Source organism: Arachis stenosperma, chromosome 5 (assembly GCF_014773155.1).
Source record: "Arachis stenosperma cultivar V10309 chromosome 5, arast.V10309.gnm1.PFL2, whole genome shotgun sequence".
In the NCBI taxonomy this organism is placed as follows: domain Eukaryota; kingdom Viridiplantae; phylum Streptophyta; class Magnoliopsida; order Fabales; family Fabaceae; genus Arachis; species Arachis stenosperma.
In genome coordinates, this window is record NC_080381.1 from 112,448,955 (window position 1) to 112,510,978 (window position 62,024).

Here is a 62,024-nt window from a genome sequence, read left to right on the forward strand (position 1 = left end):
TGCCATAATAATAATTCCATACAAAGACAAACAACTTGAACAGAATAGTGATCACAATTTCGTCCACCAAGTTTTTGGCGCCGTTGCCGGGGATTGTTCGAGTATGGACAACTGACGGTTCATCTTGTTGCTCAGATTAGGTAATTTTCTTTTCAAAAATCTTTTTTTAAAAATTTTTCTTTTTATTTTTCGTTTTTCAAAACATTATTTTCGAAAAAATTAATAAAAATCCAAAAAAAATTAGAAAATCATAAAAATCAAAAATATTTTGTGTTTCTTGTTTGAGTTTTGTGTTAATTTTTAAGTTTGGTGTCTTTTGCATGCTTTTAAAAATTTTTCTTGCATTTTTCGAAAATCCCATGCATTCATAGTGTTCTTCATGATCTTCAAGTTGTTCTTGATAAGTCCTCTTGTTTGATCTTGATGATTTCTTGTTTTGTGTTGTTTGTTGTTTTTCATGTGCATTTTTGCATTCATATTTTCCATGCATTAAAGATTTCTAAGTTTGGTGTCTTGCATGTTTTCTTTGCATCAAAAATTTTTCAAAATTATGTTCTTGATGTTCATCATGATCTTCAAAGTGTTCTTGGTGTTCATCTTGACATTCATAGCATTCTTGCATGCATTCATGGTTTTGATCTAAAAATTTCATGCATTGAGCATTTTTGTTGTTTTTCTCTCTCATAATTAAAAATTTCAAAAATCAAAAAAATATCTTTTCCTTATTTCCCTCCAAATTTTCGAAATTTTGGGTTGACTTGGTCAAAAATTTTCAAAATTAGTTGTTTCTTACAAGTCAAGTCAAAATCTCAATTTTAAAAATCTTATCTTTTCAAAATCTTTTTCAAAAATCATATCTTTTTCATTTTTTTTATTTTTCAAAAATTGCAAAATTATTTTTCAAAATATTTTCAAAATCTTTCTCTTATTTTTACATCTAATTTTCGAAAATTAGCTAACAATTAAAGTGATTGGTTCAAAAATTTGAAGTTTGTTACTTTCTTGTTAAGAAAGGTTCAATCTTTAAGTTCTAGAATCTTATCTTGTAGTTTCTTGTTAGTCAAGTCATCTAAAATTAAATCTTTTCAAAATATCTTTTTCAAATATATCTTTTTATCTTTTATCTTATCTTTTTCAAAAATTTTATCTTTTTCAAATTTGATTTCAAAATATCTTATCTAACTTCTTATCTTCTTATCTTTTTAAATTTTGATTTCAAATCTTTTCAATCAACTAATAACTTTTGTTTGTTTCTTATCTTTTCAAAACCACCTAACTACTTTTCCCTCTCTAATTTTCGAAAATATCTCTCTCTTTTTCAAAAATTCTTTTTAATTAATTAATTGTTTCATGTTTAATTTTAATTACATTTTATCTCTAATTTCGAAAATCAACTTTTTCAAAAATTATTTTCGAAACCTCCCTCCTCTTTCTTCTTCTATTTTAATTATTTAATTACTAACACTTCTCTTCACCTCTCTTCCCATAAATCCGAAACCTTCCATCCCTCTTCTTCTACCCCTTTCTTCTTCTACATAAAGGAATCTCTATACTGTGACATAGAGGATTCCTCTTCTTTTCTTGTTTCTTCTCTTCATATGAGCAGGAACAAGGATAAAGGCACTCTTGTTGAAGTTGATCCAGAACCTGAAAGGACTCTGAAGAAAAGATTAAGAGAAGCTAAATTACAACAATCCAAAAACATCTTAAGAGAAACAACCTTTCAGAAATTTTCGAACAAGAGAAAGAGATGGCAGAAGAAAATAATAATAATAATGCAAGGAGAATGCTTGGAGACTTCACAAAGCCAACGTCTAAATTTGATGGAAGAAGCATCTCCATTCCTGCCATTGGAGCCAATAACTTTGAGCTTAAGCCTCAACTAGTTGCTTTAATGCAACAAAACTGCAAGTTTTATGGACTTCCATCTGAAGATCCTTACCAGTTTTAACTGAGTTCTTGCAGATCTGTGACACTGTAAAGACAAATGGAGTTAATCCTGAAGTCTACAGACTCTTGCTTTTCCCTTTTGCTGTAAGAGACAGAGCTAGAGTATGGTTGGATTCACAACCCAAGGATAGCCTGGACTCATGGGATAAGCTGGTCACTGCCTTCTTGGATAAGTTCTTTCCTCCTCAAAAGCTGAGCAAGCTGAGAGTGGATGTTCAAACCTTCAAACAAAAAGATGGTGAATCCCTCTATGAAGCTTGGGAAAGATACAAGCAGCTGACCAAGAGATGTCCATCTGACATGTTTTCAGAATGGACCATATTAGATATATTCTATTATGGTCTCTCTGAATTTTCGAAAATGTCACTGGACCATTCTGCAGGTGGATCTATTCACCTGAAGAAAATGCCTGAAGAGGCTCAAGAACTCATTGACATGGTTGCAAATAACCAGTTCATGTACACTTCTGAGAGGAATTCGGTCAACAATGGCATACCTCAGAAGAAAGGAGTTCTTGAAATTGATGCTCTGAATGCCATATTGGCTCAGAACAAAGTGTTGACTCAACAGGTCAACATGATCTCTCAAAATCTGAATGGATTGCAACATGCATCCAACAATACTAGAGAGGCAGCTTCTGAAGAAGCTTATGATCCTGAAAACCCTGCCATGGCAGAGGTTAATTACTTAGGTGAACCTTATGGAAACACCTATAACTCATCATGGAGAAATCATCCAAATTTCTCCTGGAAGGATCAACAAAAACCTCAACAAGGTTTCAACAATGGTGGACGCAACAGGCTGAATAATAGTAAGCCATATCCATCATTCTCAGCAACAGACAGAGAACTCTGAACAAATAATTCTAATTTAGCCAATATAGTCCCTGATCTGTCAAAAGCCACTTTCAGTTTCATGAATGAAACAAGATCCTCCATTAGAAATTTGGAGGCACAAGTGGGCCAGCTGAGTAAGAAAGTCATTGACACTCCTCCCAGTACTCTCCCAAGCAATACAGAAGAGAATCCAAAAGGAGAGTGCAAGGCCATTGATTTAATCAAAGTGGCCGAATGCACCAAGGAGGAGGAGGACGAAAATCCCAGTGAGGAAGACCTCCTGGGACGTTCCTCAATCAAGAAGGAGTTTCCTATTAAGGATCCTGAGGAATATGAGGCTCATCTAGAGACCATAGAGATTCCTTTGAACCTCCTTCTGCCATTCATGAGCTCTGAAGAATATTCATCCTCTGAAGAGAATGAAGATGTGACTGGAGAGCAAGTTGCTCAATACTTAGGAGCTATCATGAAGCTGAATGCCAAGCTGTTTGGTAATGAGACTTGGGAAAGTGAACCTCCCTTGCTCATTAGTGAACTAGATACTTGGATTCAGAGAACTCTACCTCAAAAGAAACAAGATCTTGGCAAATTCCTAATACCTTGTACCATTGGCACCATGAGCTTTGAAAAAGCTCTATGTGATCTTGGGTCAGGGATAAATCTTATGCCACTCTCTGTAATGGAGAAGCTAGGAATCATTGAGGTACAACCTGCCTTGTTCTCATTACAATTGGCAGACAAGTCCATAAGACAAGCTTATGGAGTAGTGGAGGACGTGCTAGTAAGGGTTGAAGGCCTTTACGTCCCTACTGATTTCATAATCCTAGACACTAGGAAGAAAGATGATGAATGCATCATCCTAGGAAGACCTTTCCTAGCCACAGCAGGAGCTGTGATAGATGTCAACAGAGGTGAGTTAGTCCTTCAATTGAATGGGGACTACCTTGTGTTTCAGGCACATGGCCATCCCTCTGTGACAAAAGAGAGTAAGCATGAAGAACTTCTCTCAGTTCAGAGTCAAGAAGAGCCCACACAGTCAAACTCTAAGTTTGGTGTTGTGAGGCCACAACCAAACTCTAAGTTTGGTGTTGGGAATACCACACTTAAGTTGACCTGATCACCTTGTGGCTCCATGAGAGCCATTGTCAAGCTATTGACATTAAAGAAGCGCTTGTTGGGAGGTAACCCAATTTTATTTATCTAATTTTATTTTATTTTGTTTCTTTGTTATTTTTGTGTTTAATTAGGTACATGATCATGAAGAGTCACGAAAAAAATCAAAGAAATTAAAAACAGAGTCAAAAACAGAAGAAAAAAATTTTTCACCCTGGAGGACGCACGGGCCGGCGTTCAACGCCCAGAAGATGCATCTGGCTGGCGTTCAACGCCAGAACAGAGCATCTTTCTGGCGCTGAACGCCCAGAACAAGCTACATTCTGGCGTTTAACGCCAGAATGCGCACACAGAGGACAATCTGGCGCTGAACGCCAGAAACAAGCTTGAAACTGGCGTTCAACGCCAGAAACAAGCATCACATGGGCGTTTAACGCCCAGAACATGCACAAATGGGCGTTTGAACGCCAGAATGATGCATGAAGGCATGTTACATGCCTATAGGGTGAAGGAATGGTATTTCTTTTCACCTCAGGATCTGTGGACCCCACAGGATCCCCACCTACCATATTCCCACCTTCCCTTTTAATCCTAATCACACTCTCTTAATCCAAATCTCATTCTCAATATCACACTTCCCAAAAACCTTCACCAATCACCTCAATTCCTCTTCCCAATTACTCCATTCACCATTCAAATCAACCTCCTCTTCCCCATACACCCCACCTACCTCCATCAAAATTCAAATTCAATTCCCCACCCATTCCCACCCAATTTGGCCGAACCTATACCCTCCCCTCTCCCTATAAATACCCTTCTTTTCTTTTACATTTTCACACAACACAAACCCTCTCTTCTCCCTCTCTACCATATTTTCTTCTTCTTCTTCTACTCTTCTTTTCTTTTTGCTTGGGGACAAGCAAATTTTAAGTTTGGTGTGGTAAAAAGCCTAAGCTTTTTGATTTTCATTCACCATCAATGGCACCTAAGACCGGAATTTCCTCAAGAAAAGGAAAAGGGAAGGCAAAAGCTTCCACATCCGAGTCATGGGAGAAGGAGAGATTTATCTCCAAGAGCCATCAAGACCACTTCTATGATGTTGTGGCAAAGAAGAAAGTGATCCCTGAAGTCCCTTTCAAGCTCAAAAAGAATGAGTATCCGGAGATCCGACATGAAATTCAAAGAAGAGGTTGGGAAGTCTTAGCCAACCCCATGCAACAAGTCGGAATTCTAATGGTTCAAGAGTTCTATGCTAATGTATGGATCACTAGGAACCATGACCAAAGTATGAACCCAAGCCCAAAGAATTATCTCACAATGGTTAGGGGGAAATACTTGGATTTCAGTCCAGAAAATGTGAGGTTGGCGTTTCACTTACCCATGATGCAAGGTGATGAACGCCCCTACACAAGAAGGGTCAACTTTAACCAAAGGTTGGACCAAGTCCTTATGGACATATGTGTGGAAGGCGCCCAATGGAGAGTAGACTCCAAAGGCAAGCCAGTCCAACTAAGAAGACTGGACCTCAAGCCTGTAGCTAGAGGATGGTTGGAGTTCATTCAAAGATCCATCATCCCTACAAGCAACCGATCTGAAGTTACTGTGGATCGGGCCATCATGGTTCATAGTATCATGATTGGAGAGGAGGTGGAAGTTCATGAAGTCATTTCCAATGAACTCTACAAAATAGCTGATAAGCCTTCATACATGGCACGGCTAGCCTTCCCCCACCTTATATGCCATTTATGTTACTCAGCTGGAGTTATCATAGATGGAGATGTCTCCATTGAAGAAGACAAGCCCATCACAAAGAAAAAGATGGAGCAAACAAGGGAAGCTCCTCACGGCCTCCAAGAAGAACATGAGGAAGTGCATCATCAACAAATGCCTCAAGGAATGCACTTTCCTCCTAACAACTATTGGGAGCAACTCAACCTCCTTAGAGGATTTGAGCCATAATGTTGAACAACTAAGGGTGGAACATCATGAACACGCCCTCACTCTCCAAGAAATAAGAGAAGATCAAAGAGCAATGAGGGAGGAGCAACAAAGGCAAGGAAGGGACATAGAAGAGTTGAAGAACATCATTGGTCCTTCAAGAAGAAGACGCCACTAAGGTGGATTCATTCCTTGTTCTTTATTTCTTTCTGTCTTCGATTTTTAATACTATGTTTATCTATGTTTTTGTGTCTCTATTTCATGATCATTAGTGTGTAACCATGCCTTAAAGCTATGAATAAAATCCATTAATCCTTCACCTCTCTTAAAAGAAAAATGTTTTAATTCAAAAGAACAAGAAGTACATAATTTTCGAAATTATTAGTGAATTTAGTTTAATTATATTGATGTGGTGGCAATAATTTTTGTTTTCTGAATGAATGATTGAACAGTGCATGTCTTTTGATCTTGTTGTTTATGAGTTTTAAAATTGTTGGCTCTTGAAAGAATGAGGAACAAAGAAAAATGTTATTGATGATCTGAAAAACATCATGAAATTGATTCTTGAAGCAAGAAAAAGCAGTGAAAAAAAAAAAAAGAGGCGAAAATTCTAAAGCAAGGATCCAAGGCTTTGAGCATCAATGGATAGGAGGGCCCAAGGAAATTAAATCCGGGCCTAAGCGGCTAAATCAAGCTGTCCCTAACCATGTGCTTGTGTCATGAAGGTCCAAGTGAAAAGCTTGAGACTGAGTGGTTAAAGTCGTGATCCAAAGCAAAGAGTGTGCTTAAGAGCTCTGGACACCACTAATTGGGGACTTTAGCAAAGCTAAGTCACAATCTGAAAAGGTTCACCCAGTTATGTGTCTGTGGCATTTGTGTATCCGGTGGTAATACTGGAAGACAAAATGCTTAGGGCCACAGCCAAGACTCATGAGTAGCTGTGTTTAAGAATCAACATGCTTAACTAAGAAAGTCAATAACACTATCCCAAATTCTAAATTCCCCCAGAGACGCCAATACCTCTAAACTACAAAGGAAAAAGTGAGATGCCAAAGCTGTTCAGAAGCAAAAAGCTACAAGTCCCGCTCATGTAATTAAATTAATATTCATTGATATTTTAGACTTTATAGTATATTCTCTTCTTTTTATCCTATTTGATTTTCAGTTGCTTGGGGACAAGCAATAATTTAAGTTTGGTGTTGTGATGAAACTTGGTGGACGAAATTGTGATCACTATTCTGTTCAAGTTGTTTGTCTTTGTATGGAATTATTATTATGGCACTGCCATGTTCTAATTATTTTGAGATGAAGGCTTCTAAGGGGCAGCACCTGAGGTCACAACTCCGTTCAACTAACCAGCAAGTGTACTGGGTCGTCCAAGTAATAACCTTACGTGAGTAAGGGTCGAATCCACAGAGATTGTTGGTATGAAGCAAGCTATGGTCACCTTGCAAATCTCAGTTAGGCAGATCAAAGGGTAATTGTGATTATTGGATTGTAAATAAAAAGGAATAAATAAAAAGGATAGAATTACTTATGCAGATTCATTGGTAGGAATTTCAGATAAGCGGAATGGAGATGCTGTAGAGCTCTCGGACGCCTGCTTTCCCACTGCTTCTACTCAATCCTTCTTACTCCTTTCCATGGCAAGCTTTGTATAGGGGTTCACCATCAACTGTGGCTACTTTCATCCTCACGGGGAAATATCCTATGCGGCTGTCACTCGCACAGCTAACCAGTCTGGAGGCATCACCCATGGTTGATAGCTACATCCCATCCTCGCAGTGAAAGCTAATGCTCACGCACTCTGTCACAGTACGGCCAATCACCGGTTGGTTCCCTCCCCTACTGGAATAGAATCCCTCTTTTGCGTTTGTCACTAACGCCCAGCAGGTTACAGGTTTGAAGCACGTCACAGTCATTCATTACCGGAATCCTACTCGGAATACCACAGACAAGGTTAGACTTTCCGGATTCCCAGGATCCTACTCGGAACACCACAGACAAGGTTGGACTTTCCGGATCCTCATAAATGCCGCCATCCATCTAGCTTATACCACGAAGATTCTGTTGGGGAATCTAAGAGATACACATTCAAGCTTGTGTTGCATGTAGAACGTAAGTGGTTGTCAATCACGCGCGTTCATGAGTGAGAATGTTAATGAGGGTTATTAACTCATCACATTCATCATGTTCTTGGGTACGAATGAATATCTTGGAATAAGAATAAAAGAGGAATTGAATAAAAAAAAATAGAACTTCATTAATCTTTGAGGTACAGCAGAGCTCCACACCCTTAATCTATGGTGTGCAGAAACTCCACCGTTGAAAATACATAAGCAAAAGGTTCAGGCATGGCCGAATGGCCAGCCCTCTCCATGATCAAGTGACCGAATGAATAAAGAGTTTAAAGTGGTCAAAAGATGTCTAATACAATAGATAAGTGTCCTATATATACTAGACTAGCTACTAGGGTTTACATGAGTAAGTAATTGATGCATAAATCCACTTCCGGGGCCCACTTGGTGTGTGCTTGGGCTGAGCTTGATCAATCCACGTGTAGAGGCATTTCTTGGCGTCAAACTTCAGGTTATGACGTGTTTTGGGCGTTTAACTCCGAATCATGACGTTTTTCTGGCGTTTTACTCCAGACAGCAGCATGAACTTGGCGTTTAACGCCAAGTTACGTCGTCATTCTTCGAACAAAGTATGGACTATTATATATTGCTGGAAAGCCCTGGATGTCTACTTTCCAACGCCGTTGAGAGCGCGCCATTTAGAGTTCTGTAGCTCCAGAAAATCCATTTCGAGTGCAGGGAGGTCAGAATCCAACAGCATCAGCAGTCCTTTTGTCAGCCTTTTTCAGAGTTTTGCTCAAATCCCTCAATTTCAGTCAGAATTTCCCTGAAATCACAGAAAAACACACAAACTCATAGTAAAGTCCAGAAATGTGAATTTAACATAAAAACTAATGAAAACATCCCTAAAAGTAGCTTAAACTTATTAAAAACTATGTAAAAACTATGCCAAAAAGCGTATAAATTATCCGCTCATCAATGTGCATCAAGGATGGAATAATCAAAGATGGGAGGAGTCTCAAGGGATTGATCAACCTTATTGGCAACAACCCCCTCCGATTTCTTATGGGTATAATTCTAATCCTAATGCATATCAATCTAATGGATGTGGTGACCCTTATTGTGATTGTCAACAACCACCACCACATGCCTATGAACCACCCCTCAACATGGTTTTGAACCACCTTACTCACAACCCCATACTACCAAACACCTCATTATGACCCTAATCCATATCCACCATACCAACCACCTTGTGAACCATATGAACCATATGAATAACCACCCCAATTTCACCACCAATACCCTCAAGAACCACCACCTCCATACTATTACCAAGATGAACCACCTCCAATATATGAGAACTATCAACCACAAGATGAATCACCTCCTATATTTGAAAAAATCATGGCTTAGTTTGCTAACATTACCGCTACCTTGGACTCATGAGACTCATGCAACAAGCAAAGCATCTCCACAGATGAATGTGAGAAATCAACCGAAGAGAGGAGTATGAAGGAGATTTTAGAATCTCAACATGAGGACAAGGAAATGGGGTATGTCTTGCAACAAGTGGAGGAGGAAGAGATTGTTGAAGAAGAAGAAGTGGTTGAAGAGTTAGGCGAAGTTGAACAAGAGGTGGATTTCAAGCTTGAGACCACTTCCACACCAAGTGATGTTATCGAAGATTTTATGGAAGTTGTTGAGCCTTCTTCCAATGGGCTTGAATTTGATGTTGAGGAGGATAATGCGCAACCTCCAAGGCATAGTACGAATGATGAAAGATTTGAAGAGGTTGATCAAGAGATGGATTCAATTATTGAGGAGTTCCTATCTACAATTGAATCCTCTTCTCTTGAGCTTGAAATTAAGATCAAAGAAGAAGATACCTCACCTCCCATGCCCTTGGCGAGCAATGAAGAAGAGATTGAATTGGAAGAGAGCCACCAAGAGAAAGAGCTTGAAGTTGAGGAAAGTTGTAAAGAGGTGGAGGTAATCAAGGAAGAGCACAAGGGAATGGATGTCACATTGGCTAAGTGTGGGGAGGTCCCCATTCCTAAGTCACCATCCTACACAACATTCAAGTGGGTAAAATTCTTGTCTCTAATCTTTACTTTCTCACTTGAATATGGTTTGATTGAAAATGATGGTCAACTTAGAGCTCTTTGTGGAATTAAGAGTAGGAGAGAGTTGTGTAGTGGTTGGAAACATCACTCTAAGTTCATGATGGTTGCATGCTCAAAGTTGAATGGCAATGGGTGGTGTAGAACCAAATTGCATGGGTCTAGGGGAATGTTTAGAGGCTTAATTGAGAATTCACAAGCCTTGCCACCCAATTGGAATCATGATGATCAATTTGAAGATGGGTGTCAAAACAAAGTGTGGGATCTTGGATCGCACAAGGAGAATCAAATTTGGGAGCCCATGGATTGTATGGAACTCCATCAAGGCTTGGAGTTATCATCTTTGAAGACTAAAGCTCATTGGAGATTCAAGCATTGGTGGATGCTCAAGGATAGCTTCAAGCATAAGCCACCTTGAGAGGAGCTCCCCATAAGTCCAACTTAAGGACAATAAACAAAAGTGCTAGGTGGGAGACACCCCACCATGGTAAATTTTTTTCATTTTTTCCTTTTGTACATATTGGTAATTAGTTTAATTTCATGTTTTGTTGAGTTTGTTGAGTATAATTAGTAGTTTAGTAGGTTAAATAAGGTTTATGGTGTTTGGGTAGCTATTTGGAGGTTTGGAATGCTTGGTTTGGTGCAAGAACTTGGAAAAATTTGAAAAAAAAAAAACAGAGCATCAACCCGTGTGTTCGCGCACCTGGTGCGTACGCGTGCCTCAAGCATTTTCAACCATCCACGCAGACGCGCCATGTACGCGTACGCGTGGATTGAAAGTTTCATCCTTCCATACATTTTCTCGAGAGTTGTGCCAACCTCATGCCAACCTTGTGCCAGGACCCACGCGTAAGCGTCAAGCACGCGCACGCATCGTTGTCCAAATAACCCACCCACGCGCAAGCGTACCGCACGCGTACGCGTCGATGCCATTTGATGAGCGGATAATTTGTACGCTTTTTGGCATTGTTTTTAGTATGTTTTTGGTAGTTTTAGTTGAGTTTTTATTATATTTTTATTAGTTTTTAGTTAAAATTCACTTTTCTGGACTTTACTATGAGTTTGTGTGTTTTTCTGTGATTTCAGGTATTTTCTGGCTGAAATTGAGGAATCTGAGCAAAAATCTGATCCAGAGACTCAAAAGGACTGCAGATGCTGTTGGATTCTGACCTCCCTGCACTCGAAGTGGATTTTCTGGAGCTACAGAAGCCCAATTTGCGCGCTCTCAACGGCGTTGGAAAGTAGACATCCTGGGCTTTCCAGCAATATATGATAGTCCATACTTTGCCCAAGATTTGATGGCCCAAACCGGCGTTCAAAGTCACCTCAAGAAATTCCAGCGTTAAACGCCGGAACTGGCACCTAATTGGGAGTTAAACGCCCAAACTGGCATAAAAGCTGGCGTTTAACTCCAAGGAGAGTCTCTACACGAAAATGCTTCATTGCTCAGCCTAAGCACACACCAAGTGGGCCCGGAAGTGGATTTTTATGTCATTTACTCATCTCTGTACACCCTAGGCTACTAGTTTCCTATAAATAGGACCTTTTACTATTGTATTTTTAGCTATCTTTGATCATGTTTTGATGATTGAACCCTCTTTGGGAGGCTGGCCATTCGGCCATGCCTAGACTTTGTTCTTATGTATTTTCAACGGTGGAGTTTCTACACACCATAGATTAAGGTGTGGAGCTCTGCTGTACCTCGAGTATTAATGCAATTACTATTGTTCTTCTATTCAATTCCGCTTGTTCTTTGTCCAAGATATCACTTGTTCTTCAACTTGATGAATGTGATGATCCGTGACACTCATCATCATTCTCACTCATGAACAAAGTGACTGACAACCACTCTTGTTCTACAAGCATACGAGGCTCTAGTGAATATCTCTTGGATTCTTTAACCGGAATCTTCGTGGTATAGGCGAGAACTGATGGCAGCATTCAAGAGAATCCGGAAGGTCTAACCTTGTCTGTGGTATTCTGAGTAGGATTCAATGATTGAATGACTGTGACGTGCTTCAAACTCCTGAAGGCGGGGCGTTAGTGACAGACGCAAAAGAATCACTGGATTCTATTCCGGCCTGATTGAGAACCGACAGATGGATAGCCGTGCCGTGACAGGGTGCATTGAACATTTCCAATGAGAGGATGGGAGGTAGCCACTGACAACGGTGAAACCCTTGCATAAGCTTGCCATGGAAAGGAGTAAGAAGGATTGGATGAAGACAGTAGGAAAGCAGAGAGACGGAAGGGAAGGCATCTTCATGCGCTTATCTGAAGTTCCTACCAATGAATTACATAAGTATCTCTATCTTTATCTTTATGTTATTTTCGTTCATCACCATATACATTTGAGTCTGCCTGACTAAGATTTACAAGATGACCATAGCTTGCTTCATAGCAACAATCTCCGTGGGATCGACCCTTACTCACGTAAGGTATTACTTGGACGACCCAGTGCACTTGCTGGTTAGTTGTGTGAAGTTGTAGTGATCACAATTTCGCGCACCAAGTTTTTGGCGCCGTTGCCGGGGATTGTTTGTGTATGGACAACTGACGGTTCATCTTGTTGCTTAGATTAGGTATTTTTCTTCAGAATTCTTAAGAATGAATTCTAGTGTTTCAAGGTGATGTTCTTATCATCACCAAAGCTGATTGATTCTCATCAATTTAGCTCTTGAATGCAATGTCCTGCTGAAGCTTGGCCGGCCATGTCTAATTCCTTTAGACTAAAGCTTTAGACTAACATTGCATGATTCCTGGAATTCTCATTAAGAATTTTGATACCTTTATTTTCCTTTTCACTTAATTTTCGAAAAAGCACAAAAAAATTTATAAAATCATAAAATCCAAAAATATTTCTTGTTTAAGTCTAGTGTCTCATTTTAAGTTTGGTGTCAATTGCATGTTTCTGTTCTTCTTGCATTTTTCGAATTTATGCATGTGTCTTAATTAATCTTCAAGTTGTTCTTGATGATTTCTTGTTTGATCTTTGAATTCTATTGACTTGAGTGTTTTGTTGTTTCTCATATGCATTCTCATTTTGTTAGTGTCAGTAGTATACAAACTGCTAAGTTTGGTGTCTTGCATGCATTGTTATTTGATTTTATTTGCATTTTGATTATTCCTCATTATTAAAAATCCAAAAATATTTTTAATTTGTGTCTTTTCAAGTCAATAACACAGAGAATTGAAGATTTAGAACATACTGCAGAGGAATCACACAGAAAAAGCTGGGCATTCAAAAATGCCCAGTGAAGAAGACAGACTGGCGTTTAAACGCCAGCCAGGGCACCTGGTTGGGCGTTTAATGCCCAAAAGGGTAGAGTTTTGGGCGTTAAACGCCAGAATGTGCACCATTCTGGGCGTTTAACGCCAGGATGGCACAAGGGGGAAGATTTTGTTTTTCAAATCAGTTTTTTTTTCAAGTTTTCAAAGTTTTTCAAAATCAAATCTTTTTCAAATCAAATCTTTTCAATCAAATGTTTTCAAAATCAATTTCTTTCCTTTTTCAAAGATACTTACTAACAATTAATGATTTGATTGAACATTTCAAGTATGTTGCCTTTTCTGTTGAGGAAGGTTTAATGTTTGAATCATATCTTTTCTTGTTAGGCAAGTCATTAATTTTTAAAAATCAAATCTTTTTAAAATTGTTTTCAAATCATATCTTTTCAATCATATCTTTTTAAAACCATAACTTTTCAATCAAATCTTTTTAATCACATCTTTTTCAAAATAATTTTCAATCAAATCTTTTTAATTTCTAATTTCAAAATCTTTTTCAAAAATCATTTGATTTCTTTCCCACTTTTATTTTCGAAAATCAATTAGTGTTTTTCAAAAATATTTTCAAAATCTTTTACTTAATTTTCGAAAATTACTTCCCTTCTTCTTACATCCTTCCATTTATGGACTAACACTATCCCTTAATGCAAAATTCAAACTCCATCTTCTTTGATAAGTTCGAATTTTCTACTTCTGCCTTCTAAATTTCTTTTCCTCTGACACCTCAAGGAATCTCTATACTGTGACATAGAGGATTCCATATTTTCTTGTTCTCTTCTCTTTCATATGAGCAGGAGCAGAGACAAAGGCATTCCTGTTGAAGCTGACCCTGAACCTGAAAGAACCTTGAAGCTAAGGCACAAATCTCTATGAACGGAGGTGGTTGTCAGGCACACGTTCATAGTTGAGGACCTAACAGAAATCTTCAAGGAAGAAGAAGCCATGGCAGCCGAAAACAACAACAATGCCAACAATGCAAGGAAGGTGCTGGGTGACTTTACTGCACCTACTCCCGATTTCTATGGGAGAAGCATCTCTATCCCTACCATTGGAGCAAACAACTTTGAGCTTAAGCCTCAATTAGTTTCTCTAATGCAACAGAATTGCAAGTTCCATGGACTTCCATTGGAAGATCCTCATCAGTTTCTAGCTGAATTCTTGCAAATCTGTGACACTGTCAAGACTAATGGGGTAGACCCTGAAGTCTATAGACTTATACTATTCCCTTTTGCTGTAAGAGACAGAGCTAGGATATGGTTGGACTCACAACCTAAAGAAAGCCTGGACTCTTGGGAAAAGCTAGTCAATGCCTTCTTGGCAAAGTTCTTTCCACCTCAAAAATTGAGTAAGCTTAGAGTGGAAGTCCAAACCTTCAGACAGAAGGATGGAGAATCCCTCTATGAAGCTTGGGAAAGATACAAACAATTAATCAGAAAATGTCCCTCAGACATGCTTTCTAAATGGAGCATCATAGGTATTTTCTATGATGGTCTCTTTGAACTATCCAAGATGTCTTTGGATAGCTCTGCTGGAGGATCTCTTCATCTGAAGAAGACGCCTACAGAGGCTCAAGAGCTAATTGAAATGGTTGCAAATAACCAATTCATGTACACTCCTGAAAGGAATCCTGTGAACAATGGGACTAGTCAGAAGAAAGGAGTTCTTGAGATTGATACTCTGAATGCCATATTGGCTCAGAATAAAATATTGACTCAACAAGTAAATTTGATTTCTCAAAGTCTGTCTGGAATGCAAAATGCACCAAGCAGTACTAAGGATGCTTCATCTGAAGAAGAAGCTTATGATCCTGAGAACCCTTCAATGGAAGAGGTGAATTACCTAGGAGAACCCTATGGAAACACCTATAATTCTTCATGGAGAAATCACCCAAATTTCTCATGGAAGGATCAACAGAGACCTCAACAAGGCTTCAACAACAACAATGGTGGAAGAAACAGGTTTAGCAATGGCAAGCCTTTTCCATCATCTTCTCAGCAACAGACAGAGAATTCTAAGCAGAACCCCTCTGACTTAGCAACCATGGTCTCTAATCTAATCAAAACCACTCAAAGTTTCATGACTGAAACAAGGACCTCCATTCGGAATTTGGAGGCACAAGTGGGACAGCTGAGTAAGAAAATTACTGAACTCCCTCCAAGTACTCTTCCAAGCAATACAAAAGAAAATCCAAAAGGAGAGTGCAAGGTCATCAACATGGCCGAATTTGGAGAGGAAGAAGAGGAAGTGAACGCCACTGAGGAAGACCTCAATGGGCGTGCACTGACCTCCAATGAGTTCCCTAATGAGGAACCATGGGAATCTGAGGCTCAAAATGAGACCATAGAGATTCTATTGGATTTACTTCTGCCATTCATGAGCTCTGATGAGTATTCTTCCTCTGAAGAGGATGAGTATGTCACTGAAGAGCAAGTTGCTAAATACCTTGGAGCAATCATGAAGCTAAATGACAAGTTATTTGGAAATGAGACTTGGGAAGATGAACCTCCTTTGCTCACCAAAGAACTGGATGACTTGTCTAGGCAGAAATTACCTCAAAAGAAACAAGATCCTGGGAAGTTTTCAATACCTTGTACCATAGGCACTATGACCTTCAAGAAGGCTCTGTGTGACTTAGGGTCAAGTGTAAACCTCATGCCTCTCTCTGTAATGGAGAAGCTAGGGATCTTTGAGGTATAAGCTGCAAGAATCTCACTAGAGATGGCAGACTATTCAAAGAAACAAGCTCATGGACTTGTAGAGAATGTTTTGGTAAAAGTTGAAGACCATTACATCCCTACTGATTTCATAGTCCTAGAGACTGGGAAGTGCATGGATGAAACCATCATCCTTGGCAGACCCTTCCTAGCCACAGCAAAGGCTGTAATTGATGTTGATGGAGGTGAACTGATCATTCAAGTGAATGAAGAATCCTTTGTGTTTAAGGCTCAAGGATATCCCTCTGTCACCATGGAGAAGAAGCATGAAGAGCTTCTCTCAAATCAGAGACAAACAGAGCCCCCACAGTCAAACTTTAAGTTTGGTGTTGGGAGGCCACAACCAAACTCTAAGTTTGGTGTTGAACCCCCACATTCAAACTCTAAGTTTAGTGTTGGGAGGTTCCAACATTGCTCTGAGTATCTGTGAGGCTCCATGAGAGCCCTCTGTCAAGCTACTGACATTAAAGAAGCGCTTGTTGGGAGGCAACCCAATGTTTTATAATTAACTATTTCCTTTTGTTATTTTATCTTTTTTGTAGGTTGATGATCATAAGAAGTCACAAAATCAATGAAAAAAGCAAAAACAGAATGAAAAACAGGAAGAAAAACAGCACACCCTGGAGGAAGAACTCACTGGCGTTTAAACGCCAGTGAGGCTAGCAGTTGGGCGGTTAACGCCCAGTCTGGCACCATTCTGGGCGTTTAACGCCAGAAAGGGGCACCAGACTGGCGTTAAACGCCAGAAAAGGGCAAGAACCTGGCGTTAAACGCCAGGAATGGGCACCAGCCCGGCGTTTAACTCCAGAAATGGCTCAAAACGTGATTTTTGATGCCATTTGGTGCAGGGATGACTTTTCCTTGACACCTAAGGATCTGTGGACCCCACAGGATCCCCACAAACCCCTCACCTATCAAATCCCATCTCTCTCTTCACCACTCACCTCCATAAAACCCCACTTACCTCACCATCCAAATTCAAACCACTACCTCTTCCCCTTTTGGCCTAACCACAAAGCCATCTCCCTCTCCTCCATTTCTTCTTCTTCTACTCTCTTCTTTCTTCTTTTGCTCGAGGACGAGCAAACCTTTTAAGTTTGGTGTGGTAAAAGCATTGCTTTTTGTTTTTCCATAACCATTTATGGCATCCAAAGCCGGTTCAACCGAGAAGGCATGACCTCAAGCCCATCACTAAGAAGAAGATGGAGCAAACAAGAGACCCCTCTCATCAAGAAATCCCTGAGATACCTCAAGGGATGCACTTTCCTCCACAAGACTACTGGGAGCAAATTAACACCTCCCTAGGAAAATTGAGTTCCAACATGGGACAACTAAGGGTGGAGCACCAAGAACACTCCATCCTCCTCCATTAAATTAGAGAAGATCAAAGAATCATGAGAGAGGAGCAACAAAGACAAGGAAGAGACATTGAGGAGCTCAAGCACTCCAGAGGACCTTCAAGAGGAAGAACAAGCCGCCATCACTAAGGTGGACCCGTTCTTTAATCTCCTTGTTCTTTATTTTCTTGTTTTTCGAAATTTTCATGCTTATGTTTATCCATATTTGTGTCTTATGATCATTAGTGTCTTAGTGTCTATGCCTTAAAGCTATGAATATGAATCCATCACCTTTCTTAAATGAAAACTGTTTTTATCACAAAAGAACAAGAAGTACAGGATTTTAAATTCATCTTTAAAACTAGCTTAATTAGTTTGATGTGGTGACAATACTTGTTGTTTTCTGAATGTATGCTTAAACAGTGCATATGTCTTTTGAATTTGTGGTTCATGAATGTTAAAATTGTTGGCTCTTGAAAGAATGATGAAAAAGGAGACATGTTACTGAGGATCTGAAAAATCATAAAAATGATTCTTGAAGCAAGAAAAAGCAGTGAATACAAAAAAAAAAAAAAAAAAAAAAAAAAAAAAAAAGGGAGAAAGAGAAAAAGAAAGAAAAAGAAAGAAATAAAGTTGTGATCCAAGGCAATAAGAGTGTGCTTAAGAACCCTGGACACCTCTAATTGGGGACTTTAGCAAAGCTGAGTCACAATCTGAAAAGGTTCACCCAATTATGTGTCTGTGGCAGGTATGTATCCGGTGGTAATACTGGAAGGCAGAGTGCTTTGGGCCACGGCCAAGACTCAATAAGTAGCTGTGTTCAAGAATCATCATACTTAACTAGGAGAATCAATAACACTATCTGGATTCGGAGTTCCTAAAGAAGCCAATCATTCTGAATTTCAAAGGATAAAGTGAGATGCCAAAACTGTTCGGAGGCAAAAAGCTACTAGTCCCGCTCATCTAATTTGGAGCTTAGTTTCATTGATAATTTGGAGTCTATAGTATATTCTCTTCTTTTTATCTTATTTGATTTTCAGTTGCTTGAGGACAAGCAACAATTTAAGTTTGGTGTTGTGATGAGCGGATAATTTGTACGCTTTTTGGCATTATTTTTAGTGTGTTTTGGTAGTTTTAATTGATTTTTTATTATATTTTTATTAGTTTTTAGTTAAAATTCACTTTTCTGGACTTTACTATGAGTTTGTGTGTTTTTCTGTGATTTCAGGTATTTTCTGGCTGAAATTGAGGGATCTGAGCAAAAATCTGATCCAGAGACTCAAAAGGACTGCAGATGCTGTTGGATTCTGACCTCCCTGCACTCGAAGTGGATTTTCTGGAGCTAAAGAAGCCCAATTGGCACGCTCTCAACGGCGTTGGAAAGTAGACATCCTGGGCTTTCCAGCAATATATGATAGTCCATACTTTGCCCAAGATTTGATGGCCCAAACCGGCGTTCAAAGTCACCTCAAGAAATTCCAGCGTTAAACGCCGGAACTGGCACCTAATTGGGAGTTAAACGCCCAAACTGGCATAAAAGCTGGCGTTTAACTCCAAGGAGAGTCTCTACACGAAAATGCTTCATTGCTCAGCCCAAGCACACACCAAGTGGGCCCGGAAGTAGATTTTTATGTCATTTACTCATCTCTGTACACCCTAGGCTACTAGTTTCCTATAAATAGGACCTTTTACTATTGTATTTTTAGCTATCTTTGATCATGTTTTGATGATTGAACCCTCTTTGGGAGGCTGGCCATTCGGCCATGCCTAGACTTTGTTCTTATGTATTTTCAACGGTGGAGTTTCTACACACCATAGATTAAGGTGTGGAGCTCTGCTGTACCTCGAGTATTAATGCAATTACTATTGTTCTTCTATTCAATTCCGCGCCGCTTGTTCTTTGTCCAAGATATCACTTGTTCTTCAACTTGATGAATGTGATGATCCGTGACACTCATCATCATTCTCACTCATGAACAAAGTGACTGACAACCACTCTTGTTCTACAAGCATACGAGGCTCTAGTGAATATCTCTTGGATTCTTTAACCGGAATCTTCGTGGTATAGGCGAGAACTGATGGCGGCATTCAAGAGAATCCGGAAGGTCTAACCTTGTCTGTGGTATTCTGAGTAGGATTCAATGATTGAATGACTGTGACGTGCTTCAAACTCCTGAAGGCGGGGCGTTAGTGACAGACGCAAAAGAATCACTGGATTCTATTCCGGCCTGATTGAGAACCGACAGATGGATAGCTGTGCCGTGACAGGGTGCGTTGAACATTTCCAATGAGAGGATGGGAGGTAGCCACTGACAACGGTGAAACCCTTGCATAAGCTTGCCATGGAAAGGAGTAAGAAGGATTGGATGAAGACAGTAGGAAAGCAGAGAGACGGAAGGGAAGGCATCTTCATGCGCTTATCTGAAGTTCCTACCAATGAATTACATAAGTATCTCTATCTTTATCTTTATGTTATTTTCGTTCATCACCATATACATTTGAGTCTGCCTGACTAAGATTTACAAGATGACCATAGCTTGCTTCATAGCAACAATCTCCGTGGGATCGACCCTTACTCACGTAAGGTATTACTTGGACGACCCAGTGCACTTGCTGGTTAGTTGTGTGAAGTTGTAGTGATCACAATTTCGCGCACCACCATTCCACCAATCCACGCGCACGCACCACTTGCGCGCACGCGTGGATTGCCCTATTTCTTTCCTTCTTCTTTCTTCTCCCCTCTTCTTCCCTTCAACCGTCATCCAACACTACCAAACACCATCCATAACCATTTCTTTTAGTTAGTTAGTTAATTGTTTAATTAGTACATTTTCATTTTGTTTTCTATTTTTCTTTATAAGTGTTGGATTATTAATCTTGTCTACTGTTTCTGCTACTGATTATTGATGAGATATTATTTTAACATCATTGTTTTTAATTTCATTGTTGGATTTCTTTGTTGAGGTTATATTTTGTCACTTGGTTTTGAGTTTTCATGTTTAACATTTGTGAACACCAAGTGGATGTTACATTTCCTTTAAGCTTCTTAACTTCTTTTTTTTTTTGAATTGCATGTTTTGGCCACCATGCATTCATCATCTATTGTTAGGCAATTGTATATTATCATTGCCTTTTTTAGGTGATGCTTGTTTATGGTTTACCCTTATTCACATCACTTATTTCATGCATTAAGATTTTAGACTTGTGAAATTGAACCGAAAGCTTACCTAGTGACATATTTTTGAGCATTTTAGGCTTTGTGGACCATGCTTGCTATGTGATTGATTTTCACTTCTATCTTCTTTTTTCTAAGTTCCATAGCATCCATGTGTTTCACCTCTATATCACTTAGGTGTTGCAACAACTTCAATATGTGTCATTAATTGTTGTGTAAGTTTCATATACCATTATGTTCATTAAGTTCACTTACACATCAATCAATGTCCATGCACTATCCGATTTCACAATCGCTTATATTTTTGCTTGAATGCTTTTATGCTTCTTCACTACTTGTTTGGTTAACTCACCCTACAAGTCTTTTGAAGTACTTCAAGCACACTAGAATGAGTGAAGTGCATACCTCTTTTGTATAATTGTGACATGGTTTTTAATTACTAGGTTGTGAGTTCTAAAACCGCATGCAAGTTAGGACCCACACACCTATTTTTCATTAATGTCACACTAATTCATTCACTCAATTCTAGTGATTTACCTCATCCCAACAATTTACGCTTTCTTGCTTACACATTCACTTTTCTTACTATTCTGTTTTCTATTGTTCAGGATGAATCATCACAAGCAAAAATGGAAGCGGGAGAAGAACACGCAGCAACCGGTTGATCTACCAGCTGAAGGTAGCAACTCAAAAGGTTGCCATACCCCTTGCTCATCTTTTAGTGTACCGAGGACGGTGCAAACTTTTAAGTGTGGGGAGGTCACACGACCACTCGGCGTTTTTGGGTAACAAGTTTCTAATCCCAACACTTTTGCATTTCATTTTAGGATTTTTAGTTGCATTTTCTTGTTTTGCATATGTATATATTAAGCTTAGTCAAAATCATGATATTTTCCAAGAATTTTATCTATAGGGCACCCCAATTGAAAAAAAAAAATTTAGAACTTGCTTGAATTATACAATTGTGGATCATGTTTTTGAGCTAAGAACACAAGCATGTGAGATTTCAGCTTAACTGTGTAGTTACATCATACATAACCACTTATTTTCATTCTTGTGTGCATTATTCTCTTTCTATGATTGTAATCTTTTATTTGTTTGATTCTATATGTCCATTATTTGGTGTATACATGCACTTATATGATTGAGGCCGTTGTTTCAATTAGCTCACTTACCCAAATAGCCTACCTTTTATCTTCCATTGTTAACCAATCTTGAGCCTATGCTTAACCCATTTGTTCTTAATTTTAGCACATTACAAGCCTTAAGTGAAAAACAATAAATGTCCCTTATTTAGATCTCTGGTTAGCTTAGGCTAGTGAGAGTGCTTATCATTCAAGTTTGGGAGAGTTGGGAACATTGGTTGGGATGAAAGTATATTTTGTATTTTTGTCAATATTTTGGGAAATTGGGTACATACTCATGCATTGAATGTAAAACCATGTGCATTGATACTTTTGTATACACTTTATTGCAAAAAGAAAAAATAAATAATATAAAATAAAAAAAATGTATATATATATATATATATATATACATATATCAAAAGAAAAAAATATAGAAAAGAAAGAAAAAGAAAAGCAATAAGAATGGGACAAAATGCCCCCAAGTAAAGCTCAATAAGAATCAATGCATATGTGTGGTGATCAAAAAGAGAATGCATGAGTGTGTGTAAAAAGTGAAGAATGGGTAGTTAGGTTAGCTTTGAATTGTATAGGTTGTCATAGGTTAGGTGGGAAGTTTAGGTTAATCAAAGATTCAAATTCTAGTCCACTTGACCATATGCATCCTTACCTTGACCTTAGCCCCATTACAACCTATGGGAAAGACCTCATGATATTTGTATGCATGCATGAAATAATTGTTGATTGTTAGATGAAAAATAAATCTTGGAAAGCATGATTAGGGGAGAATTGAGTGAATCAACCCTATACACTTGAGTGCCTAGAGCGGAAACACATCCGGTGAGGGTTTGATCGCTCAATTACATGCATCCACCCATGATCATCTTTTCTTGCAAGTTTGTAAAATCTTTCAATGATTCAATTCAATTGTGGGCTGATTTGATTGTTATTGCCTTAGCCCTTGTGCTTGCATATGTATTCTTGGAAGTTGACTTATTTTGACCAAGTAGTTGCATTCATGTAGATAGATTGCATATAGATAGGTTGTATTGAATAAATGTGATACCCGTTGCTTCTTTCTTGATTTTAGCATGAGGACATGCTTAGTTTAAGTGTGGGGAGATTTGATAAACCCCAATTTTATGGTTTATCTTGTGCTTATTTTAGGGAATTTTATCACCCTTTTCCACATTTATTCAATGAAATAGAATGATTTTATAATTATCCCTTGATTTGTGCCTAAATGTGAAAACATACTTTTTAGGCCCTAAAATTGGTAATTTTAATTCACTTTAATTCCATTCGATGCCTTGATGTTTTTGTTGAGTGATTTCAGGTTCATAAGGCAAGAATTGGATGGAAGAAATGAGGAGAAAAGCATGCAAGTGGGAGAACTCATGAAGAAATGAAGGAACCGTAAAGCTGTCAAGCCTGACCTCTTCACACTCAAACGACCATAACTTGAGCTATAGAAATCCAAATGAGGCGGTTCTAGTTGCGTTGGAAAGCTAACATCTGGAGCTTCGAAATGATATAAAATTTGTCAGAGTTGCCTGATTTATAAGAGCGCACACACGCCATGTACGTGGACGCACCGATTGGTGCACGTGATTTACTAAAAGCAACTTGTGGCCAGTGATTTGTAGAGCATTTTGGACCCAATTCAACTCATTTCTGATGCTATTTCATGCAGAATTCAAGTTTGGATAAGGGGGGGCAATTGTTTTGTAGCATTAGCATCATGTAGGTTAGTTTCTAGAGAGAGAAGCTCCCTCTTCTCTCTAGAATTAGGTTAGGTTAATTTCCATCTTAGATCTAGGTTCAATTACATGTTTTCATCTTGTTTCGTTTATGATTTCTTACTTCTACTCTTTCATTCTCATGATTTATAATGTTAATTTCTCCTTTATGTTTATGAATGCTCATGTTGGATTTTGTTTACTTTTAATGAAACTTATGTTTGATGTTCTTTTAATTGTTGATTTGAGTTTTGAATTTACTTTTCTTGCAATTTGTAGTTGGTAGATTTTATCATTTCTTGTCATTTACTATGCTTTCCTTTTATTCCCACCAAATGTTTGACAAAATGCTTGGTTGGACTTTAGAGTAGGTTTTGAGCATTCTTGGCTTGGAAAGAGTAATTAGGCAATCTTGAGTCATAAAAACCCAACTCATGTTGGTGATCTAGAGTTGTTAGCTAATATTGTTTCCATTGACACTAATCTTTTGCTAATTTAATTAGTAAGTTGATTAGGACTTTTGGATTGAGATTAGCTAGTCTTATTAGGCTTTCTCTCATGGAAGATAACCTATATCTTCTTCCAATATTGGAGATGACGTAATAAGATAAATTCTTATTTATTATTGTGATATGATTGATTAATCTTGTTTGACTTTCTCTCTATGTGTTGGAGTTGACTAAATAAGATGAATTAATCATTGTATGAATAGGATAGAAAGCCTATGATCTCAATTCGTGCCACGAATGTCTCTCTTTATTACTTGCTTTCTTTAGCTACTTGTTTGATTTACTTTTCTTGTCATTTAAATTCTTGCCTCTTTATTTTATTGCCCTCTCATCAATCAAAACCCCCTTTACCCCTTCATAGCCAATAAGCATACACTTCATTGCAATTCCTTGTGAGACAACCTGGAGTCTAAATACTCCGGTTAATTCTTATTTGGGGTTTGTTAATTGTGACACAACCAAAATTTAATTTGATTTGAGGATTGACTATTGGTTTGGACTATACTAACAACGGAAACATTTTGTGGAATTTCGAACCGGTATAAATCTCTTCTATCAAATTAATGGCGCCGTTGCCGGGAGTTGAAATGGTGTTATTTTATTGGCTATTTTGAATATGTGAATATGTTTGTCTTTTGCTTGTTTGTTGGTTTTTATTAGGTTTAGGACTTTGTTGCTTATTTTTGTTAGTTCTTGTTTCTCTTTGCTTCTATGAATTCTCATCACTTTGGCTATGAGTTTGGTTCAAATTATGTTGTAGGAAATGGGAGCTACAATGAGGATGTGCATCAAGGATGGAATAATCAAAGATGGGAGGAGTCTTAAGGGATTGATCAACCTTATTGGCAACAACCCCCTCTGGTTTTTTATGGGTATAATTCTAATCCTAATGCATATCAATCTAATGGATGTGGTGACCCTTATTGTGATTGTCAACAACCACCACCACATGCCTATGAACCACCCCCTCAACATGGTTTTGAACCACCTTACTCACAAGCCACATACTACCAAGCACCTCATTATGACCCTAATCCATATCCACCATACCAACCACCTTGTGAACCATATGAACCATATGAAGAACCACCCCAATTCCACCACCAATACCCTCAAGAACCACCACCTCCATACTATTACCAAGATGAATCACTTCCAATGTATGAGAATTCTCAACCACAAGATGAATTACCTCTTATAATTGAAAAAATCATGGCTCAGTTTGCTAACATTACCGCTACCTTGGACTCAAGGGACTCATGCAACAAGCAAAGCATCTCCACGGATGAATGTGAGAAATCAACCGAAGAGAGGAGTATGAAAGAGATTTTGGAATCTCAACATGAGGACAAGGAGATGGGGTATGTCTTGCAACAGTGGAGGATGAAGAGATTGTTGAAGAAGAAGAAGTGGTTGAAGTGTTCGGCGAAGTTGAACAAGAGGTGGATTTCAAGCTTGAGACCACTTCTACACCAAGTGATGTTATCAAAGATTTTATGGAAGTTGTTGAGCCTTCTTCCAATGGGCTTGAATTTGATGTTGAGGAGGATAATGCGCAACCTCCAAGGCATAGTACAAATGATGAAAGATTTGAAGAAGTTGATCAAGAGATGGATTCAATCATTGAGGAGTTCCTATCTACAATTGAATCCTCTTCTATTGAGCTTGAAATTAAGATCAAAGAAGAAGATACCTCACCTCCCATGTCCTTGGTGAGCAATGAAGAAGAGATTGAATTAGAAGAGAGTCACCAAGAGGAAGATGTTGAAGTTGAGAAAAGTTGTAAAGAGGTAGAGGTAATCAAGGAAGAGCACAAGGGAATGGATCTCGCATTGGCTAAGTGTGGGGAGGTCCCCCTTCCTAAGTCACCATCCTACACAACATTCAAGTGGGTAAAATTCTTGTCTCTAATCTTTAATTTTCTACTTGAATATAGTTTGATTGAAAATGATGGTCAAATTAGAGCTCTTTGTAAAATTAAGAGTAGGAGAGAGTTGTGTAGTGGTTGGAAACATCACTCTAAGTTCATGATGGTTGCATGCTCAAAGTTGAATGGCAATGGGTGGTGTAGAACCAAATTGCATGGGTCTAGGGGAATGTTTGCCACCCAATTGGAATCATGATGATCAATTTGAAGATGGGTATCAAAACAAAGCGTGGGATCCCGGATCGCACAAGGATAATCAAATTTGGGAGCCCATGGCTTGTGTAGAACTCCATCAAGGCTTGGAGTTATCATCTTTGAAGACTAAAGCTCATTGGAGATTCAAGCATTGGTGGATGTTCAAGGATAGCTTCAAGCATAAGCCACCTTGAGAGGAGCTCCCCATAAGTCCAACTTAAGGACAATAAACAAAAGTGCTAGGTGGGAGACACCCCACCATGGTAAATTCTTTTCATTCTTCCCTTTTGTACATATTAGTAATTAGTTTAATTTCATGTTTTGTTGAGTTTGTTGAGTATAATTGGTAGTTTAGTAGGTTAAATAAGGTTTTATGGTGTTTGGGTAGTTGTTTGGAGGTTTGGAATGCTTGGTTTGGTGCGAGAACTTGGAAAAATTTTGAAAAACAGAGCATCAACCTGCGCGTTCGCGCTCCTGGTGCCTACGCGTGCCTCAAGCATTTTCAACCATCTACACGGACGTGCCATGTACGCATACGCGTAGATTGAAAGTTTCACCCTTCCATACATTTTCCCGAGAGTTGTGCCCACCTTGTGCCAACCTTGTGCCAGGACCCACGCATACGCGTCAAGCACGCGCACACGTCGTTGTCCAAATAACCCACCCACGCACACACACATTGCACGCGTACACGTCGATGCCATTCCACCAATCCACGCGCACGCACCACTTGCGCGCACGCGTGGATTGCCCTGTTTCTTTCCTCCTTCTTTCTTCTCCTCTCTTCTTCCCTTCAATCATCATCTAACACTACCAAACACTATTTATAACCACTTCTTTTAGTTAGTTAGTTAATTGTTTAATTAGTACATTTTCATTTTGTTTTCTATTTTTTTCTCTATAAGTGTTGGATTATTAATACTGTTTACTGTTTCTTGCTGCTGATTATTAATGAGATGTTATTTTAACATCATTATTTTTAATTTTTATTGTTGGATTTAATTGTTGAGGTTATATTTTGTCACTTGGTTTTGAGTTTTCATGTTTGAGTTTTCATGTTTGTTACATTGCCTGCTTCTAAACTCTTTTGAATTGCATGTTTTGGCCACCATGCATTCATCATCCATTGCTAGGCAATTGTATATTATCATATCATTTTTTTAGGTGATGCTTGTTTATGATTTACCTTATTCACATCACCTATTTCATGCATTGAGATTTTGGAATTGTGAAATTGGATCGAAAGCTTATCTAGTGACATATTTTTGAGCTTTGTAAAGCTTTGCGGACCATGCTTGCTATGTGATTGATTTCCACTTCCATATTCATTTTTCCTAAGTTCCATAGCATCCATGTGTTTCACCTCTATGTCACTAAGGTGTTGCAACAACTTCAATATGTGTCATTGTTTGTTATGTAAGTTTCATATACCATTTTGTTCACTAAGTCTACTTACACGTCTATCAATGTCCATGCATTATCTAATTTCACAATTACTTGATTGTTTGCTTGAATGCTTTTATGCTTCTTTACTACTTGTTTAGTTGATTTAACCTACAAGTCTTTTGAAGTACTTCAAGCATACTCGAATGGGTGAAGTGCATACTTTTTTTGTGTAATCGTGACATGGCTTTTAAATACTAGGGTGTGAGTTCTAAATCGCATGCTAGTTAGGACTCACACGCCTATTTTCCATTAATGTCACATCAACTCACTCACTCAATTCTAGTGATTTACCTCATTCCAACAATTTACGCTTTCTTGCTTTCACATTCACTTTTCTTACTATCCAATTTTCTATTGTTCAGGATGAATCATCACAAGCAAAAATGGAAGCGGGAGTAGAACACGCAGCAATCAGTTGATCTACCAACTGAAGGTAGCAACTCGAAAAGTCGTCGTACCCCCTTGCTCATCTTTGAGTGCACCGAGGACGGTGCAAACTTTTAAGTGTGGGGAGGTCATCCGACCACTCAACGTTTTTTGGGTAACAAGTTTCTAATCCCAACACTTTTGCATTTCATTTTAAGATTTTTAGTTACATTTTCTTGTTTTGCATATGTATATATTAAGCTTAGTCAAAATCATGATTTTTTGCAAGAATTTTATCTATAGGGCACCCCAATTGATTGAAAAAAAAAATTTTTTTTTAGAACATGCTTGAATTATACAATTGTGGATCATGTTTTTGAGCTAAGAACACAAGCATGTGAGATTTGAGCCTAATTGTGTAGTTACATCATACATAACCACTTATTTTCATTCTTGTGTGCATTATTCTCTTTCTATGATTGTAATCTTTGATTTGTTTGATTATATATGTCCATTATTTTGTGTATACATGCACTTATATGATTGAGGCCATCGTTTCAATTAGCTCACTTACCCAAATAGCCTACCTTTTATCTTCCATTGTTAACCAATCTAGAGCCTATACTTAACCCATTTGTTCTTAATTTTAGCACATTACAAGCCTTAAGTGAAAAACAATAAATCTCTCTTATTTGGATCTCTGATTAGCTTAGGCTAGTGAGAGTGCTTGATGAGCGGATAATTTATACGCTTTTTGGCATTGTTTTTAGGTAGTTTTTAGTAAGTTCAAGCTACTTTTAGGGATGTTTTCATTAGTTTTTATGTTAAATTCACATTTCTGGACTTTACTATGAGTTTGTGTGTTTTTCTGTGATTTCAGGTAATTTCTGGCTGAAATTGAGGGACTTGAGCAAAATTCTGAAAAAGGCTGACAAAGGACTGCTGATGCTGTTGGAATCTGACCTCCCTGCACTCAAAATGGATTTTCTTGAGCTACAGAACTCCAAATGGCACGCTCTCAACGGCGTTAAAAATTAGACATCCAGAGCTTTCCAGCAATATATAATAGTTTATACTTTATTCGGAAATTGACGACGTAAAGTGGCGCTCAATGCCAAGTACATGCTGCTGTCTAGAGTCAAACGCCAGAAACACGTCACAACCCGGAGTTGAACGCCAGAAACACGCTATAACTCGGCGTTCAACTCCAAGAAAAGCCTCAGCTCGTGGATAGATCAAGCTCAGCCCAAGCATACACCAAGTGGGCCCCGGAAGTGGATTTATGCATCAATTACTTACTCATGTAAACCCTAGTAGCTAGTCTAGTATATATAGGACATTTAACTATTGCATTAGACGTCTTTTGACCACGTTTCATCTTTGGTCTCAGCTTTGTTTTATTCTTCATCTTAAGAGGCTATTGATCACGTTTTAGGGGGCTAGCCATTCGGCCATGCCTGAACCTTTCACTTATGTATTTTCAACGGTGGAGTTTCTGCACACCATAGATTAAGGGTGTGGAGCTCTGCTGTACCTCAAGTTTCAATACAATTACCATTACTTTCTATTAAATTCTCTTTTATTCTTATTCCAAGATATACGTTGCACTTCAACTTGATGAATGTGATGATCCGTGACACTCATCATCATTCTCACCTATGAACGCGCGTGACTGACAACCACTTCCGTTCTACTTTAGGCCGGGCGCATATCTCTTAGATTCCCCAACAGAATCTTCGTGGTATAAGCTAGATAGATGGCGGCATTCATGGGGATCCGGAAAGTCAAACCTTGTCTGTGGTATTCCGAGTAGGATCCCGGGAATCCAGAAAGTCTAACCTTGTCTGTGGTATTCCGAGTAGGATTCCGGTATTGAATGACTGTGATGAGCTTCAAACTCCTGAAGGCTGGGCGTTAGTGACAGACGCAAAAGAATCAAGGGATTCTATTCCAACCTGATTGAGAACCGACAGATGATTAGCCGTGCTGTGACAGAGCATTTGGACCATTTTCACTGAGAGGATGGGATGTAGCCATCGGCAAGGGTGATGCCTCCAGACGATTAGCCATGCAGTGACAGCGCATAGGACCATTTTTCCGAGAGGATGAAAAGTAGCCATTGACGACGGTGATGCCCTACATACAGCTTGCCATGGAAAGGAGTAAGAAGAATTGGATGAATGTAATAAGAAAGTAGAGATTCAAGAGGAGCACAGCATCCCCATACGCCTATCTGAAATTCCCACTATTGATTTACATAAGTATTTCTATCCTATTTTATTTTCTGTTTATTATTAATTTTCGAACCTATCATGAATCAATTTAATCTGCCTAACTGAGATTTACAAGGTGACCATAGCTTGCTTCATACCAACAATCTCTGTGGGATCGACCCTTACTCACGTAAGGTTTATTACTTGGACGACCCAGTACACTTGCTGGTTAGTTGAACGGAGTTGTGGAAAGAAAGTGCTAAGTTAATAAATGCACATACCAAAGAGCCAATATTGTTGATCACAATTTCGTCCACCAAGTTTTTGGCGCCGTTGCCGGGGATTGTTCGAGTATGGACAACTGACGGTTCATCTTGTTGCTCAGATTAGGTAATTTTCTTTTCAAAAATCTTTTTCAAAATTTTTCTTTTCTTTTTCGTTTTTTTTTTCCAAAAATATTTTCAAAAATAATAATAAAAATACAAAAAAATTTAGAAAATCATAAAAACCAAAAATATTTTGTGTTTCTTGTTTGAGTCTTGAGTCAATTTTTAAGTTTGGTGTCAATTGCATGCTTTAAAAATTTTCTTGCATTTTTCGAAAATTTCATGCATTCATAATATTCTTCATGATCTTCAAGATGTTCTTGACAAGTCTTCTTGTTTGATCTTGATGTTTTCTTGTTTTGTGTTGTTTGTTGTTTTTCATATGCATTTTTCGTTTGTTAGAGTCCATGCATTAAAGATTTCTAAGTTTGGTGTCTTGCATGTTTTCTTTGCATCAAAAATTTTTCAAAAATATGTTCTTGATGTTCATCATGATCTTCAAAGTGTTCTTGGTGTTCATCTAGACATTCATAGTGTTCTTGCATGCATTAAGTGTTTTGATCCAAAATTTTCATGTTTTGGGTCATAATTGTGTTTTTCTCTCTCATAATTAAAAATTTAAAAATAAAAAAATATCTCTTCCTTATTTTTCTCATAATTTTCGAAAATTTGAGTTGACTTAATCAAAAATTTTCAAAATTAGTTGTTTCTTACAAGTCAAGTCAAATTTTCAATTTTAAAAATCTTATCTTTTCAAAATCTTTTTCAAAAATTATATCTTTTTCATTTTTTTCTATTTTTCGAAAAGTTCAAAAATCTTTTTCAAAATATTTTCAAAATCTTTTTCTTATCTTTATATCAAAATTTTCAAAAACTCACTAACAATTAATGTGAGTGATTCAAAAAATTGAAGTTTGTTACTTTCTTGTTAAGAAAGGTTCAATCTTTAAGTTCTAGAATCTTATCTTGTAGTTTCTTGTTAGTGAAGTAAGTAATTTTAAATTTTTGGAATTAAATCTTTTTATCTTTTATCTTATCTTTTTCAAAAATTTTATCTTTTTCAAAATTTGATTTCAAAATATCTTATCTAATTTCTTATCTTCTAATCTTTTCAAATTTGATTTTAATAATTTTTTTTTTCAACTAACTATTTGACTTTTTGTTTGTTTCTTATCTTTTTCAAAACCACCTAACTACTTTTCCCTCTCTAATTTTCGAAAATACCTCCCTCTTTTTCAAAAATTCTTTTTAATTAATTAATTGTTTCAAATTTTAATTTTAATTTTATTCCTTCCTTTAATTTTCGAAATTACTAACACATATTTTTAAAAATTATTTTCGAAATTTTTCCTCTCTTTTCTTATTCTATTTATTTATTTATTTACTAATACTTCTCTTCACCTCCCCTATCCTTACTCTTTATACAGACTATTCATTCTTCTTCACTCTTCTCCCCTTTCTTTTTCTACTAACATAAAGGAATCTCTATACTGTGACATAGAGGATTCCTCTTCTTTTCTTGTTTTCTTCTCTTTCATATGAGCAGGAACAAGGAAAAAGGCACTCTTGTTGAAATTGGTCCCGAACCTGAAAGGACTCTGAAGAGGAAACTAAGAGAAGCTAAATTACAACAATCTAAAGGTAACCTTTCAGAAATATTAGAACAAGAGAAGGAGATGGCAGCTGAACCCAACAACAATAATGCAAGGAGAATGCTTGGTGACTTCACAAAACCAACGTCCAAAATTGATGGAAGAAGCATCTCCATTCCTGCCATTGGAGCCAACAATTTTGAGCTTAAGCCTCAACTAGTTGCTTTAATGCAACAGAACTGCAAGTTTTATGGACTTCCATCTGAAGATCCTTACCAGTTTTTAACTGAGTTCTTGCAGATTTGTGAGACTGTAAAGACGAATGGAGTAGATCCTGAAGTCTACAGGCTCATGCTTTTCCCTTTTGCTGTAAGAGACAGAGCTAGAATATGGTTGGATTCACAACCTAAGGATAGCCTGGACTCCTGGGATAAGCTGGTCACGGCCTTCTTGGATAAATTCTTTCCTCCTCAAAAGCTGAGCAAGCTTAGAGTGGATGTTCAGACCTTCAAACAAAAAGATGGTGAATCCCTCTATGAAGCTTGGGAAAGATACAAGCAGCTGACCAAAAGGTGTCCATCTGACATGTTTTTAGAATGGACCATATTAGATATATTCTATTATGGTCTATCTGAGTTTTCGAAAATGTCATTGGACCATTCTGCAGGTGGATCTATTCACCTAAAGAAAACGCCTGAAGAGGCTCAAGAACTTATTGACATGGTTGCGAATAACCAATTCATGTACACTTTTGAGAGGAATTCCGTGAATAATGGGACACCTCAGAGGAAGGGAGTTCTTGAAATTGATGCCCTGAATGCCATATTGGCTCAGAACAAAGTGTTGACTCAGCAAGTCAACATGATCTCTCAAAGTCTGAATGGGTGGCAAAATGCATCTAACAGTACTAAAGAGGCAGCTTCTGAAGAAGCTTATGATCCTGAGAACCCTGCAATGGCAGAGGTTAATTACATGGGTGAACCTTATGGAAACACCTATAACTCATCATGGAGAAATTATCTAAATTTCTCATGGAAGGATCAACAAAAGCCTCTACAAGGCTTTAACAATGGTGGACGCAATAGGCTGAGCAATAGCAAGCCTTTTCCATCATCTTCTCAGCAACAGACAGAGAATTCTGAACAGAGCACTTCTAATTTAGCCAATCTAATCTCTGATCTGTCAAAGGCCACTTTCAGTTTCATGAGTGAAACAAGATCCTCCATAAGAAATCTGGAGGCACAAGTGGGCCAGCTGAGTAAGAAAGTCATTGAAATTCCTCTCAGTATTCTCCCAAGCAATACAGAAGAGAATCCAAAAGGAGAGTGCAAGGCCATTGATGTAATCAATATGGCCGAATGCACAAGGGAGGAGGAGGACGAAAATCCTAGTGAGGAAGACCTCCTGGGACGTTCCTCAAGCAGAAGGAGTTTTCTATTAAGGATCCAAAGGAATCTGAGGCTCATATAGAGACCATAGAGATTCCATTAAATCTCCTTCTGCCATTCATGAGCTCTGAAGACTATTCTTCCTCTGAAGAGGATGAAGATGTGACTGGAGAGCAAGTTGCTCAATATTTAGGAGCTATCATGAAGCTGAATGGCAAGTTGTTTGGTAATGAGACTGGGGAAAGTGAACCTCCCTTGCTCATTGGTGAACTAGACACCTGGATTTAGAAAATTTTACCTCAAAAGAGACAAGATCCTGGCAAGTTCTTAATACCTTGTACCATAGGCACCATGACCTTTGAAAAAGCTCTATGTGATCTAGGGTCAGGGATAAATCTTATGCCACTCTCTGTAATGGAGAAGCTGGGGATCATTGAGGTACAACCTGCCTTGTTCTCATTACAATTGGTAGACAATAAGCTTATGGAATAGTAGAGGACGTATTAGTAAAGGTTGAAGGCCTTTACATCCCTGCTGATTTCATAATCTTAGACACTAGGAAGGAAGAGGATGAATGCATCATCCTTGGAAGACCTTTCCTAGCTACAGCAGGAGCTGTGATAGACATCAACAGAGGTGAATTAGTCCTTCAATTGAATGGGGACTACCTTGTGTTTAAGGCACATGGCCATCCCTCAGTGACAAAAGAGAGTAAGCATGAAGAGCTTCTCTCAGTTCAGAGTCAAGAAGAGCCCCCACAATCAAACTCTAAGTTTGGTATTGGGAGGCCACAACCAAACTCTAAGTTTGGTGTTGGGACTATACAACATTGACCTGATCACCTTGTGGCTCCATGAGAGCCCACTGTCAAGCTATTGACATTAAAGAAGCGCTTGTTGGGAGGTAACCCAATTTTATTTATCTAATTTTTATTTTATTCTATTTTATTGTTATTTTGTGTTTTATTAGGTACATGATCATGTGGAGTCACGAAAAAAATATAAAAATTAAAAACAGAATCAAAAACAGCAGAAGAAAAATCACACCCTGGAGGAAGGACAGACTGGCGTTCAACGCCAGTAAGAAGCATCTGGCTGGCGTTCAACGCCAGAACAGAGCATGAATCTGGCGCTGAACGCCAGAAACAAGCAACATTCTGGCGTTTGAACGCCAGGAATGTGCCTTGAGGAAAGCTGGCGCTGAACGCCAGTAACAAGCATGGAACTGGCGTTCAACGCCAGAAACATGCTACACATGGGCGTTGAACGCCCAGAACATGCTTTACATGGGCGTTGAACGCCCAGAACGTGCATCACCTCGGCGTTTAAACGCCAGAATGGTATGCAAAGGCATTTTTCATGCCTATTTGGTGCAGGGATGGAATTCCTTGACACCTCAGGATCTGTGGACCCCACAGGATCACCTCAGGATCTGTGGATCCCACAGGATCCCCACCTAACATATTCCCACCTTACCTCCTAATCCTATTACACTCTCCCCCATGTCACACTTCCCAACAACTTCAATCTCTGAATCTCTCTTCCCCATCACCTCTTCACCACTCACATCCACCCACTCTTCCCCATAAACCCCACCTACCTTCAAAATTCAAAAACACTTTCCCACCCAAACCCACCCTAAAATGGCCGAACCTACCCTCTCCCCTTTCCCTATATAAACCCCTCCATTCCACTTCTTTTTCACACAACACAACACCCTCTTCTATACCTTGGCCGAAACCCACCCTCCCCCTTCTCCTCAATATTTTCTTCTTCTTCTTCTTCTTCTCTTCTTTCTTCTCTTGCTCGAGGGTGAGCAATCTTCTAAGTTTGGTGTGGTAAAAGCATAAGCTTTTTGTTCTTCCATTACCATCAAATAGCACCTAAGGCCGGAGAATCCTCTAGAAAAGGAAAAGGGAAGACAAAAGCTTCCACCTCCGAGTCATGGGAGATGGAAAGATTCATCTCCAAAAGCCATCAAGACCACTTCTATAATGTTGTGGCAAAGAAGAAGGTGATCCCTAAGGTCCCTTTCAAGCTCAAGAAAAATGAGTATCCGGAAATCCGACATGAGATCCGAAGAAGAGGTTGGGAAGTCCTAACCAACCCCATGCAACAAGTCAGAATCTTAATGGTTCAAGAGTTCTATGCCAATGCATGGATCACTAGGAACCATGATCAAAGTATGAACTCGAGTCCAAAGAATTATCTCACAATGGTTCGGGGGAAATACTTAGATTTTTAGTCCGGAAAATGTAAGGTTGGCGTTCCACTTGCCCATGATGCAAGAAGATGTACGCCCCTACACTAGAAGGGTCAACTTTAATCAAAGGTTGGACCAAGTCCTTATGGACATATGTGTGGAAGGAGCTCAATGAAAAAGAGACTCCAAAGGCAAGCCAGTTCAACTAAGAAGACTGGACCTCAAGCCTGTGGCTAGAGGATGGTTGGAGTTTATTCAACGCTCCATCATTCCCACTAGCAACCGATCTGAAGTTACTGTGGATCGGGCCATCATGATTCATAGCATCACGATTGGAGAGGAAGTAGAAGTTCATGAAGTCATCTCCAATGAATTCTACAAAATAGCCGAAAAGCTCTCCACCATGGCAAGGCTAGCTTTTCCTCACCTTATTTTCCATCTATGTTACTCAGCTGGAGTTATCATAGAAGGAGACATCTCCATTGAAGAGGATAAGCCCATCACCAAGAAGAGGATGGAGCAAGCAAGAGAGACCCTCCACGGTTCTCAAGAGATGCATGAGGAAGCTCATCATCAAGAAATCCCTGAGATGTCTCAAGGGATGCACTTTCCTCCCAACAACTATTGGGAACAACTCAACACTTCCTTAGAAGATTTAAGCCACAATGTGGAACAATTAAGGGTGGAACATCATGAGCACTCCATCATTCTCCATGAAATAAGAGAAGATCAAAGAGCAATAAGGGAGGAGCAACAAAGGCAAGGAAGGGACATAGAAGAGCTTAAGGACATTGTTGGTCCTTCAAGAAGAAGACGCCACTAAGGTGGATTCATTCCTTGTTCTTATTTCTTTCTGTTTTTCGGTTTCTATGTTATGTTTATCTATATTTTGTGTCTCTACTTCATGATCATTAGTATGTAGTAACCATGTCTTAAAGCTATGAATAAAATCCATTAATCCTTCACCTCTCTTAAATGAAATATGCTTTAATTCAAAAGAACAAGAAGTACATGAATTTCGAATTTATCCTTGAATTTAGTTTAATTATATTGATGTGGTGACAATACTTTTTATTTTCTGAATGAATGCTTGAACAATGCATATTTTTTATCTTGTTGTTTATGAATGTTAAAATTGTTGGCTCTTGAAAGAATGATGAACAAAGAGAAATGTTATTGACAATCTGAAAAAACATGAAAATTGATTCTTGATGCAAGAAAAAGCAGTGAAAAAAGCAAAAGCTTGCGAAAAAAAAAAGTGGCGAAAAAAATAGAAAGAAAGAAAGAAAAAGCAAGCAGAAAAAGCCAATAGCCCTTAAAACCAAAAGGCAAGGGTAAAAAGGATCCAAAGCAAAAGAGTGTGCTTAAGAGCTCTGGACACCACTAACTGGGGACTCTAGCAAAGCTGAGTCACAATCTGAAAAGGTTCACCCAGTCATGTGTCTGTGGCATTTATGTATCCGGTGGTAATACTGGAAAACAAAGTGCTTAGGGCCACGGCCAAGACTCATAAGTAGCTGTGTTCAAGAATCAACATGCTTAACTAGGAAAGTCAATAACACTATCCGAAAATCTAAGTTCCTAGAGAAGCCAATCATTCTAAACTTCAAAGGAAAAAGTGAGATGCCAAAACAGTTCAGAAGCAAAAAGCTACAAGTCCCGCTCATCTAATTAGAATTAATATTCATTGATATTTTGGAATTTATAGTATATTCTCTTCTTTTTATCCTAATTTATTTTCAGTTGCTTGGGGACAAGCAACAATTTAAGTTTGGTGTTGTGATGAGCGGATAATTTATACGCTTTTTGGCATTGTTTTTAGGTAGTTTTTAGTAAGTTCAAGTTACTTTTAGGGATGTTTTCGTTAGTTTTTATGTTAAATTCACATTTCTGGACTTTACTATGAGTTTGTGTGTTTTTTTTTTATTTCAGGTAATTTCTGGCTGAAATTGAGGGACTTGAGCAAAACTCTGAAAAAGGCTGACAAAGAACTGCTGATGCTGTTGGAATCGGACCTCCCTGCACTCAAAATGGATTTTCTGGAGCTACAAAACTCCAAATGGCACTCTCTCAACGACGTTGGAAAGTAGACATCCAGAGCTTTCCAGCAATATATAATAGTCTATACTTTATTCGGGAATTGATGACGTAAAGTGGCGCTCAACGCCAAGTACATGCTGTTGTCTGGAGTCAAACGCCAGAAACATGTCAAAACCCGGAGTTGAACGCCAGAAACACGCTATAACTCGGCGTTCAACTCCAAGAAAAGCCTCAGCTCGTGGATAGATCAAGCTCAGCCCAAGCATACACCAAGTGGGCCCCGGAAGTGGATTTATGCATCAATTACTTACTCATGTAAACCCTAGTAGCTAGTATAGTATATATAGGACATTTAACTATTGCATTAGACGTCTTTTGACCACGTTTCATCTTTGGTCTCAGCTTTGTTTTATTCTTCATCTTAAGAGGCTATTGATCACGTTTTAGGGGGCTGGCCATTCGGCCATGCCTGAACCTTTCACTTATGTATTTTCAACGGTGGAGTTTCTGCACACCATAGATTAAGGGTGTGGAGCTCTGCTGTACCTCAAGTTTCAATACAATTACCATTACTTTCTATTAAATTCTCTTTTATTCTTATTCCAAGATATACGTTGCACTTCAACTTGATGAATGTGATGATCCGTGACACTCATCATCATTCTCACCTATGAACGCGCGTGACTGACAACAACTTCCGTTCTACTTTAGGCCGGGCGCATATCTCTTAGATTCCCCAACAGAATCTTCGTGGTATAAGCTAGATAGATGGCGGCATTCATGGGGATCCGGAAAGTCTAACCTTGTCTGTGGTATTCCGAGTAGGATCCCGGGAATCCGGAAAGTCTAACCTTGTCTGTGGTATTCCGAGTAGGATTCCGGTATTGAATGACTGTGACGAGCTTCAAACTCCTGAAGGCTGGGCATTAGTGACAGACGCAAAAGAATCAAAGAATTCTATTCCAACCTGATTGAGAACCGACAGATGATTAGCCGTGCTGTGACAGAGCATTTGGACCTTTTTCACTGAGAGGATGGGATGTAGCCATCGGCAAGGGTGATGCCTCCAAACGATTAGCCATGCAGTGACAGCGCATAGGACCATTTTCCCGAGAGGATGAAAAGTAGCCATTGACGACGGTGATGCCCGACATACAGCTTGCCATGGAAAGGAGTAAGAAGAGTTGGATGAATGTAATAAGAAAGTAGAGATTCAAGAGGAGCACAGCATCCCCATACGCCTATCTGAAATTCCCACTATTGATTTACATAAGTATTTCTATCCTATTTTATTTTCTGTTTATTATTAATTTTCGAACCTATCATGAATCAATTTAATCTGCCTAACTGAGATTTACAAGGTGACCATAGCTTGCTTCATACCAACAATCTCTGTGGGATCGACCCTTACTCACGTAAGGTTTATTACTTGGACGACCCAGTACACTTGCTGGTTAGTTGAACGGAGTTGTGGAAAGAAAGTGCTGAGTTAATAAATGCACATACCAAAGAGCCAATATTGTTGATCACAATTTCGTCAATCAGTGCTTATCATTCAAGTTTGGGAGAGTTGGGAACATTGGTTGGGATGAAAGTATATTTTTGTATTTTTGTCAATATTTTGGGAAATTGGGTACATACTCATGCATTGAATGTAAAACCATGTGCATTGATACTTTTGTATACACTTTATTGCAAAAAGAAAAAATAAATAATATAAAATAAAAAAATGTATATATATATATATATATATATATATATTTATCAAAAGAAAAAAAATATAGAAAAGAAAGAAAAAGAAAAGCAATAAGAATGGGACAAAATGCCCCAAGTAAAGCTCAATAAGAATCAATGCATATGTGTGGTGATCAAAAAAAGAATGCATGAGTGTGTGTGAAAAGTGAAGAATGGGCAGTTAGGTTAGCTTTGAATTGTATAGGTTGTCATAGGTTAGGTGGGAAGTTTAGCAATAAAGTGTATACAAAAGTTTAGCAATATATACATTTTTTTATTTTATATTACTTATTTTTTCTTTTTGCAATAAAGTGTATACAAAAGTATCAATGCACATGGTTTTACATTCAATACATGAGTATGTACCCAATTTCCCAAAATATTGACAAAAATACAAAAATATACTTTCATCCCAACCAATGTTCCCAACTCTCCCAAACTTGAATGATAAGCACTCTCACTAGCCTAAGCTAACCAGAAATCTAAATAAGGGGCATTTATTGTTTTTCACTTAGGGCTTGTAATGTGCTAAAATTAAGAACAAATGGGTTAAACATAGGCTCTAGATTGGTTAACAATAGAAGATAAAAGGTAGGCTATTTGGGTAAGTGAGCTAATTGAAACGATGACCTCAATCATATAAGTGCATGTATACACAAAATAATGGACATATATAATCAAACAAATCAAAGATTACAATCATAGAAAGAGAATAATGCACACAAGAACGAAAATAACTGGTTATGTATGATGTAACTATACAATTAGGCTCAAATCTCACATGCTTGTGTTCTTAGCTCAAAAACATGATCCACAATTGTATAATTCAAGCAAGTTCTAAAAAAAATTTTTAATTTTTTTTCAATTGGGGTGCCCTATAGATAAAATTCTTGGAAAATATCATGATTTTGACTAAGCTTAATATATACATATGCAAAACAAGAAAATTCAACTAAAAATCCTAAAATGAAATGCAAAAGTGTTGGGATTAGAAACTTGTTACCCAAAAAGCCGAGTGGTCGTGACCTCCCCACACTTAAAAGTTTACATCATCCTCTGTGCACTAAAAGATGAGCAAGGGGGTACAGCGACCTTCCGAGTTGCTACCTTCAGCTGGTAGATCAACCGGTTGTTGCGTGTTCTTCTCCCGCTTTCATTTTTGCTTGTGATGATTCATCCTGAACAATAGAAAATAGAATAGTAAGAAAAGTGAATGTGCAAGCAAGGAACCGTAAATTGTTGGGATGAGGTAAATCACTAGGATTGAGTGAATGAATTAGTGTGACATTGATGAAAAATAGGTGTGTGGGTCCTAACTTGCATGCGGTTTTAGAACTCCCACAACCTAGTAATTAAAAACCATGTCACAATTATACAAAAGAGGTATGCACTTCAATCATTCTAGTGTGCTTGAAGTACTTCAAAAGAGTTGTAGGGTGAGTTAACCAAACAAGTAGTGAAGAAGCATAAAAGCATTCAAGCAAAAATCAAGCGATTGTGAAATCGGATAGTGTATGGACATTGATTGATGTGTAAGTGAACTTAATGAACATAATGGTATATGAAACTTACACAACAATCAATGACACATATTGAAGTTGTTGCAACACCTAAGTGACATAGAGGTGAAACACATGGATGCTATGGAACTTAGGAAAAAGAAGATAGAAGTGAAAATCAATCACATAGCAAGCATGGTCCACAAAGCTTAGAAAGCTCAAAAATATGTCACTAGGTAAACTTTCGGTTCAATTTCACAAGTCCAAAATCTCAATGCATGAAATAAGTGATGTGAATAAGGGAAAACCATAAACAAGCATCACCTAAAAAAATGCAATGATAATATACAATTGCCTAACAATAGATGATGAATGCATGGTGGCCAAAACATGCAATTCAAAAAAAAAGTTAAGAAGCTAAAAGGCAATGTAACATCCACTTGGTGTTCACAAATGTTAAACATGAAAACTCAAAACCAAGTGACAAAATATAACCTCAACAAAGAAATCCAACAATGAAAATTAAAAACAATGATGTTAAAATAACATCTCATCAATAATCAGCAGCAGAAACAGTAGACAAGATTAATAATCCAACACTTATAAAGAAAAATAGAAAACAAAATGAAAATGTACTAATTAAACAATTAACTAACTAACTAAAAGAAATGGTTATGGATGATGTTTGATAGTGTTGGATGACGGTTGAAGGGAAGAAGAGAGGAGAAGAAAGAAGAAGGAAAGAAATAGGGCAATCCACGCGTGCGCGCAAGTGGTGCGTGCGCGTGGATTGGTGGAATGGCATCGACGCGTACGCATGCGGTACGCGTTCGCGTGGGTGGGTTATTTGGACAACGACGCGTGCGCGTGCTTGACGCGTACGCGTGGGTCCTGGCACAAGGTTGGCACGGGGTGGGCACAACTCTCGGGAAAATATATGGAAGGGTGAAACTTTCAATCCACGCGTACGCGTACATGATGCGTCTGCGTGGATGGTTGAAAATGCTTGAGGCGCGTGTACGCACCAGGTGCGCGAATGCGCGGGTTGATGCTCTGTTCTTTTTTCAAAAATTTTCCAAGTTCTTGCACCAAACCAAGCATTCCAAACCTCTAAACAGCTACCCAAACACCATAAAACCTTATTTAACCTACTAAACTACCAATTATACTCAACAAACTCAACAAAACATGAAATTAAACTAATTACCAATATATACAAAAGAAAAAAATGAAAAGAATTTACCATGGTGGGGTGTCTCCCACCTAGCACTTTTGTTTATTGTCCTTAAGTTGGACTTATGGGGAGCTCCTCTCAAGGTGGCTTATGCTTGAAGCTATCATTGAACATCCACCAATGCTTGAATCTCCAATGAGCTTTAGTCTTCAAAGATGATAACTCCAAATCTTAATGGAGTTCCACACAAGCCATGGGCTCCCAAATTTGATTCTCCTTGTGCGATCCAGGATCCCACACTTTGTTTTGACACCCATCTTCAAATTGATCATCATGATTCCAATTGGGTGGCAAGGCTTGTGAATTCTCAATTAAGCTTCCAAACATTCCCCTAGATCCATGCAATTTGGTTCTACACCACCCATTGCCATTCAACTTTGAGCATGCAACCATCATGAACTTAGAGTGATGTTTCCAACAACTACACAACTCTCTCCTACTCTTAATTCCACAAAGAGCTCTAAGTTGACCATCATTTTCAATAAAACCATATTCAAGTGGGAAAGTAAAGATTAGAAACAAGAATTTTACCCACTTGAATGTTGTGTAGGATGGTGACTTAGGAAGGGAGACCTCCCCACACTTAGCCAATGTGAGATCCATTCCCTTGTGCTCTTCCTTTATTACCTCCACCTCTTTACAACTTTCCTCAACTTCAACCTCTTCCTCTTGGTGGCTCTCTTCCAATTCAATCTTTTCTTCATTGCTCACCAAGGGCATGGGAGGTGAGGTATCTTCTTCTTTGATCTTAATTTCAAGCTCAATAGAAGAGGATTCAATTGTAGATAGGAACTCCTCAATGATTGAATCCATCTCTTGATCAACCTCTTCAAATCTTTCATCATTCGTACTATGCCTTGGAGGTTTCACATTATCCTCCTCAACATCAAATTCAAGCCCATTGGAAGAAGGCTCAACAACTTCCATAAAATCTTCGATAACATCACTTGGTGTGGAAGTGGTCTCAAGCTTGAAATCCACCTCTTGTTCAACTTCGCCTAACTCTTCAACCACTTCTTCTTCTTCAACAATCTCTTCCTCCTCCACTTGTTGGAAGACATAACCTATCTCCTTGTCCTCATGTTGAGATTCCAAAATCTCTTTCATACTCCTCTCTTCGGTTGATTTCTCACATTCATCCATGGAGATGCTTTGCTTGTTGCATGAGTCCCATGAGTCCAAGGTAGCGGTAATGTTAACAAACTGAGCCATGATTTTTCAAATATGGGAGGTGATTTATCTTGTGGTTGAGAGTTCTCATACATTGGAGGTGGTTCATCTTGGTAATGGTATGGAGGTGGTGGTTCTTGAGGGTGTTGCTGGTGGAATTGGGGTGGTTCTTCATATGGTTCATATGGTTCACAAGGTGGTTGGTATAGTGGATATGGATTAGGGTCATAATGAGGTGTTTGGTAGCATGGGGCTTGTGAGTAAGGTGGTTCAAAACCATGTTGAGGGGGTGGTTCCTAGGCATGTGGTGGTGGTTGTTAACAATCACAATAAGGGTCACCACATCCATTAGATTGATATGCATTAGGATTAGAATTATACCCATAAGAAACCGGAGGGGGTTGTTGCCAATAAGGTTTATCAATCCCTTGAGGCTCCTCCCATCTTTGATTATTCCATCCTTGATGCACATCTTCATTGTAGCTCCCATTTCCTACAACATAATTTGAATCAAACTCATAGTCAAAGTGATGAGAATTCATAGAAGTAAAGAGAAACAAGAACTAACAAAAATAAGCAACAAAGTCCTAAACCTAATAAAAACCAACAAACAAGCAAAAGACAAACATATTCACATATTCACAATAGCCAATAAAATAACACCATTGCAACTCCCTGGCAACGGCGCCATTAATTTGATAGAAGAGATTTATACCGGTTCGGAATTCCACAAAATGTTTCCGTTGTTAGTATAGTCCAAACCAATAGTCAATCCTCAAATCAAATTAAATTTTGGTTGTGTCACAATTAACAAACCCCAAATAAGAATTAACCGGAGTATTTAGACTCCGGGTCGTCTCAAAAGGAATTGCAATGAAGTGTATGCTTATTGGCTATGAAAGGGTAAAGGGGGTTTTGATTGATGAGAGGGCAATAAAATAAAGAGGCAAGAATTTAAATGGCAAGAAAAGTAAATCAAACAAGTAGCTAAAGAAAGCAAGTAATAAAGAGAGACATTCGTGGTACGAATTGAGATCATAGGCTTTCTATCCTAGTCATACAATGATTAATTCATCTTATTTAGTCAACTTCAACACATAGGGAGAAAGTCAAACAAGATTAATCAATCATATCACAATAATAAACAATAATTTATCTTATTACGTCATCTCCAACATTGGAAGAAGATATAGGTTATCTTCTATGAGAGAAAGTCTAATAAGACTAACTAATCTCAATCCAAAAGTCCTAATCAACTTACTAATTAAATTAGCAAAAGATTAGCGTCAATGGAAACAATATTAGCTAATAACTCTAGATCACCAACATGAGTTGGGTTTTTATGACTCAAGATTGCCTAATTACTCTTTCCAAACCAAGAATGCTCAAAATCTACTCTAAAGCCCAACCAAGCATTTTGTCAAACACTTGGTGGGTATAAAAGGAAAGCATAGTAAATGACAAGAAATGGTAAAATCTACCAACTACAAATTGCAAGAAAAGTAAATTCACAACTCAAATCAACAATTAAAAGAACATCAAACATAAGTTTCATTAAAAGTAAACAAAATCCAACATGAGCATTGATGAGCGGATAATTTATACACTTTTTGGCATTGTTTTTAGTATGTTTTTGGTATGATCTAGTTAGTTTTTAGTATATTTTTATTAGTTTTTAGTTAAAAATCACTTTTCTGGACTTTACTATGAGTTTGTGTATTTTTCTGTGATTTCAGGTATTTTCTGGCTGAAATTGAAGGACCTGAGCAAAAATCTGATTCAGAGACTAAAGAGGACTGCAGATGCTGTTGGATTCTGACCTCCCTGCACTCGAAGTAGATTTTTTGGAGCTACAGAAGCCCAATTGGCGCGCTCTCAACGGCGTTGGAAAGTAGACATCCTGGGCTTTCCAGCAATATATGATAGTCCATACTTTGCCCAAGATTTGATGGCCCAAACCGGCGTTCAAAGTCACCCTCAGGAATCCCAGCGTTAAACGCTGGAACTGGCACCCAAATGGGAGTTAAACGCCCAAATTGGCATAAAAGCTGGCGTTTAACTCCAAGAAGAGTCTCTGCACGAAAATGCTTCATTGCTCAGCCCAAGCACACACCAAGTGGGCCCGGAAGTGGATTTTTATGTCATTTACTCATCTCTGTACACCCTAGGCTACTAGTTTTCTATAAGTAGGACCTTTTGCTATTGTATTGGAGAGCTTTTTGATCATGTTTTTATGATTGAACTCACTTTGGGAGGCTGGCCATTCGGCCATGCCTAGACCTTGTTCTTATGTATTTTCAACGGTGGAGTTTCTACACACCATAGATTAAGGTGTGGAGCTCTGCTGTACCTCGAGTATTAATGCAATTAATATTGTTCTTCTATTCAATTCCGCTTGTTCTTGTTCTAAGATATCACTTGTTCTTCAACTTGATGAATGTGATGATCCGTGACACTCATCATCATTCTCACTTATGAACAAGGTGACTGACAACCACTTTTGTTCTACAAGCAACCAAGGCTCTAGTGAATATCTCTTGGATTCTTTAACCGGAATCTTCGTGGTATAGGCAAGAACTGATGGCAGCATTCAAGAGAATCCGGAAGGTCTAAACCTTGTCTGTGGTATTCTGAGTAGGATTCAATGATTGAATGACTGTGACGTGCTTCAAACTCCTAGCAGGCGGGGCGTTAGTGACAGACGCAAAAGAATCGTTGGATTCTATTCCGGCCTGACCGAGAACCGACAGCTGATTACCCCATGCTGTGACAGAGCATAGGCAAACGTTTTCACTGAGAGGATGGGAGGTAGCCATTGACAACGGTGAAACCCTACACAAGCTTGCCATGGAAAGGAATAAGAAGGATTGGATGAAGACAGTAGGAAAGCAGAGAGACGGAAGGGAAGGCATCTTCATGCGCTTATCTGAAGTTCCTACCAATGAATTACATAAGTATCTCTATCTTTATCTTTATGTTTTATGCGTTCATCACCATTATACATTTGAGTTTGCCTGACTAAGATTTACAAGATGACCATAGCTTGCTTCATACTAACAATCTCCGTGGGATCGACCCTTACTCGCGTAAGGTTTATTACTTGGACGACCCAGTGCACTTGCTGGTTAGTTGTGCGAAGTTGTGTAATGCCATGGAATTGAGCTACCAAGTTTTTGGGGTTCATGACCGGGGATTATGAGAGTTGTGAAAAGTATTGTTCATAATTTCGCGCACCAAGCATTCATAAATATAAAGGAGAAATTAACATTACAAATCATGAGAATGAAAGAGTAGAAGTAAGAAATCATAAAAGAGATAAGATGAAAACATGTAATTGAACCTAGATCTAAGATGAAAATGTCCTTAACCTAACCTAATTCTAGAGAGAAGAGGGAGCTTCTCTCTCTAGAAACTAACCTACATGATGCTCATGCTACAAACAATTGCTCCCCCCTTACCCAAGCTTGAATTTTGCATGAAATAGCATTAGAAATGAGTTGGATTGGGCCCAAAATGCTCTACAAATCGCTGGCCACGAGTTGCTTTTAGTAAATCACGTGCACCAATCGGCGCGTCCACGTATATGGCGCTTGCACACCTCTATACGTCAGGAAACTAAGGCAAATTTTATATCATTTCGAAGCCCCGGATGTTAGCTTTTCAACACAATTGAAACCGCCTCATTTGGACCTCTGTAGCTCAAGGTATGGTCGTTTGAGTGCAAAGAGGTCAGGCTTGACAGCTTTACGATTCCTTCATTTCTTCATGAGTTCTCCCACTTGCATGCTTTTCTCCTTATTTCTTCCATCCAATACTTGCCTTATAAATCTGAAATCACTCAACAAAAATATCAATACATCGAATGGAATAAAAGTGAATTAAAATCACCAATTTTAGGGCCTAAAAAGCATTTTTTCACATTTAAGCACAAATCAAGGGAGAATTACAAAATCATGCTATTTTATTGAATAAATATGGGAAAGGGTGATAAAATCCCCTAAAATATGCACAAGATAAACCACAAAATTGGGGTTTATCAAATCAAACCATGGAGGATTAGTTCTTTTTACTCTTAAAGCCACAAATATGTCTAAGTTGACCATCCGTTTCAATCAAACCATATTCAAGGGGAATAATAAAGCTTAAGTATAAGAAATTTACCCACTTGAATGAAAGAATGGGTGGTGGTGGCTTGGGAAGGGGTATTTCCAATGTCCTTGTAAGCTCTACTCCCTTGTGTGCTTCCTTGTGAATCTCCACCTCTTCATAAACTTCTTCATTCTCAATCCTTTGTTCATCAACTTCATCTAACTCTTCTCCATCATTCAAGTCATAAATTGGAGGACGAGAGAAATCTACCTCCACATCACTTTCAAATTCATTGGGAGAAGGTTCTTCAAATTCAAAGGATTATTCACCAAGAATATCAGATGCATGGTCTTCATCACCAAGGGAATTTGATGAGCGGATAATTTGTACGCTTTTTGGCATTATTTTTAGTATGTTTTTAGTATATTTGGTTTAGTTTTTAGTATATTTTTATTAATTTTTAGTTAAAATTAACTTTTCTGGACTTTACTATGAGTTTGTGTGTTTTTCTGTGATTTCAGGTATTTTCTGGCTGAAATTGAGGGACCTGAGCAAAAATCTAATTCAGAGACTGAAAAGGACTGCAGATGCTGTTGGATTCTGACCTCCCTGCACTCGAAGTGGATTTTCTAGAGTTACAGAAGCCCAATTGGCGCGCTCTCAACGGCGTTGGAAAGTAGACATCCTGGGCTTTCCAGCAATATATGATAGTCTATACTTTGCCCAAGATTTGATGGCCCAAACCGGCGTTCAAAGTCACCCTCAGAATTCCCAGCGTTAAACGCCGGAACTGGCACAAGAATGGGAGTTAAACGCCCAAACTGGCACCAAAGCTGGCGTTTAACTCCAAGAAGAGTCTCTACACGAAAATGCTTCATTGCTCAGCCCAAGCACACACCAAGTGGGCCCGGAAGTGGATTTTTATGTCATTTACTCATCTCTGTACACCCTAGGCTACTAGTTTCCTATAAGTAGGACCTTTTGCTATTGTATTTTGATCTTCTGATCTTTGGAATCTTTTGTTCTTTGGATCTTTTGATCACTTTGGGAGGCTGGCCTCACGGCCATGCCTAGACCTTGTTCTTATGTATTTTCAACGGTGGAGTTTCTACACACCAAAGATTAAGGTGTGGAGCTCTGCTGTACCTCGAGTATTAATGCAATTACTATTGTTCTTCTATTCAATTCCGCTTGTTCTTTGTCCAAGATATCACTTGTTCTTCAACTTGATGAATGTGATGATCCGTGACACTCATCATCATTCTCACCTATGAACGTGTGACTGACAACCCCCTCCGTTCTACCTTAGATTGGGTGAATATCTCTTGGATTCCTGATACACGATGCATGGTTGATCGCCTGACAACCGAGTGCTCGCCTGACAAACGAGCCAGCCATTCCGTGAGATCAGAGTCTTCGTGGTATAGGCAATAACTGATGGCGGCATTCAAGAGAATCTGGAAGGTCTAACCTTGTCTGTGGTATTCTGAGTAGGATTCAATGATTGAATGACTGTGACGTGCTTCAAACTCCTGAAGGCGGGGCGTTAGTGACAGACGCAAAAGAATCACTGGATTCTATTCCGGCCTGATCGAGAACCGACAGATGGATAGCCGTGCCGTGACAGGGTGCGTTGAACATTTCCACTGAGAGGATGGGAGGTAGCCACTGACAACGGTGAAACCCTTGCATAAGCTTGCCATGGAAAGGAGTAAGAAGGATTGGATGAAGACAGTAGGAAAGCAGAGAGACGGAAGGGACCAAGCATCTTCATACGCTTATCTGAAATTCCTACCAATGAATTACATAAGTATCTCTATCTTTATCTTTATGTTCTATTCGTATATCACTATACCCAATTGAGTCTGCCTGACTAAGATTTACAAGGTGACCATAGCTTGCTTCATACCAACAATCTCCGTGGGATCAACCCTTACTCGCGTAAGGTTTATTACTTGGACGACCCAGTGCACTTGCTGGTTAGTTGTGTGAAGTTGTAGTGATCACAATTTCGTGCACCAAGTTTTTGGCGCCGTTGCCGGGGATTATTCGAGTATGGACAACTGACGGTTCATCTTGTTGCTTAGATTAGGTATTTTTCAGGATTCTTAAGAATGAATTCTAGAGTTTCATGATAATCTGTTGAAATATGGCTGGCTGAGAAGCCATGTCTAATCTTATTGGACCGAGGTTTCAACTGATCATCACAAGAGCTTGTTGATCTCTATCAATCTGGCTATTGGGGCAATGATCTGCTAAGGCTTGGCTGGCCATTGGTCATGTCTAGTGTTTTGGACCGAAGCTTTCTTTGAAAGCTTGGCTGGCTGAGAAGCCATGTCTAATTCCTGGACCGAAGTCTTAGACTAGCATTGCAATGATTCCTGGAATCCAAATTAAGAATTCTGAAACTTTTATTTTCTATTTCCATATAATTTTCGAAAAAACACAAAAAAATTTCAAAATCATAAAAAAACCAAAAATATTTTATGTTTCTTGTTTGAGTCTAGTGTCTAATTTTAAGTTTGGTGTCTTGCATGCATTGTTTATTTGATCTTGGTTCTATTTTCAAGTCAATAGTACAGGGAACTGAAGATTCAGAACATGCAACAGAGGAATTATACAGAAAAAGCTGGGCGTTCAAAACGCCCAGTGAAGAAGGACAGACTGGCGTTTAAACGCCAGCCAGGGTGCCTGGTTAGGCGTTTAACGCCCAAAAAGGTAGTGCATTGGGCGTTAAACGCCAGAATGTGCACCATTCTGGGCGTTTAACGCCAGGATGGCACAAGGGGGAGGATTTTGTTTTCAAATCAATTTTTTTTTCAAGTTTTCAAAGTTTTTCAAAATCAAATCTTTTTCAAATCATATCTTTTCAATCAAATGTTTTCAAAATCAATTTCTTTCCTTTCTCAAAGATACTTGCTAACAATTAATGATTTGATTGAACATTTCAAGTATGTTGCCTTTTCTGTTGAGAAAGGTTTAATGTTTGAATCATATCTTTTCTTGTTAGGCAAGTCATTAATTTTTAAAATCAAATCTTTTTAAAATTGTTTTTCAATCATATCTTTTTAAAACCATAACTTTTCAATCAAATCTTTTTAATCACATCTTTTTCAAAACAATTCTCAATCATATCTTTTTAATTTCTAGTTTCAAATCTCTTTCAAAAAAAAAAATTTACTTGATCTTATTCTCACTCTTGATTTTCGAAAATCAAATTAAAGTTTTTCAAAATGTTTTTAAAATCTTTTTAATTAATTTTCGAAAATTTCTTCCTCTCTTCTCACATCCTTCTATTTATGGAATACCACTCCTCCTCAATGCACAATTCGAACTCTATCTCACTAAGTTCGAAATTCTTCTACCTCTTTCTTCTATTATTCTGTTCCTCTAACACCTCAAGGAATCTCTATACTGTGACATAGAGGATTCCATATTTTCTTGTTCTCTTCTCTTTCATATGAGCAGGAACAAAGACAAAGGCATTCTTGTTGAAGCTGACCCTGAACCTGAAAGGACCTTGAAGCGAAAGCTAAGAGAAGCTAAGGCACAACTCTCTGTAGAGGACCTAACAGAAATCTTCAAAGAAGAAGACATGGCAGCCGAAAACAACAACAATGCAAACAATGCAAGGAAGGTGCTGGGTGACTTTACTGCACCTACTCCCGACTTCTATGGGAGAAGCATCTCTATCCCTGCCATTGGAGCAAACAACTTTGAGCTTAAGCCTCAATTAGTTTCTCTAATGCAACAGAATTGCAAGTTCCATGGACTTCCATTGGAAGATCCTCATCAGTTTTTGGCTGAGTTCTTGCAAATTCTTTGACACTGTCAAGACTAATGGGGTTGACCCTGAGGTCTACAGACTTATGCTATTCTCTTTTGCTGTAAGAGACAGAGCTAGGACATGGTTGGACTCACAACCTAAAGAAAGCCTGGACTCATGGGAAAAGCTAGTCAATGCCTTCTTGGCAAAGTTTTTTCCACCTCAAAAATTGAGTAAGCTTAGAGTGGAAGTCCAAACCTTCAGACAGAAGGATGGAGAATCCCTCTATGAAGCTTGGGAAAGATACAAACAGTTGATCAGAAAATGTCCTTCTGACATGCTTTCTGAATGGAGCATCATAGGTATTTTCTATGATGGTCTCTCTGAACTATCCAAGATGTCTTTGGATAGCTCTGCTGGAGGATCTCTTCATCTGAAGAAGACGCCTACAGAAGCTCAAGAGCTAATTGAAATGGTTGCAAATAACCAATTCATGTACACTTCTGAAAGGAATCCCGTGAACAATGGGACAAATCAGAAGAAAGGAGTTCTTGAGATTAATACTCTGAATGCCATATTGGCTCAGAACAAGATATTGACTCAACAAGTCAATTTGATTTTTCAAAGTCTGTCTGGAATGCAAAATGCACCAAGCAGTACTAAGGATGCTTCATCTGAAGAAGAAGCTTATGATCCTGAGAACCCTTCAATGGAAGAGGTGAATTACCTAGGAGAACCCTATGGAAACACCTATAATTCTTCATGGAGAAATCATCCAAATTTCTCATGGAAGGATCAACAGAGACCTCAACAAGGTTTCAACAACAATAATGGTGGAAGAAACAGGTTTAGCAATGGCAAGCCTTTCCCATCATCTTCTCAGTAACAGACAGAGAATTCTAAGCAGAACCCCTCTAACTTAGCAACTATAGTCTCTGATCTAATCAAAACCACTCAAAGTTTCATGACTGAAACAAGGTCCTCCATTAGGAACTTGGAGGCACAAGTGGGACAGTTGAGCAAGAAAATTACTGAACTCCCTCCTAGTACTCTTCCAAGCAGTACAGAAGAAAATCCAAAAGGAGAGTGCAAGGCCATCAACATGGCCGAATTTGGAGAGGAAGGAGAGGAAGTGAACGCCACTGAGGAAGACCTCAATGGGTGTGCACTAGCCTCCACTGAGTTCCCCAATGAGGAACCATGGGAATCTGAGGCTCAAAATGAGACCATAGAGATTCCATTGGACTTACTTCTGCCTTTCATGAGCTCTGATGAGTATTCTTCCTCTGAAGAGGATGAGTATGTCACTGAAGAGCAAGTTGCTAAATACCTTGGAGCAATCATGAAGCTAAATGACAAGTTATTTGGAAATGAGACTTGGGAGGATGAACCCCCTTTGCTCACCAAAGAATTGGATGACTTGTCTAGGCAGAAATTACCTCAAAAGAGGCAGGACCCTGGGAAGTTCTCCATACCTTGTACCATAGGCACCATGACCTTCAACAAGGCTCTGTGTGACTTAGGGTCAAGTGTAAACCTCATGCCTCTCTCTGTAATGGAGAAACTAGGGATCTTTGAGGTGCAAGCTGCAAGAATCTCATTAGAGATGGCAGACAACTCAAGAAAACAAGCTCATGGACTTGTAGAGGATGTTCTGGTGAAGATTGAAGACCACTACATCCCTGCTGATTTCATAGTCCTAGAGACTGGGAAGTGCATGGATGAATCCATCATCCTTGGCAGACCCTTCCTAGCCACAGCAAAGGCTGTGATTGATGTTGATGGAGGTGAACTGATCATTCAAGTGAATGAAGAATCCTTTGTGTTTAAGGCTCAAGGATGTCCCTCTGTCACCATGGAGAGGAAGCATGAAGAGCTTCTCTCAAATCAGAGTCAAGCAGAGCCCCCACAGTCAAACTCTAAGTTTGGTGTTGGGAGGCCACAACCAAACTCTAAGTTTGGTGTTGAACCCCCACATTCAAACTCTAAGTTTGGTGTTGGGAGGTTCCAACATTGCTCTGAGAAAATGTGAGGCTCCATGAGAGCCATCTGTCAAGCTAATGACACTAAAGAAGCGCTTGTTGGGAGGCAACCCAATGTTATATTTTATATATTTTTCTTTGTTATTCTATTTTATTTTGTAGGTTGATGATCATGAGAAGTCACAAAATCAATTGAAGAAGCAAAAATAGAATGAAAAACAGGAAGAAAAATAGCACACCCTGGAGGAAGAACCTACTGGCGTTTAAACGCCAGTAAGGTTAGCAGATGGGCGTTTAACGCCCAGTCTGGCACCATTCTGGGCGTTTAACGCCAGAAAGGGGCACCAGACTGGCGTTAAACGCCAGGAAAGGGCAAGAACCTGGCGTTAAACGCCAGAAATGGGCACCAGCCCGGCGTTTAATGCCAGAATTGGCTCAAAACGTGATTTTGCATGCCATTTGGTGCAGGGATGACTTTTCCTTGACACCTCAGGATCTGTGGACCCCACAGGATCCCCACCAACCCCACCACTCTCTCTCTTCTTCCCCATTCACCAATCACCTCAATACCTCTTCCCCAAAAACCCTTCACCTATCAAATTCCATCTTCTCTTCACCACTCACATCCATCCTTCAGAAAACCCCACCTACCTCACCCTTCAAATTCAAACCACTTTCCCTCCCAAAAACCACCCATACATGACCGAACCATGAGCCCCCCCACTCCTATATAAACCCTTCTTCACCCCTTCATTTTCACACAACCTAAACACCACTTCTCACCCTCTTTGGCCGAACACAAAAGCCATTCCCTTCTTCCTCATTTCTTCTTCTTCTACTCTTTTCTTTCTTCTTTTGCTCGAGGACGAGCAAACCTTTTAAGTTTGGTGTGGTAAAAGCGTTGCTTTTTCGTTTTTCCATAACCATTTATGGCATCCAAGGCCGGAGAAACCTCTAGAAAGAGGAAAGGGAAGGCAAAAGCTTCCACCTCCGAGTCATGGGAGATGGAGAGATTCATCTCAAGGGTGCATCAAGACCACTTCTATGAAGTTGTGGCCTTGAAGAAGGTGATCCCCGAGGTCCCTTTTTCACTCAAAAAGGGTGAATATTCGGAGATCCGACATGAGATCCGAAGAAGAGGTTGGGAAGTTCTTACCAACCCCATTCAACAAGTCGGAATCTTAATGGTTCAAGAGTTCTATGCCAATGCATGGATCACCAAGAACCATGATCAAAGTGTGAACCCGGATCCAAAGAATTGGCTTACTATGGTTCGGGGAAAATACTTGGATTTTAGTCCGGAAAATGTAAGGTTGGCATTCAACTTGCCTATGATGCAAGGAGATGAACATCCTTACACTAGAAGGGTCAACTTTGATCAAAGGTTGGACCAAGTCCTCACTGACATTTGTGAAGAGGGCGCCCAATGGAAGAGAGATTCAAGAGGAAAGCCGGTTCAATTGAGAAGGCATGACCTCAAACCCGTGGCTAGAGGATGGTTGGAGTTTATCCAACGCTCAATCATTCCCACTAGCAACCGGTCCGAAGTTACTCTAGACCGAGCCATCATGATCCATAGCATCATGATTGGAGAAGAAATAGAAGTTCATGAGGTTATAGCTCAAGAACTTTATAAGGTGGCGGACAAGTCCTCTACCTTGGCAAGGTTAGCCTTTCCTCATCTCATTTGTCACCTCTGTTATTCAGTTAGAGTTGACATAGAGGGAGACATCCCCATTGATGAGGATAAGCCCATCACTAAGAAAAGGATGGAGCAAATAAGAGACCCCTCTCATCATGAGATCCCTGAGATGCCTCAAGGGACACACTTTCCTCCACAAGACTATTGGGAGCAACTAAACACCTCTCTAGGAGAATTGAGTTCCAACATGGGACAACTAAGGGTGGAGCACCAAGAACATTCCATCCTCCTCCATGAAATTAGAGAAGATCAAATAATCATGAGAGAGGAGCAACAAAGACAAGGAAGAGACATTGAGGAGCTCAAGCACTCCATAAGATCTTCAAGAGGAAGAACAAGCCGCCATCACTAAGGTGGACCCGTTCTTTAATCTCCTTGTTCTTTATTTTCTTGTTTTTCGAAATTTTATGCTTTATGTTTGTCCATGTTTGTGTCTTATGATCATTAGTGTCTTAGTGTCTATGCCTTAAAGTTATGAATTTCCTATGAATCCATCACCTTTCTTAAATAAACAATGTTCTTAATTGAAAAAGAAAAAGAATTGCATGAATTTTGAATTTTATAACAGTTTAATTATTTTGATGTGGTGGCAATACTTTTTTCTGAATGTATGCTTAAACAGTGCATATGTCTTTTGAATTTGTGGTTCATGAATGTTGGCTCTTGAAAGAATGATGAAAAAGGAGACATGTTACTGAGGATCTGAAAAATCATTAAAATGATTCTTGAAGCAAGAAAAAGTAGTGATTCAAAAAAAAAAGAGAAAAAAAACGAAAAAAAAAGGGAGAAAAGAAAACGAAAAAAAAGAGAGATAAAGTTGTGATCCAAGGCAAAAAGAGTGTGCTTAAGAACCCTGGACACCTCTAGTTGGGGACTCTAGCAAAGCTGAGTCACAATCTGAAAAGGTTCACCCAATTATGTGTCTGTGGCATGTATGTATCCGGTGGTAATACTGGAAGACAGAGTGCTTTGGGCCACAGCCAAGACTCAATAAGTAGCTGTGTTCAAGAATCATCATACTTAACTAGGAGAATCAATAACACTATTTGGATTCTGAGTTCCTAAAGAAGCCAATAATTCTGAATTTCAAAGGATAAAGTGAGATGCCAAAACTGTTCAGAGGCAAAAAGCTAAAAGCCCCGCTCATCTAATTAATACTGATCTTCATAGATGTTTTTGGAGTTCATTGCATATTCTCTTCTTTTTATCTTATTTGATTTTCAGTTGCTTGGGGACAAGCAACAATTTAAGTTTGGTGTTGTGATGAGCGGATAATTTGTACGCTTTTTGGCATTATTTTTAGTATGTTTTTAGTATATTTGGTTTAGTTTTTAGTATATTTTTATTAGTTTTTAGTTAAAATTCACTTTTCTAGACTTTACTATGAGTTTGTGTGTTTTTCTGTGATTTCAGGTATTTTCTGGCTGAAATTGAGGGACCTGAGCAAAAATCTGATTCAGAGACTGAAAAAGACTGCAGATGCTGTTGGATTCTGACCTCCCTGCACTCGAAGTGAATTTTCTGGAGCTACAGAAGCCCAATTGGCGCGCTCTCAACGACGTTGGAAAGTAGACATCCTGGGCTTTCCATCAATATATGATAGTTCATACTTTGCCCAAGATTTGATGGCCCAAACCGGCGTTCAAAGTCACCCTCAGAATTCCCAGCGTTAAACGCCGGAACTGGCACAAGAATGGGAGTTAAACGCCCAAACTGGCACCAAAGCTGGCGTTTAACTCCAAGAAGAGTCTCTACACGAAAATGCTTCATTGCTCAGCCCAAGCACACACCAAGTGGGCCCGGAAGTGGATTTTTATGTCATTTACTCATCTCTGTACACCCTAGGCTACTAGTTTCCTATAAGTAGGACCTTTTGCTATTGTATTTTGATCTTCTAATCTTTGGAATCTTTTGTTCTTTGGATCTTTTGATCACTTTGGGAGGCTGGCCTCACGGCCATGCCTAGACCTTGTTCTTATGTATTTTCAACGGTGGAGTTTCTACACACCATAGATTAAGGTGTGGAGCTCTGCTGTACCTCGAGTATTAATGCAATTACTATTGTTCTTCTATTCAATTCCGCTTGTTCTTTGTCCAAGATATCTCTTGTTCTTCAACTTGATGAATGTGATGATCCGTGACACTCATCATCATTCTCACCTATGAACGTGTGACTGACAACCACCTCCGTTCTACCTTAGATTGGGTGAATATCTCTTGGATTCCTGATACACGATGCATGGTTGATCGCCTGACAACCGAGTGCTCGCCTGACAAACGAGCCAGCCATTCCGTGAGATCAGAGTCTTCGTGGTATAGGCAAGAACTGATGGCGGCATTCAAGAGAATCCGGAAGGTCTAACCTTGTCTGTGGTATTCTGAGTAGGATTCAATGATTGAATGACTGTGACGTGCTTCAAACTCCTGAAGGCGGGGCGTTAGTGACAGACGCAAAAGAATCACTGGATTCTATTCCGGCCTGATCGAGAACCGACAGATGGATAGCCGTGCCGTGACAGGGTGCGTTGAACATTTCCACTGAGAGGATGGGAGGTAGCCACTGACAACGGTGAAACCCTTGCATAAGCTTGCCATGGAAAGGAGTAAGAAGGATTGGATGAAGACAGTAGGAAAGCAGAGGGACAGAAGGGACCAAGCATCTTCATACGCTTATCTGAAATTCCTACCAATGAATCACATAAGTATCTCTATCTTTATCTTTATGTTCTATTCGTATATCACTATACCCAATTGAGTCTGCCTGACTAAGATTTACAAGGTGACCATAGCTTGCTTCATACCAACAATCTCCGTGGGATCGACCCTTACTCGCGTAAGGTTTATTACTTGGACGACCCAGTGCACTTGCTGGTTAGTTGTGCGAAGTTGTAGTGATCACAATTTCGTGCACCAGAATTCAATTCTTGCTTCATTCCCTCCAAGTCTTCATTCGAAGTTTGTTTTGGAGGTTGTGCACGGTCCTCCGCAACATTAAACTCAATCTTCTTGGAGGAATTTTGTTCAACTCGAGGTTCCCATGGAGGTTCTGCATCTCCTAAGTCTTCAACCACTTCTTCCTTGTCTTCGATGATCATGGGCTTCTCCAATTGTTCTAACACAAAATTACATTCCTCCTTATCCACCAGAGTTTCCAATCTCTCCTTCATGCTATGTTCTTCATTAGATTCTCCACATGTAGCCATGGGAGTTCCTTGAGTGCTCAAATATTGGGAGGCTAATTGATTTGTTACCGCATTTAGGGCGGCCATAAAATTTTGCACATCCCTTTTCATCTCTTCTTGTCCTTAAGCAAGAACATCAATGATGGCATCCATTGGAGATTGGGGTGGATAGAAGGGCTCATTGTCTTGGAGAAAGGGTTCATAATAGGAAGGTGGTTCTTCTTGGTAAGGGTATGGTGGTGTATATTGAGGTGGTTCTTGGGAGTAGTAATCTTGGAATTGTGGTTCCATGTATGGCTCATATGGTTCAAAAGGAGGTTGGTATGGTGGGTAAGGTTCATGGTCATATGGAGGTGTTTGGTGAAAATAGGCTTGTGAGTGTGGTTGAGGTTCACGTTGAGGATATGACTCATAGGCATATAGTGGTGGTTCTTGAAAATCACAAGGAGATTCACCATAGCCATTTGATTGGTATGCATCATAGAATGGCCCTTCTTCATAGCACATTGGTGGAGGTTGTTGCCAAGAGGATTGATCATATGCATATGACTCCTCCCATCTTTGATTGTCCCATCCTTGATACACATCTTCACTGTAGCTTCCATTACCTACAACATAGTTGTAATCACACTCATAGCCAAAGTGAGAATTCATGGTGAAAAGAGAAAATAAAGACAAAAGCTAATAAGAAATAATGAAACAAAATCCTAAACTAGCAAAACTAACAAGCAATTCAAAATTCAAGCTATTCACACTATTCACATATATACAATAACCAATAACATAACACCATTGCAATTTTCCACACCCAAAATTCAAGCTATTCACACTATACTTATGATCAACTTAGGGAATTCTATACAAATTTACATTCCGCAATCCATGAGCAACTAATCCTCCATTGTTAAGGTTAGGAGCTCTGTCTATTCGTATAGATTGATTTTATTGCTTTTTCTATTTTAATTCATGTGTGGATTTATAATTTAAGAATTATTTTCGCTCTTAATCTTATGAATTTGGGTGGAACAGAAGTATGACCCTCTTTCTATTTGAGTTCTTGTAAAACTTGAAAAAGCTCTTTACTTGAACAACAGCTTGAAAATAATTTCTCCTAAATTTTAATAATCTGGATTTAACACTGGCGACTGGCTTGTTTGAGACCGTAAAGAGAGTGCGTAAGTTTGCAAACTAAGGAAGGATCCGAGACATGAAGGCCAGGTGGAACACGCATGCATACATCTTCAGGGAGATCGCCGTAGAGAAACGCCGTATTTACATCAAGCTGGTGTACAATCCAGCATTTTGCAACAGCAATTGCCAAGAGAATTTTCAGGGTGTTCATTTTGACCACAGGATTGAATGTGTCAAAGTAATCTTGGCCGGGTACTTGTGTAAAGCCCTTAGCAACCAATCTCTCCTTATACCTTTCTATCATGCCATCAGCCTTTAATTTTGTTTTGAATACTCATTTACACCCTATAGCTTTCTTGCCATTTGGTAGAGTAGTAAGAAACCAAGTGTTGTTCTGCTTTAAAGCCTCTAATTTTGCATTGATAGCTTGCTGCCAGCAGGGATATGCAATAGCCTCTTCATATGTATTTGGTTCAACTATGGCTGACAAGGCCAGTGATAGATTCCTTTGTGGACATGATAGAGAATTATAGCTAATGACACTGGACAATGGATACTTACAATGAATTTCAGGATTTGAAGAAAATTGGGGAGTTGAGATCTTATTCATCAGTGAGTAGTGAAAATCCTTAAGATAAGAGGGAGGTCTCCTCTCCCGAGTTGACCTTCTAGTAGGAGCATCAGCATTGTGTCTAGTTTGTGTTTGTGATGCATGTTATGTTGTAATGTCAGTTTCAGTGTCTTGTGTGTGAAGGGCAGGAATGCCTATGAGTGATGGTTGTGGTGATGTGTCTGTATGTGGCTGATTACCATTTTGAGTTACTAGTTGTTACAAAGTGTGTTGTGCAGTCTGCTCATTTTCAAAAGGGTCTAAGAATGCGTGCTGCGAGTTTTCAAAAATTGATGCATGATTGGTATGCTGTGAGTGTTGAATATCAGATGTATGATGAGTATGTTGATTGTTATTTTGTATTTTAAAAGAAAAAACTGATTCATAGAAGTGTACATCTCTAGAGATGAAGAATTCTCTAGTATTGATATCGTACATGATGTAACCCTTCACTCCATCCTTGTGACCTAAGAAAACACATTTTCTTGCTCTATGATCTAACTTCTTTCTATTTGTAGAAAGTGTAGCAGCATAGGCAAGGCATCCGAACACTCTAAAGTAGTCAATACAGGGCAATTTGTCAAATAGGATTTGATATGAAAATTTTTCTTTCAAAATTGGGCTTGGAATCCTATTTATGATGTGAATGAAATGTGCAGCAGCATAATTCCAATAGCACTGAGGTACATTTGCTTGGAACATAAGTGCTATAGTCATGCCAAGGATGTGTTGGTGCTTTCGCTCAACAATGCCATTTTGTTGAGGGGAAGCAACACAACTTATTTGATGTATGATACCCATGGCTGCATAAAATTGTGGCATTTTGAATTCTAGTCCATTATCATATCTAATTTTTTTTACAGTTTTGTGAAATTGTGTTTAAACTAGTTTTACAAAATTCTTGATCAATTCTGCCACTTCAAATTTTGCTTTCATAAAAAACAGCCATGTGTATCTACTCTTGTCATCAATGATTGTGAGAAAGTACTTGTGTCCAGCAGTTGATATATGGTTGATTGGTCCACATATGTCTAAATGAATTAGATCGAATATATCATTTGTCTTTGACAAACTGTAACCAAATGCTAATCTTTTTTGTTTTGAAAAATGACAAGATTCACATGGATTATTACAAATAGAGTTGTCTATGAATGAGTATGATTTCTTTATTACATCAATTCTATTTTTAGGTAGATGTCCTAGCCTATTGTGCCATAATGTGCCTAATTCATGTATGTTGTGTGAATTTGTGATGTGCATGCATAAAACCTTTGCTGGTGCTATACTCGATGTGCCAATTGGGTTTAGATTCTCAAATGCATAAAATTCCTTTCTTTTCTTAGCTTGACCAATTTTCTTCTGAGAAAGGCAATCCTAAATCTTGCAAGTCATATCATCAAATACCAATTCACAGTGAAGAGATTTGGTTAGTTTTGAGACAAATATTAAATTGAATTTAAATTGTGCACAAGACATCAAAGAGAAGAAATTGTTTTGAGAAAACTTTAGTCCCTGTAATGGAGGTAGAAGTGTGAGTACCATCAGGCAATTTTACAATTATAGGTTTGATTTGATGATATGATTGATATGACTCTAGAAAAAAAGAAACATGATCTGTTGCTCCTGAATCGATGACCCAGGAGTTAGATTTGAGAACATTTAGAGACATCACATAAGCTATACCTTGATTAGATGGACGTGCAACTATTTGGTTTGTTTGATTCTATTGCATATCTGGCTACTGCAGTAATGATATCAATGCGCATTTTTGCTCTATAGTGAATTATAACTCACCCTTACTGGCCTCTCCTTGGGTGTTGCTAAATTTTTCATCATTCTCTTTAGCAATCATGTTGTTGATCAGGCTCTGGCTACCTTGCTTGAGATGAGGAGGCATCCCATGCTTTTTGTAGCACACATCCACTAAATGATCTAGTTTGCCACAAAATGAACACTGCTTTGTGGCTTCTCTATCCCTTCCATGGCTTCTTCCTGGTGCTTTGCCTCTTTCCCTTCCTCTATTTGGGTAGCTGAAGTTGTTTGAAGCACTGATCAGTGCTTTGCAATCATTTATTGGTTCAAGTGTATTCAGTTGTCTCTCTTGTTGGAGTATCATTGAGAGGACTTTATCAATCTTCGGAACTGGCTCCATCATCATGACTTGTGATCGCACGTTTGAGTATGCTTCATTTAATCCCTTCAAGAACCTCACTACATATGCATCATCTTGATATTTTCTGACCTTCATCAGTCCACATAAGCAATTGTTTGAGTCACATGCTACGCATTGAGGAATTAGCCTTAGG

At 38.8% G+C, this 62,024-nt stretch overlaps 2 non-coding genes across 2 annotated transcripts; both read right to left on the minus strand.

Moving 5' to 3' along the window:
* Positions 1-14,673: 14,673 nt before the first annotated feature.
* LOC130983666 (small nucleolar RNA R71) lies at positions 14,674-14,781 on the minus strand. The gene has a single exon (XR_009087647.1). It is a non-coding gene; the product is annotated as a small nucleolar RNA R71 (small nucleolar RNA).
* Positions 14,782-51,346: 36,565 nt separating this feature from the next.
* On the minus strand, positions 51,347-51,454 carry LOC130932261 (small nucleolar RNA R71). The gene has a single exon (XR_009067419.1). It is a non-coding gene; the product is annotated as a small nucleolar RNA R71 (small nucleolar RNA).
* Between the last annotated feature and the right edge of the window lie 10,570 nt (positions 51,455-62,024).